This window comes from Elaeis guineensis, chromosome 11 (genome assembly GCF_000442705.2).
Source record: "Elaeis guineensis isolate ETL-2024a chromosome 11, EG11, whole genome shotgun sequence".
Taxonomy (NCBI): domain Eukaryota; kingdom Viridiplantae; phylum Streptophyta; class Magnoliopsida; order Arecales; family Arecaceae; genus Elaeis; species Elaeis guineensis.
Window position 1 is genome coordinate 22,994,272 of NC_026003.2, and position 68,051 is coordinate 23,062,322.

The 68,051-nt window shown below is 36.7% G+C and overlaps 2 protein-coding genes and 1 long non-coding RNA gene across 4 annotated transcripts; 1 reads left to right on the top strand and 2 right to left on the bottom strand.

The window, feature by feature from the left end:
• Positions 1–36,905: 36,905 nt before the first annotated feature.
• Positions 36,906–52,804, top strand: LOC105034381 (uncharacterized). Of its 2 annotated transcripts, XR_012135379.1 has the most exons (6): positions 36,906–37,149; positions 38,261–38,399; positions 38,512–38,696; positions 39,527–39,597; positions 47,443–47,528; positions 47,618–47,657. XR_012135379.1 is itself a non-coding variant. In XM_073245745.1 (4 exons), exons 1-3 carry the CDS (start codon positions 46,711–46,713, stop codon positions 47,714–47,716), a joined length of 486 nt encoding a protein of 161 aa, XP_073101846.1. In that variant the 5' UTR covers positions 46,188–46,710; the 3' UTR covers positions 47,717–47,718; positions 52,416–52,804. The 2 variants fall into 2 exon arrangements, 1 of the variants encoding a protein (XP_073101846.1); XM_073245745.1 differs by lacking the exons at positions 36,906–37,149; positions 38,261–38,399; positions 38,512–38,696; positions 39,527–39,597 and adding exons at positions 46,188–47,011; positions 52,416–52,804 and having other exon boundaries at positions 47,618–47,718.
• Positions 52,805–54,621: 1,817 nt separating this feature from the next.
• Positions 54,622–60,146, bottom strand: LOC105034378 (uncharacterized). Its single transcript, XM_010909521.4, is given in 4 exon segments — positions 54,622–55,044; positions 57,958–58,344; positions 59,717–59,757; positions 59,760–60,146. Coding segments are annotated over 4 exon segments (759 nt in total). The 5' UTR covers positions 60,061–60,146; the 3' UTR covers positions 54,622–55,014.
• Positions 60,147–63,978: 3,832 nt separating this feature from the next.
• On the bottom strand, positions 63,979–65,904 carry LOC105034379 (uncharacterized). The gene is made up of 3 exons (XR_012135356.1): positions 65,521–65,904; positions 64,770–65,451; positions 63,979–64,062 (listed from the first exon to the last, which is right to left on the bottom strand). It is a non-coding gene; the product is annotated as an uncharacterized lncRNA (long non-coding RNA).
• Positions 65,905–68,051: the final 2,147 nt, after the last annotated feature.

Sequence of the window (68,051 nt, forward strand, 5' to 3'; positions counted from 1 at the left end):
TTCCCTTCCAATTGTGAATTGAAGAAGGGGCGCCCTTCAGCAATCCCTTCTTACCAAACTGGGGAGAGAAGTACCACCAGTCCTTCGTCGAAGGATGGCGTTTGAAGGTATAAAAATGCCTGAACAAGGAGAGGGACGGCTGGACCTCGGCTATGTGGCAGAGAGAGAGAAACCCTATCAAAAACCTAAAGAAATTCGGGGCCACGGAGGCGAGAGAAATGTCCAAGAAGCGGAAGAAGGCAGCAACAAAGACAGGAAGCGGAAGCCGGAGTCCGGCACGGAACGCTTCCTGATACAAACAGAAGCGACCGGGAGGAGGAGTGCTGGCCCGGTCAGAGGGGCCAGGTAGCTCCAGGTCGTACTCTGGAGGAACCCCATACCGAACCCTTATCAGAAGGAGTTCATCCGAAGTCGACGAGCATGGAATTGCGCCCGGTGCGAAAATCGGGCGAGGCCCAGCCCCGGACGCGGGTTCGTCCGCAGAGACAGGGACCTGGGGGTTTGAAGCAGAAGAACTCTCGGAACTGCTGGGAGCAGAAGAGTCAGAGGACATTTTGAGCAGTTTCCGAGGGAGAACCTAAAGGACCCTAAAAAGGCAGACCGAAAGGGAAACGAGACGCCGAAGGCTAACTTGGAAGGAGACACAGAAGTAATGAAGAGAGGAGAAGCCCCTAGGCGGTGAGAAGAAGGTTGGCACTAACCTATATTGCTCTGGGGACCTGGGGAACGAGAAACGGGAGGTGCCTACGGCTCGAGAAGACGTTCACAAGAGCAGGCTCTCGAAGAGAAGACAGACACCAAGCGAAAACTCAAGAATGGAGTAGGATGCCTGATGGGGGGAGGATGGGTTTAAATAGACCCTGGGATCCGGCACCATAATGATCGCAAATCCCCCTGGCCGGTCCGCATCCGACATGTGTCCCACTCCCCCTGGCAGACGGCCAAAAGCGGCTGACGGTTGGCAGGATCATAATTATGTCGTACCTAGGCCAGTGTACCTGTGAGATTTTTGAAGCATCCCCTCATACCGCTCCAATTCGAAAAGACTCCGGCACGCGCTCATTTAATGCCAAAATATCTGGAGGCGGCAGTGCGCAGGATTCGAAGGGACGGTTCCGGCTGTACCCATCTCTCTCTCTGTGTACTTCCTTCGCTTGAAATTCAAACTCGAAAGTAGGGGGACTGGTGTTGGGTATAAAATACCCACAGCCGAAACCCTCGGCGGAATTGGCAACGGCACAGCTCCGCCCGGACTCCTACGGGAGCCGGGCTCCACCGCCGACATCAGAACAGCTCCGCCCGGACTCCTACGGGAGCCGGGCTCCGTCGCCGACATTAGAACAGCTCCGCCCGGACTCCTACGGGAGCCGGGCTCCACCGCCGGCATCGAAACAGCTCCGCCCGGACTCCTACGGGAGCCAGGCTCCGCCACCGGCATCGGAAAAGCTCCGCCCGGACTCCTACGGGAGCCGGGCTCCACCGCCGGCATCAGAACAGCTTCGCCCGGACTCCTACGGGAGCCGGGCTCCACCGCCGACATCAGAACAGCTCCGCCCGGACTCCTACGGGAGCCGGGCTCCACCGCCGACATCAGAGCAGCTCCGCTCGGACTCCTACGGGAGCCGGGCTCCGCCGCGACATCAGAGCAGCTCCGCCCGGACTCCTACGGGAGTCGGACTCCGCTGCGACATCAGAGCAGCTCCGCCCGGACTCCTATGGGAGTCGGGCTCCGCCGTCGACATTAGAACAGCTCCGCCCGGACTCCTACGGGAGCCGGGCTCCGCCGCGACATCAGAGCAGCTCTGCCCGGACTCCCACGGGAGCCGGGCTCCGCCGCCGACATCAGAACAGCTCCGCCCGGACTCCTACGGGAGCCAGGCCCCGCTCTCAGTATCAACTGCTGGTAAGCTCCGTCCGGACTCCTACGGGAGTCAGACTTCACCTCTAACTTTGACTGCTGGTAAGCTCTGTCCGGACTCCTACGGGAGCCGGACTTCACCTCTAACTTTGATTGCAGAGGACTCCGCCCGGACTCCCACGGGAGCCGGGTTCCGCCCGCAACTTCAGCTCCGAAAGGGCTCCGCCCGGACTCCTACAGGAGCCGGGCTCCGCCTCCGACATCAGCTACAGAGCAGCTCCGCCCGGACTCCTACGGGAGCCGGGCTCCACTTCCGACATCCCCTGCAGCACGGCTCCGCCCAGACTCCCACGGAAGTCAGACTCCGCCCACGGCCCCAGCCGCCAGGAGGACCTCTCCCGGACCTCTACAGAGGTCGGGCTCCGACCGATGCCGAGCTTCAATCAACAGATCCGCACCCCCTGGCAAGCCACCAAAACGGCCACGACCCTGCTCCACTTCCTGTGACGAATTCCGCACAGCTCCATCATTCCCTGACAAGCCGCAGTAACCGTCGCCGCCCTGCTCCACTTCCTGCGGTGGATTCCGCACCGCTCCACCACCCCCTGGCAGGCCACGATAACGGCCACGAACCTGCTCCACCTCCTGCGAAGGATACCGGACGATTCTCCCATCCGCTGGCTAGTCACGACGACGGGCGCTGCTCCACTCCCTGCAACTGATTCCACGTGGCGAGCTGCGGTGATGGCCACGATCCCACTCCACTACCTCTCGCAATAAATTCTCCTGACCACGGACGGCCCACTACCAGACGGTTACAGGTGTCGCCATCAATCCGTTGCCCCCTCCGCCTATAAAAGGGGGGACTCAGATATGTTATTCTCTAAGCTCATTTCTTATCTCAAAACTCTGCTAAATTCTCCGTTCGAGCACTCCATTCTTGTTGAGGCAGAGAACTGACTTGAGCGTCGGAGGGTCTTGCCGGAGCAACCCCACCTCCGGTTTAGACTTCTCTTGCAGGTTCCGGCGGTGACCGCGGCTTCCCCGACTCCAGCTTCTCCGACGCAAGCAGATTTTTGCACCAACAGTACCCGATATTTTGATAGGTTGAATAATCACAATCGCAACACTCAGAACCTACGTGAATATGGTTACTGTATAATTCATCCCTTTTGACCCCTATGTTTAGGACGACTCAGGGTTAAACTGTCAACCCTGATCAGATCATCCGAATCGTGCTCAACTCAAACAGTCCTGTGACTCCTCACTAGGACTATCCTAGCCAAGATTTTGCTAAATTGAAACATGACTGTACTTGACACACGCACCGACAAGTCAAGTACTTGACTACGCCCAGCACCTTTCTGTCACTGAATTAGAAATTCAGTTAGTCCAGTGCCTAAGTGCAGTGAGTTACTTGCAAGTCATCATGGCGGTCTCAGGTCGGAGGGACAGTTATACCCATATCCCATCGGAGAAAATCTTGACAGCAGAAATAGCTCCGGAGTCGGTCACGTTCAGTGTAGATGTACCCTTACATCTCACCTGTATGCCATACCAGTGTCTCCACACTCCTTGGTTAAGAGGACAACCAACCCATATAGCACACAATGACCTATGCTTGATAAATATTGTTGTCCTTGGTAACAACGTATCATTTGGTCGCGAACAGGTTTAAGGACTAAATGATAAATCCTCTTTTGTCGAGTCTAAATAGTCCTAAGGACTTTACCACAACACAGGAGTTCATTAGAAGATGAAATAATTTATGATGAAAAATATTAAAATAATTTTTATATATTTATAATTCATATACTAATACAAGAATGAGCACAACTGTCAACAGGCTGACGATTGGCTTTGGGACACTATTTCCAACAGGCTTTCTTGCCCTATGGTATGACCCTCACAGTTATCTTTAAAGAGGATGGAGTTAGTTTTGATGGAGAGGCTGTTTGTAGACTATCATACACTGATACCTACAACAACCACTCTCTTAGGAGGATGGGAATTGTGAGAGTGGATGGCCGGTGGGCCAAGAGTCGTGCTGCAGAGGAGGATAGTGATGAGGATGAGGAGCATGCTGAGGGAGAGGGTTTCTCTTCTCCTATGCCTAGGCTGAGCCCAGCAGATCATCATGTTTCAGAGCCTGAGGCAGGACCCTCGATCAGAATACCCCCATTGAGTCATACCATGCCTACTTTTAGTTTGGAGGATGTTAAAATGGGACAGCTAGCTAAAAAAGTGATAGAGATTTTATCTGTTCAGCTATAGTGATTTCAGGATCAGCTTCGTCAGCAGTCTCACCAGTTCCAGCAGCAAATTCTACAGTAGGTTCTCCAGCAATAGGCACAGCAGCAGCCACAACAGTTTCACCCTGCCTCTTCGAGTGCCTTCTCTGCTCCATCATTGGATTCATCTATTATGTCACACTTTTTCTCTTTGATGGAGCTCTTGTCTAACTTGAGTATGAGACTAGAGAGTGTGGAGAGCTTCCTTCTCAGATTCAGTGATAGATTTTCGATATAGAGAGGGAGGTCAGACGGATTGTAGTCTCTCTCTTTATTGGAGTGGGCACATCGACTACTTCTATGCCGCAGATGGGTGACCTGACTCGAGAGATAGAGAGACTCCAAAGTCAGCATCATTTCTCTCTTGAGCTGCTTCAGACAGACATCAGAGACTCCAAAGACTTCCTATCTGCTGATCTAGATGGGCTCCAAATTTCTATGAGGAGGATCTTGTCCTAGCTGTGAGAAAAATCAATGCAGGGGTAAAATGATAATTTTAAAATTTTTTTAAAATCATTATTTTACAGTAAAAATTATTAATTAATTTAATTAATTAATAAAAATTTATCCTACACTAGGATCTAAATATGATATATAGCATGCATGCATTTAAATTTGAATTTCGAATTTGAACAGTAAACACTTTACTACAATGTGTTCAGAACACAATACCTTTGTGCGGGTAGTAGATCATCACAATCCGATCACCGTCGGGAGAGTCTGATCATCGTGATGCAGCCACACAGTGTGTCTGGCCTCTGCAGATCATCCACACGAAGCTCCCGATCTGATCGACTCCTCACGAGTGCTAGTTCGTTGTAGAGCCCTTTCGACGGTCGATGCTGATCGAACTCTTTTGATCGATGTCTATCGATTCTTTGGATGCTTCGGATCATTAGCAGACATGCTTGAGAGGATGTTGAAGATCTTTCTAAAATTTGGTGGGCTCACGACACTCGTAGCTCACCTTCTCACTTCCCGAACTCCAAGCTAAAACCCTGAAGAACTCACTGAAACCCTGCACACACTTTTTCTTTCTTTTCTTTCTTTTTCTCTCGAAAGGATATTGACCTTCACCTTGCACACAAGGATTCCTCACGCCCAGATTTTCTCTCCAAAATTTTTTTCTTGCACACGCCCCACTCTTCTCCTCCTTTTAAAAAAATGTCAAACGTCTTATTCACGTGAGAGGATAAAGATGAGTAATTGCACATTTGAATTCAAATCAAATTTTGAATTCAAATGGAAACCAATTTATCCCGATCCACTAAGGGCATGAGAAGAGGAGGGTGTGGCTTAATTTGTGTGTGAGTAATTTCATGAGAAACATTTTCTCGTGTAATAAATGGGGCGTTAAAAGAGGATAAGGTCAAGGCGCTAAGATTCGTTGCTCATTCAAATTCAAACTTTATTTTGAATTTGAATGGCCAACCAATCATCCTTATCCACTCATAAGGTGCATTAGAGTAGGGCATGAGGAGGGCTTTGCGTGAGAAAAAATTCATGAGAACTTTTTTCTCGTGAATTCAAATGGACGCAGTGGAAGTGAGGTGGCGCAGGGAGAATGGGTCAAGGTGGTTTCATTATTTAAACCAACCTAATTGAACCCAATAAGTTAGGCCCAATTAGACTAATTTAAATCTAACTTAATTAGGCTTAATTAGACTCAATAAAATCCTAATCAAATCAGGAATTGATTAAGTCCAACCCCTGATCATATCAGGGACCAAACCATCTCGACGATTAGGTCAACTCTTAACCTAATCGGGTTAAACCCAACTGAATCCAATTCAATTGGACTTGATCTAAAATTAATTACTCAATCAAATTGAGTTAATTAGTGATCAAATCACTAATTAAATCTATCATAAATATTGAGTCCAAATCCGATGGGTAATCGGGCATCAGAATTCATCGATATATATTCCTAATCGAAGAGTCCTAAACTAGTGGGACTCTTGACCCCGGTATCAAAAATGTGTGGAGTTCGTGATCAGAGAATCCTGATTCTTGATCACAGAATCTCAAATATGAAGGACTCTTCATCAGCTATCAGATCAGATAGGAACCTCTAATGTGTGTGACCCCGCAGGTTCGAACCTAAGCCGATAGCACAGGAACCAATTCCTGTACTAATCGAAGTGACCATCTAGTAATGGTATCCGACGATCGGATAGATCGAATGGTCATAATCGCAACACTCAGAACTTACGTGAATATGGTTACTGTATAATTCATCCTTTTGACCTCTGTGTTTAGGACGACTCAGGGTTAAACTGTCAACCCTGATTAGATCATCCGAATCATGCTCAACTCAAACAGTCCTGTGACTCCTCACAAAGACTACCCTGGCCAAGGTTTTGCTAAATTGAAATACGACTGTACACAGCTCCTAAACTGGAGTGGTCAATCCCATCTTGACACACGCACCGACAAGTCAAGTACTTGACTACACCCAGCAGCCTTCCATCACTGAATTAGAAATTCAGGTAGTCCAGTGTCTAAGTGCAGTGAGTTGCTTGCAAGTCACCATGGCGATCTCAGGTCGGAGGGATATTTATACCCATATTCCATCGGAGCAAATCTTGACAGTAAAAATAGCTCCAGAATCGGTCATGTTCAGTGCAGATGTACCCTTACATCTCACCTGTATGCCATACCAGTGTCTCCACACTCATTGGTTAAGAGGACAACCAACCTATATGGCACACAACGACCTATGCTTGATAAACGTTGTCATCCTTGGTAACAATATATCATTTGGTCGCGAACAGATTTAAGGACTAAACGACAAATCCTCCTTTGTCGAGTCTAAATAGTCCTAAGGACTTCACCACAACATAGGAGTTCATTAGAAGATGAAATATTTTATGATGAAAAATACCAAAATAATTTTTATTAATTCATAATTTATGTACATATACAAAAAATGAGCACAACTATTAACAGACTGACGATTGACTTTGGGATACTATTCCCAACAATCTTTCACTTGGCCTAAAATCAATCGGTGCAATATCTAATACCCATCTTCAACTTGTAGTCGTCGAACTCCTTCACCGCAATGGCTTTAGTTAATGGGTCAGTCAGGTTCTCCTTCTCGTCGATCTTCTGAAGGTCGACATCACCTCGATCCATAATTTTTTGGATGAGATGGTAGCGGTGCAGAATATGCTTCGTCCGCTGGTGTGCCTTCAGTTCCTTCGCCTGAGCAATGGCTCCAGAGCTGTCACAGTAGAGCAAAACTGGACCAACAAGGGAGGGTGCTACTTCGAGCTCAGTGATGAACTTCCTCAGCCACACCGCTTCTTTGGCAGCATCTGATGCAGCCACATACTCTGCCTCACAAACTGAATCAGCCATAGTGTGTTGCTTGGAACTCTTCCAGCAGATAGCCCCACCATTAAGGGTAAAAATAAATTCCGACACACTTTTACTGTCATCGTGATCAGACTAGAAACTAGAGTCTGTAAACCCTATAAATCTCAAGTCCGATTCACGATAAACAAGCCACTGGTCCTTACTATTTCTTAAATACTTCAGGATGGTTTTAACAACCTTCCAGTGATTCTCTCCTAGATCAGATTGGTATCTACTCACTATCCCTAGTGAGTATGCCATATTTGGTCGTGTACATGTCATGGTGTACATGATAGATCTCAGTGTCAAAGTATATGGAATCCTACCCATACTCTCTCTCTCTTGAGGTGTTGTCGGACAATCCCTCTTCGAGAGAGAAATTTCATGGCCTATCGGTAGATAGCCTTTCTTGAAATTCTCCATGCAGAACCTCTTCAGCATAGTATCTATGTACGTAGACTGGGATAAATCAAGCAACCTTTTAGATCTATCCCTATAGATCCTCATCCCTAGGATGTAGAAAGCTTCTCCCAAATCCTTCATGGAGAACTGTGACGATAGCCAAATCTTTATTCCCTGTAATGTAGGGACATCATTCTCGATTAAGAGAATATCATCCACATACAATACAAGAAATATCACTACTGGACCATTAGCCCACTTATAAATGTAGGGCTTTTCTCCATTCTTAACGAAGCCATACGTCTTGATCGTCCTATCAAAATGTATGTTCCAACTCCGAGATGCCTGCTTAAGTCCATAAATGGACCTCTGTAGTCTGCACACCTTAGACTCATCAGTGGATGTGAATCCTTCAGGTTGTAACATATACACCTCTTCATCCAGCTCTCTGTTTAGGAAAGCTGTCTTCACATCCATCTGCCAGATTTCATAGTCCAGATGGGCAGCTATCACAAGAATAATCCGAATGGATTTGAGCATTGCCACAGGAAAAAATATCTCGTCATAGTCTATACCATAACGTTGACGATATCCCTTGGCAACCAGATGGGCTTTATAGGTTTCTACCTTTTCGTCTGTGCCCCTCTTCCTCTTGAAGACCCACTTACACCCTATGGATTTTACTCCTTCGGGTGGGTCAACCAATGTCCACACATCGTTGACCTTCATGGACTCCATTTCGGATTTCATGGCCTCTAGCCATTTCTCAGAGTCGGGTCTCTGCATTGCATCCATGTAGGTGATCGGATCCTCATCGTTTTCATCAAGTTTGATAGGATCGTCATCCCGAACCAAAAAAACATAGTATCTGTCCGGTTGATGTGGTACTCTACTAGATCGCCTTAAGGATGCTTGATCAATGGGCTCCGGATCTGATCTAATCAAATTTGGTTCAGCAACTTGCGTCGGATTTTTTACCTGTCGAATTTCGTCAAGTTCGACCTTAGAGGCAACAGTCTCTTCACCAAGGAACTTCCTTTCCAAAAAGATTGCTTTAAGGCTGACAAATACTTTTTGCTCATCAGCTAGGTAGAAGTAATACCCTTTGGTCTCTTTTGGGTACCCTATAAAATTACACTTGTCAGACCTAGGTCTAAGCTTGTCTGTAATTAAATATTTAATATAAGCCGGAAACCCCCAAATCCTAAGGTACGAGAGTACTGGCTTACGTCCTATCCATATCTCATATGGCATTTTAGTTACAGACTTACTCAGAATCCTATTTAGAAGGTAACAAGCCGATTCGAGCACATATCTCCAAAGAGAGATTGGCAGACCAGCAAACCCCATCATGGATCGAACCATATCCAACAAGGTCCGATTCCTCCTTTCAGACACACCATTATGCTGTGGTGTTCTAGGAGGTGTCCACTGAGAGAGAATCTCATTCTTTCCAAGATATGTCAGAAAATCATTGGAAAGGTATTCACCTCCTCGATCAGATCGAAGAGTTTTAATACACTTTCCAGTTTATTTTTCTATCTCATTTCGGAATAGTTTGAATATTTCAAATGACTCCGACTTATGCTTCATTAAATAGACATACCCATACCTCGATAGGTCATCTGTGAAGGTTATGAAGTAGAAATATCCATCTCTTGCACTTGAGCTCATGGGTCCACATACATCAGAATGTACCAGAGCCAAGAGTTCACTGGCTCACTCACCTTTTTCAGTAAAAGGTGACTCGATCATTTTACCAAGAAGACAGGACTCACAGGTTGGAAGTGATTCATAATCATCTATATATCCTGTTCTTATTAATATGACCTAGCCTATAGTACCAAAGGTAGACTTCTAACACATTATCTATTCTAGGGCATTTACCGGAGGTTTGAACCACATTAACAGGTTGTGATAGAAAGTAAATTTCATTATTAAGTTGTCCAACAAACATTGTAACATCATTCAAAATGATATTGTAAATATTTCCTTTTATTAAAAATTGATAACCGTTCGTGGCCAAAAGGCCTACAGAAATAATATTTAATAAAAAGCTTGAAAAATAGTGACATTCACTCAGAATTACATTTCGAGAATTGATTATAAGGTTCATGATTCCTAATGCTAGAACTGAAACTTTGCTTCCATCTCCAACGTTCAGGAATCTCTCACCTTCATCAAATCTCCTACTGACCTGCAGACCCTGCATCGAATTGCAAATATGATAAGAGCTTTCGGTATCCAATACCCAGGCAGTAGTATCACAAATGGAAAAATTGCAAGGTGTTATCATATAAGTACCTTGCTTCTTCTTCGGCCTGTTCGGGTCCAGTGAGGCAAGGTATAGAGGATAGTTCCTCTTCCAGTGCCCCTGCTTCTTGCAAAAGAAGCACTCTGCCTAGCTCTGGTCGGGCTTGTGCTTCTTGGTCTGACCCTGTGCAGACATCCCAGCATGTGGCTGCACCTTCTTATTCTTCTTCTTCTTGTTCTTCTTCCCTTTCTTAAAGGGTCGACGACCAGAAGAAGACCCTCCCACAATATTTACCGACTCCTTATGGAGCTGGTGGTCCTTCTAGAAGTTCTACAGCAACCCCAACAAGCCGTGGTAGTTCACTGTAGGCTTTGTCATTCGAAAATGAGTAAGAAAGGGAAGGTAGGACTTGGGCAGAGAATTAAGGATCGCATCCTTACCGAGCTGCTCGTGCAGGGGAAAGCCCAGTTTACTTAGGCGCTCAATCATTTTGATCATGTACAGTACATGATCGGTGACTGAGACTCCATCCCTCATCCGAGCATTAAAAATGATACAACTAGTTTTGTACCTTTCAACATCGTCAAGCGTGCCAAAGGAGTCATTCAACATTTGAAGCATCTCCTGTGGTTGGGCGTTCTCGAACCTGCGGCTGAACTCATCATTCATTGCCGCCAGTATAATGCATCGAATGGTGGTGCGGTCGTTGAGCCACTTCTGGTAAGTGTCTTGGACCACCCCTCTAGCATTCGGGGCTGGCTCCTCAGGTGTCGGATCCGTTACTACATAAAGGATCCACTCATGCTCAAGGATAATTTTTAATTTTCGATACCAGCTATCGAAATTAGATCTCATGAGCTTGTCATTATCTAATAATGACCGGAGCAAAAAGGTAGTGGCCATAGCTGCATAAAGAAAAATCAGACCTATATTAGTACATAAATTATTAATACTAAAGACTTGGACTTTAGTCTAAAGTTTCTCTCATTATTTTTACAAATTGGTAGCCTCAACCTCCAATTCGAAGAATTACTTTAATTCTTTAGTGGGTACTAGAATCCACACAGACTACACACGAGCCCAACTTTGGTTGGTCAACCCATGTACATCTATGGATAGGTTCATAACCAGTTGTTTCTCTAAACAACTTCTAATAATTGATTTTGCCCCTGAACCTAATCAGTAGGCTTTGGCCTCCACTGAAAAGATCTGGTTAGGTCCAACCATTAACATGATTTGATTTGGTGAATCGGACCAATAAATGATCAGGCCCGACTTTGACCGGCCAACCTGACCACCATCAGATAGACTCAAACCAAATTATCATATTATGAATGATAATTCCATTAGTCAATAAGCACCAGGCCTTTGGGCCTCCAATGATTATTAAACTAATGGACTCATTATCACTCACTTAATGGGAGACTATGATTTAGTTATCAATATAACTTAATCATTTTTATGACCTAATAATTTTTTTTTTTGAAGATTTTATTAAAGAATAGATGAGAAGAAAATATCCAGTCAATTTCAATCCTCCCACTGACTTCACTAAGTCAGATTAAAAAAGATTTACTTAAAGCTGGCATTAGGAGTACCTAAATCAGTCAAACTGATTTACCTAATGACATGGGTGAGCCCTAATCACCAAGTGATCTAATCAAAACCTAATTCACCAGGTTGGCCAGGTAAGTAAGATCAGTGGTGGGGATAAGCCATTAACTCATCAGAGATCGAATCACTACGAGTAGCTCCCGCTTAAAAATCACCGGTCAAATTGTCAAACTTACCTTAGACACCAACCGGTTCATTAGTTTTAATTTGATCAACTTAGTAAATAGGGTTCCACCGTGTAGTCATGAATAAAGTCCATCTTGGTCTAGTTAAAAACATGGACCCATTCAACTACAACTATTGGAGTTGAGTCTAGAGTATCCTTGACCTAATCTAATTCAACTTTTGATTAGATTTGACCAATTACTCTAATTTAGTCCATTTCTTTAAGCTAACCTTAGGTATAACCCAATTATGGACCTAATCCATCTAACCCATTGATCCACAAGTTTATGCAATTGTCTTAGGTCTTAATTCACAATTCTAGACCTACTAGACAACACTTAATTCTTTTAATTAAGTATTTGGGCTGATAGGTCAGGATTTGGCATTTCGAAAATAATTTTTAAATTTGAAAGGTTTTATTTTCTGTTCACCAAATATGTTGACTCATTTCACAAATAGATCAGCACATTTCATAAATAGCAATCCTATTGCTAATTACATAACAGAAAATAACTTAATCAAAAAAAAAATCATGAATATTCCTTTAGATCTAATCTAACACATTCATGATAAATTTTACAATTGAACATTTATAATTAATTCTTTTCGCTGCTTCATCTGCATGGGATATAATTGCAGCGGTACCCCTACCACCATAGGAGACCCCATCGAATGGGAGGAGAGGACCTTTAAACCCTACTTTTCTCCTATGACCGGACGACCATGGCAACCAACCCAATTCGATTACTTGCTACTTGGATCAAGTATATCTAAATATACCAATTTTAAAATTTAAATTTCAAAATTTAAATTTTAAATTTTGAATTTCAAATTTTAAATAAATTTCAAATTTCAAAATTTTGAATTTCAAATTTTGAATTTTAAATTTTAAATTTTAAATTTTGAATTTCAAATTTGAAATTTCAACCAAATTTCAAATTTCAAATTTTAAATTTTGAATTTCAAATTTTTAAATTTTGAATTTTGAATTTCAAATTTAAAAATTCAAATTTTAAATTTTTGAATTTTAAATTTTTGAATTTTGAATTTCGAACAACTTTCAAAATTCAAATTTCAAATTTTGAATTTCAAATTATAAATTATAAATTTTTAGATTATAACTTAATCTACGCATGCAAATATATATATCATATCTAAAAACCAGCTCTGATACCATTTATGGGGAAAATCAGTGCAGGGGTAAATTGGTAATTTAAAATTTTTTCAAAATTATTATTTTACAGTATAAATTATTAATTAATCTAATTAATTAATAAGAATTTATCCTATACTAGAATCTAAATATGATATATAGAATGCATGCATTTAAATTTAAAATTCGAATTTGAACAGTAAACACTTTACTGTAATGTGTTCAGAACACAATACTTTTGTGCGGATAGTAGATCACCGCAATCTGATCACCATCAAGAGAGTTTGATCATCGTGATATAGCCACATAATGTGTCTGGCCTCTGTGGATCATTCACACAAAGCTCTCGGTCTGATCGACTCCTCACGAGTGCTAGCTCGTTGTAGAGCCTTTTCGACGGCTGATGCTGATCGAACTCCTTCGATCGATATCTGTCGATTCTTTGGATGCTTTGGATTATCAACAGACATGCTTGAGAGGATGTTAAAGATCTTCCTAAAATTTGGTGGGCCCACGACACTCGTAGCTCACCTTCTCACTTCCCGAACTCCAGGCTGAAACCCTGAAGAACTCACTGAAACCCTGCGCACACTTTTTCTTTCTTTTCTTTCTTTTTCTCTCGGAAGGATATTGACCTTCACCTTGCACAAAAGGATTCCTCATGCCCAGATTTTCTTCCAAAATTTTTTTCTTGCACATGCCCCACTCTTCTCCTCCTTTTAAAAAAATGTCAAACGTCTTATCCATGTGAGAGGATAAAGATGAGTAATTGCATATTTGAATTCAAATCAAATTTTGAATTCAAATAGAAACCAATTTATCCCTATCTACTAAGGGCGTGAGAAGAAGAGGGCGTGGCTTAATTTGTGCATGAGTGATTTCATGAGAAACATTTTCTCGTGTAATAAATGGGGTGTTAAAAGAGGATAAGGTCAAGGCGCTAAGATTCGTTGCTCATTCAAATTCAAACTTTGTTTTGAATTTGAATGGCCAACCAATCATCCTTATCCACTCATAAGGCACATTAAAGTAGGGTGTGAGGAGGGCTTTGCGTGAGAAAAAATTCATGAGAACTTCCTTCTCATGAATTCAAATGGGCGCAGTGGAAGTGAGGTGGTGCAGGGAGAATGGGTCAAGGTGGTTTCATTATTTAAACCAACCTAATTGAACCAAATAAGTTAGGCCCAATTAGACTAATTTAAACACAACTTAATTAGGCTTAATTAAGCTCAATAAAATCTTAATCAAATCAAAAATTGATTAAGCCCAACCCCTGATCATATCAGGGATCAAACCATCTCGACGATTAGGTCAACTCTTAACTTAATCGGGTCAAACCCAACCGAATCCAATTCAATTGGACTTGATCCAAAATTAATTACTCAATTAAATTGAGTTAATTAGTGATCAAATCACTAATTAAACCTCTCATAAATATTAAGTTCAAATTTGATGGATAATTGGGCATCAGAATTCATCGATATGTAACCCTGATCGAAGAGTCCTAAACCAGTGGGACTCTTGACCCCGATATCCAAAATGTATGGAATTCATGATCAGAGAATCCTGATTCTTGATCATAGAATTTCAGACATGAAGGACTCTTCACCAGCTATCAGATCAGATAGGAACCTCTAATGTGTGTGACCTCGCAGGTTCGAACCTAAGCCGGTAGCACAGGAACCAATTCCTGTACTAATCAAAGTGACTATCTAGCAATGGTACCCGATGATCGGATAGGTCGAATGGTCACAATCGCAACACTCAGAACCTACGTGAATATGGTTACTGTATAATTTATCCTTTTGACCTCTGTGTTTAGGATGACTCAGGGTTAAACTATCAACCCTGATTAGATCATCCGAATCGTGTTCGACTCAAACAGTCCTGTGACTCCTCATAAAGACTACCCTGGCTAAGGTTTTGCTAAATTGAAATACGACTGTACACAGCTCCTAAACTGGAGTGGTCAATCCCATCTTGACACATGCACCGACAAGTCAAGTACTTGACTACACCCAGCAGCCTTCCATCACTGAATTAGAAATTCAGGTAGTTCAGTGCTTAAGTGCAGTGAGTTGCTTGCAAGTCACAGTGGCGGTCTCAGGTCGGAGGGATATTTATACCCATATTCCATCGGAGCAAATCTTGACAGCAGAAATAGCTCCAGAGTCGGTCACGTTCAGTGCAGATGTACCCTTACATCTCACCTGTATGCTATACCAGTGTCTCCATACTCATTGATTAAGAGGACAACCAACCTATATGGCACACAATGACGTATGCTTGATAAACGTTGTCGTTCTTGGTAACAACATATCATTTGATCGCGAACAGATTTAAGGACTAAATGACAAATTCTCCTTTGTCGAGTCTAAATAGTCCTAAGGACTTCACCACAACATAGGAGTTCATTAGAAGATAAAATATTTTGTGATGAAAAATATTAAAATATTTTTATTAATTCATAATTTATGTACATATACAAAAAATGAGCACAACTATCAACAGGCTGACGATTGGCTTTGGGATACTATTCCCAACACTAGCTTGATGCCACAAGACTCAGCTTCAGTCTAGGCCCTCTGCATCTAGTGAGCCAGTCTTTGTTCAGCCTATTACTTTTTATCCTTCGACATCTTCCTCTCGGTCCAGACTCTTCAGTCGAGGATGAGGCTGATCATGTCTCACCTTTCTTGATCTTGTACTCGATGCCCAGTCTCTCTAACTTTATTTTGTATTAGATTACTTAGTTATATTTTGTAGATTGGATGTATGAGAGCTTTATGCTCATTATGACTCTTGTAACCTCTCTTTTAGTATAAATGAATGAGGTTGTTTCCATTTAACTTATGTCTCTTTGGATGAATGTTTATTATCATATCCCTTTGATTGTATGAATGTTTATTATTATATCTCTTTGGATGAATGAATGCTTAGTATCATTTCTTGTTGGATGGATGAATGTGGTATCATGCTCTATTTTTTTGATACTTGACTTAATACTATGAACATCCTACTCTTCTAGTTTATTCTTTTTGATGATGTCAAAAAAGAGGAGAAATAATGAAACATAAAAAAAATATATAATAATGATAAAGGGGGAGAAATAAAGATAAATAGAGAAAATAATACATTTGAGAGAGAAATAATGATAAAGTGTGAAAATGATGTAGTTCTTAAAATCTTTTGAAAATCTTTTGCTCTTTTTAAGTTTTTTAACAATTTTTACTCTGATACAATATTCTATACTAAATGGTAAAAGCTTTGATACTGTTTCACCTATTTTTTAAAAAAATAGCTCTGATATTGATTCATAATTTTTTTTAAAAAACTCTGATACATCCATTTTTACAACAAATCTCCCTCATTCTTATATAAAGAGTGTATATAAAAAAAAAATTTTGATTCTAGTATCAGAAAGATTATCCTTATTCAATCAAAATTCTCTTCTTTCATGTATGGATTAGATTATTTTGACTATTTAAAAATAAATCTCCCCCTTTCTTATATAAAGAGTGTATATAAATTTTTTTTTTGATTCTAATATCAAAGCAATAGATATGAAAAGGTATATCTCTTTTCTTTTTCTTATCTTGATGTTAACGTAAGAGTGAGACAATTAGAGCAAGAATCAAAAATGAATGTATCGAGTCAATTTGGTATCAGTGCAAAAATAAGATTAGTAGAGTATTTAAGATAAATAGGTTGATCAGAGCAGTTTTTCAAATAGTATCAAAATAATCAAAATAATCTAATCCATATAAGAAAAAAGAAGATTTTGATTGAATAAAGACAATCTTTAGAAATTCTCTAATTCATTCATAAATTATTTAAGCTAAATTTGTTAATTCATTAAAGTTTGTATATCATGATCCTCTATGATTGAACTCTTGGCATAGTTCTTCTAATGCTTCACAAACCCAAATTACTTGAGCTTTAAAGATATTTTTTTTATGAACACTTAAATATTTTGTCATCATCAAAAAAAGAGAGATTGTTGCTCCAAAAATTGATTTTGTTAATCACAAATCATTTGAGAGAACTACTAATGATTTTTCTATGTTTAAAGAATATTTTTATGATGTTTCAAGTAGTCCAAGAGATTAAGTTCGAAAAACTTCATCAAATATGTCAAAAGTTGAAGTTTCAACAAGTTGGTAAAGTTCTGAAGACTTTTGAGAGTGTCCAAACTGATTTGAATTCATTTGAGAGTGTTTGGATAGATTCTGATAAGTTTTGAACCTTAAATACATGAAAAACTGGATTAGAACATGATGGAACGACCCACCTGGGTCATCCCCTTCTATTAGGCAGTCGGCACGTAGTATTTTGGGTCATGGCATACTGTGGGACGATCCACCTGGGATGCTCCATATAATTGGGATGCCCCATGGGACGCTCCCCTGAGACCCTGAGACCAAAATAGAAAGCAAAGCTTTCTGTCTGACCAATTGAGATGCCCCATGGGATGCCCCAATACCAGTGGAACGCTCCATGGGACATCCCATTTCTGCGAGCATGCATAACGGTTAGTTTTCAGTCCATTTTTGATGTATTTAACATATATTAAACATACTCCAACGGCTTTAAACCAACTCTAAGACATTCTCAAGGATAAATGGCAACTATAAATACTCTATTCAAGTAAAAAATCATAAGATTTTTGCAAGTTCAAAGATTAAATCCGAGAAAAATTATTTTCAGTCCTAAGAGAGAGATTGAAGTATTTAAGCACCTCACCAACCACTCTCCAATAGCAATTAAGTATGAAATTCATTGAGAGTATACAGCAAAGACTTCCACCTCTTAAGTATTATATTTCTATTACTTTTATTATGTGTATTTAAGGAATTTATGTGCTGAAATTTGTATACTCTATTTTTCTCAAATAGTTTTTGGGTGTTTGAGTTTTGGAGGATTTCAAAACTCATTTGGATTGATCTGAATTTCAAATCAGATTGTTGAGGGTTGGCTTGTATCTGAAAAATAAGTGTTCTTGCTTGAAAGGCAAGGGTCGAAAGTGTCTGACGTGGTGTAATCCATTATTATCCATTTAGTGGATTGAATTCTCAAGTAGGGACTTGATGAGTGGATATAGGTGCAAGGTTGGCACCGAACCACTATAAATTCTTTGTATTTGTTGTGCTTGCCTCTCTTTTCTTATTCTTTGTGCTCATTACTTGCTTACTTCTTATTTGTGTTTGATTTTGTTTCTATTGCAAATTGATACACTTCACTCTTCACCTTGGCACATTGCTTAAGTAGTTTAATCTTTAAAATTTTAAAAAGATCCAATTCACCCCTCCTTCTTGGACTCCATATCTGGGCAACACACACCCTCTTGGTTTCTTCAGATTTTTCTTACGAAGAAAATTCAGTGGAGAGATTAAGGGATGCCCCGTCTAAAGTTTGATTTCAAATGGAAGCCATTCCATGTTGGTTGGATAGGATTAGGGTTTCGTGTCTATAAAAGGACTCCTTCCAAAGGATTCAGTATCTTATCATTATTAGACCCAAAACTCTACCTCTCCTCTACCTCCAATTCCCTCTCACATGCCTAGAGTAGGCTTCCATATCTCATGTCCAAAGGTGTTGGGTTGATCCTCGAAGTGCTTGAAGGTGTTCAGGCATCAACCTATTGAAGAAAGGGCTATGGCAAGAGTTGTTCCAACAACCCCAGAGATCATATCAGTTGCTGATCAAGAGCCCTCAAGTCTACTTTAAAGAAGGTGGATTAGTTCTGAAGAAAGTATCCCAGATCAGGTTCGAGTAGATATCCATAGAGGCCGGACACGTGCGTGGCTCAACAGCAGACCTCAATGAAATCAGGATCATCAGATTGTGGAGATCAAGCATAAGGTGATGTGATCATCCTTTCTCTTAATGTTTGCATGCTGATTTTTTTTATGTATTTCTGATTTAGATCTATGCTTTGCATGTCGGAATGATAGAAAAATTTTTAACATTCATCATTTCTGATTTGAACCGATTCGATGTGCAACCCAATCCTTCATAAAGCTCACTGTTGTGAACAACATACTAAAATTTTGTCTCGATCAGACCTGAAATCACCTTCCAATCATAGTTGGAGAGATTGAAAAATCCATTTTCTTTCTTTCGCACACCACACCCTGCACATCCCTCTCTGTCATGTTTCTTTCTTTTTCTCATGCATACCGTTGCATGCCCTAATTTTTAATTTTTTTGTTATGATTGAGGGGTCCCACCACATAGGCTGGACATCGCCAACAAATCTCCCCCTCACATCCATGTGGGGAGGACCAGCAAACTAGTATTAGCTCTACAACCTGCAAGTTTCTTTACAGGTAATATATCTGAAGCATTGTTATCTCTGTGAATCTTCTCCAACTGTAACATTTCATCTTGTTGCCCAGATATGGAGCCCAAGAGGGGGGGGGGGGCGAATTGGGTCTTTTTAAAATTTTAAAGATTAGTGCACTAAAATAATGTGCTAAAATATTTGAGTGGAGTGGATTGATTTTCAATAAAAATGAATTCAAACACAAAAGATAGAAATGCAAGTATAAGGCACAAGGAACAAGCAAAGAAAAGCAAGCATAGCAAACACAAAGAATTTATAGTGGTTCGATGCCAACCTTACACCTACATCCACTCTCCAAGGTCCTACTTGAGAATTCAATCCACTAAATGAATTTTAAAGTTATAATATATCGGACAACTCCGTCCCTTGCTATTCAAGCAAAAATACTTATTTTTTAGATACAAGCTAATCCTCAACAATCCGATTCAGGGTTCGGATCTATCCAACTGAGTTTTGGAATCCCCCAAAAACTCTAAAACCCAAAAATAATATGAGAAAAATAGGATACAAAAAATTCAGCACAATATTCCCTTAAATAAATATAATAAATATAATATAAATACAATACTTAGGGAGAAGAAGCTTTTGCTGAACATCCTCAATGAATTGCATACTTGATTACTGTTGGAAAGTGGTTGGTGAAGTGATTAAATACTTCTATTTCTCTCTTTAGGACTGATTGAGCTTTTCTCGAATTTGAACTTGAGTGCTTGCAAAATCTTATGATTTTTTACTTCAAGAGAGTATTTATTGTGACCATTTACCTTTGAGAATATCTTAGAGTTGGTTTAGAGTTATTGGAGAGTGTTTAATACACATTAAATACATCAAAAATAGGCTAAAAACTAATCGTTATGAACTCGTCTAGAATGGATCGTCCCACTGTGATCGAAAAGTTTCATGGAATATCTTATTTGGTCAGACAAAAAGTTCAGCTTTCTATTTTGATCTCAGGATCTCAAAGGTCATCCCAGATGGGTCATCCCACTGCATGGGTCATCCCACTGCATGCCATAAGCCAAAATGAAGCATGTCGGCTACCCAATGAAAGGGGATGACCCAGATGGATCGCTCCATTTTGTGCCAACCTATTTTTTTATGCATTTAAGGTTCGAAACTTATCAGAACACTTTTAAATACTCTCAAATGATTTCAAATCAATTGGACACTCTCAAAAGGTTTCGAAAACATCTCCAACTTGCAGAAACTTTAACTTTGATACATTTGATGAGGCTTTTCAAATCCAATCTCTTAGACTATCTGAAACATCATAAAAATAATCTCCAAAGATAAGAAACATATTAGTAGTTCCTTCAAATAATTTGTGATCATCAAAATCAATTCTTGGAGCAACAATCTCTCCCTTTTTGATGATGACAAAATATTTGAGTGTTCATAAAGTATATCTTTAAAGCTCAAAGAATTTGAGTTTGTGGAGCACTAGTAGAATTATGCCAAAGATAGAAAATCATGAGATACATATTTTCAACAATTTTAATGTTTCAATTCATTTTGCTAAAACTCATTTGTGAAGGAATCAAAATTTTTTTTTTAAGAATTGTTCTTGGTTAGTTAAAATCTTCCCCATTCTTATATAAAACAGATAAAAATAATCATTTTGATCATTTGAAAAAGATCTCTCCCTATCTTACATAAAGAGTGTTCAATTTGTAAAATTTTTCTTATTGAAATAGAGATGGTTCATAAAAGAATTTTATTCTTCTCTTTCTTATTTTTAATATTAGAGTAATAAATATGAAAGGAATGTTTCTTTCCCTTTTTCTCAATTTGATATCAAAGCAAGGATAAAATCAAGAATTAAAAGAGAAGAATTTGAAGCATTTTGTAAAATAAAAAATGAATGTATCGAGGTATTTTATCATACATGCAAAAATAAAATTATCAAAAATATCAGAGCACTCAAAAAAAATAGATGTATTAGAGTAATTTTTTAAATAATATCAAATAAAGGTAAAAATAAATTTATCAGAATAAAAATTAGTGTATCAGAGGTGTATCAGTGCAAAATACTGTATCAGAGTAAAAAATTTAAAAGAGCATTTAAATTTAAAAAATTCATATAGATAATATACTACTTTCTCTTCTTTTTTGACATCATCAAAAAATAGACTAAAAGGAGTAAGATTTTTCATGGTTCTATATCAGATATCAGAGTAATAGTGCATTCATTCAAGTATAACAGTCATTCATTCATTCATTCATCCAAGAAAAAAGAAGTGAGCCATGATAATAACCTTATTCATTAATTACAACAAAAAGAGAGGTTACAAGAGTCATAATATATGTCCATGAGCATAAAGCTCTCATACATCCAATCTATAAAATGCAACTAAGTAACCTAATACAAAATGATGAAATCAATGAGAATGGGCATCGAGCACAAGATCAAGATCGGTGAAATATGATCAGCCTCATCCTCGACCAAAAGATCTGGTCTGAGAGGAAGATGTCGGAGGACAAAAAATAATGGGCTGGAAAAGGCTTGTTCACTGGATGTAGAGGGCCTAAACTGAAGCTGAGTCCTAATGGCATCAAGCTGGGACAAAATTCTCCTCACTGTAAGTTGAAGCCCATCTAGATCAGCAGATTCGAAGTCTCTAGAGTCTCTGATGTCTGTCTGAATCAGCTCAAGAGAAGAATGAAACTGGTTGTGGAGTCTCTTTATCTCTCGAGCTAAATCATCCAACTGAGGTGAAGTGGTTGTCGTAGAGCTCGCTCCTCCCGATAGAGAATCTAAAATCCATCTGATCTCCCTCTCAATATCAAAAATCCTACCACTGAACCTGAGTAGGGAGCTCTCCATACTCTTCAGTCTAGTATTCAGATCAGATAAGAGCTCCATCAATGAAGAGATGTGTGGCACGACAGAAAAGTCTGAGGAAGGATCAGAGAAAATACTCGATGGAGCCTAGCAATACTGCTGCTACTGCTGTTGCACCAACTAGAGGATTTGCTGTTGAAACTGGTGAGACTGCTGAAGAAGCTGATCTTGAAACTCCTACTGCTGAACAGATAGAATGCCTGCCACTCTCTTAGCCAATAGTCCCATATCATCATCCCCCAAACTAAAAGATGGCACTGTACGACTCGATGGGGGTATTCTGACTAAGGGTCCTGCCTCAGGCTCTAATATAGTGTGATCATCAAGGCTCTGCCTGGGTACAGATGAGGGACCCTTTCCCTCAGCACGCTCCTCCTCCTCCTTATCATCCTTCTCGACTGTAGCTGCACGACCTTTGGCCCACGGCCATCCACTCTGATAAATCTCATATGCCGAAAGGAGTGGTCATTGTAGGTGTCAGTGTTTGACAATCTAAAAACAACTTCTCCCTCAAAGCTCACTCCAGACTCCCTAAAAATCACAGAAAGAGCCATACCATATGGCAAGAGAGCCTTGGATCTGTTCAAGGCCTCCCTCATAGCATCGATCATCAAAAAAGGTAGATTCAGGGGAGTCTCAGAGACAACATGGTGCATCAAGCAAATATCCCTATCGATCATCAAATCATATCTTCCCCCTCTAGAAAAAAAAATCCTAGACGCCATGTGGTGGAGCAACCTCATTTCCACACTCAGATCTTTGGCTTCAATTTTCAAAAATCCTTCTACATTCTCTCTTCCAAGGATAGTCCTGAGTCTAATTTTTTTTTTGGAAGCTCATCTAAGCAACTACCCTCATAAGGCATCTGAAGGAGTCTACCTAGCCTAAGTGCATTCAAAATGATTTGGACTCCCTTCATAGTAGACCTCAAAACACCATCAGAGAAGACTAAATTTGAGTAAAATTTTTTGACAAGATCAATATAAATCGACTCAGATAAATTGAGGAAAAATCTCTATCCTTGCTTAATTAATTTCTCTCCAATAGAAAAACCATCACTCCAAAATTAAAAATCTACATTTCTTCCCAAGGCTACTTTTTTTGCAGATAGAGGAAACTTAGTTAGTGTAACCAGTAGAGAAGCTTGGGTTGGTGCTTGAGCTGCCTTCTTCCTCCATTCCTCAGCCTCCAAAGATCTTACAGACTTTCTTCTCTGCGGCAACCTCATTTTGGGGGTCATTGTCCCAAAGAGAGGAGGAAAATCAGTCAAGAGGATAGAGAGGGATGAGAGATGGATGGAAATGAAGAGAAAAGGAGGGTTTTGGGTTGATTGTCACAGATTTTGTAAGTTAGGGCTTGAGATTTTGATGGAGAGCAAGAGAATATGCCGAGACAGAGAGAGTTTGCTCTAGGGTTTGAGATGGAGATCCAAGATTTTGAGTGATTAATGGGATGGATTTGCGGCCGGTGGAGAGTTAGAGGAAGAGTTTTTGGTTTGGGATGAGAAGAAGAGGAAGAAGCATAGTAATTGAGTCACCCCATTTAGATTTTAAGAGAGGAGTTTAAATGGATTGGTTCACATGAAATCCATTTGTTCGATCAATTGGGATGTCCCACATGGGTCGTCCCATCCAGAAAAAGTTCAGATGATGAGAAAAAAATTTAAAAATAGAAAAAAATTCAAGAGAAAAAATTTAAAATAGGTCATATCGAGTTGAGATGATCATGAGAAGTCCAAATAAATTTTGGTATAATTTTTGATTGAATATTTCTATAAAAAAAAATTAAGAAGATATCTGAATAGTACTGATGATTTTTTAATTATCTTGAAAAAATCTCAAAAAAAGATAGATGGCTCCCAAAATTAAGATAATGAAGTCAAAAAATTTTAGAATGATTTTGGGAGTAAAATTATGATTGAAGTTCAAGCAAAAGAATCTAAGATGCTCAATTTCTTTCTAATTTCATAAAATTTATTTTTATTTAGTACTTTGGTGAAAATATCAGCTAGTTATTTTTCAGTGTTTATGTATTCAAGTGTTATATCATTATTTTAAATATGTTCTCTTATGAAATGATGTCTAATTTTAATGTGTTCTGACCTAGAGTGTTGGATTAGATTTTTGATCAAATTAATGGCACTAGTATTATCATATCTTATAAAGATATTTTTAAGTTCAATATCAAAATCTATGAGTTGTTGCTTAATCCATAGGATTTGAGCACAGCAACTTTCGACTGTAATATATTCGGTCTCGACCGTAGACAATGCCACTAAATTTTGCTTCTTGTTAAATTAAGAGATCAAGTTTATTCCTAAAAATTGATAAATTTCACTAGTATTTTTTCTATCTAGTTTACATCTAGTAAAATCTGCATCTGAGTAACCTATTAAGTCCATAGAAGATTGTTTTGAAAACTAAAGACCTAGATTTTGTGTTCTTTTTAAGTATCTAAAAATTTTCTTAACAGTATTTAACTGAGATTCTTTAAGATTTGATTGATATCTAACACACATGCATACACTGAACATTATATCAGGTCTACTTGTAGTCAGATATAATAAAGAGCCTATCATACCTTTATAGAGTTTTGAATCAACATTTTGACCATGCTCATCTTTTTCTAATTTATAGGAAGGGATCATAGATGTACTTACAATTTTTGAGCTCTCCATTCTAAATTTTTTTAATAATTCTCTTGTGTACTTACTTTGGATGATGGAGATCCCTTTCTTCATTTGTTTAATTTGGAGTTCGAGGAAGAAAGTGAGTTCTCCTATCATGCTCATCTCGAACTCTCCTTGCATGAGCTTGGCAAACTCTTGACACAAATCTTCATTAGTAGATTCAAATATAATGTTATCAACATATATATGTATAACTAGAATTTCTTTGTCTTTTCTTTTATAAAAAGAGTAGTATCAACTTTTTCTCTTGAAAAATTATTTTTTAATAAAAACTTACTTGATCTTTTATACCAAGCCTTAGGAGTCTGTTTTAATTCATATAATGCTCTGTTTAACTTAAATACATGATCTAAAAATTTATGACTTTCAAAATCTAGAGGTTGTTCTACATATATTTTTTCAATAATATAATCATTTAGAAAAATACTCTTAACATTCATTTGAAATAATTTAAAATTCATAAAACAAGCAAAAGCAAGCAGCATTCTTATGGCTTCTAATCTAGCAACAGGAGCAAATATTTCATCAAAATCAATTCTTTTTATTGATTGTATCCTTTAGCAACTAATCTTGCTTTATTTCTTATTACATTTTCATCTTCATCTAATTTGTTCCTATATACCCATTTAGTTCCTATTATGGGATGATTTTTAGGTCTAGCAACTAGTGTCCATATATTGTTTCTTTCAAATTGGTTTAGCTTTTCTTGCATGGCAATTATCCAGTTATGGTCTTTTTTAGTTTTATCTATTATTTTAGGTTCTAGATGTGAAACAAAAGCTACATAATTACAAACATCTCTAAGTGAGGATCTAGTTCTTACTCCTTGTGTCGGATTACCAATTATTAATTCTTTGGGGTGATTGTGGACATACCTCCATTCTCTTAGAAGATTACCTGTGTCTTGGGATCGTTCTTGAATGTTCTGATCATTGATGCTTTCATCCTCATATTTTTCATCCAATTGATCTTTATTTTACTCATTTAAGTCATTGAGGGTGAGCTCTTTCATTCCATCTTCTATGATACCTGCATCATCAGCATCCTCTCTCTTTCTCGATGGAAGATCATTAGTTTTATCAAAAACTACATGAATTGATTCTTTCACTACTAGTGCTCTTTTATTAAACACTCTAAAAATTTTATTAAAAGTGAAATAGCCAAGAAAGATAGCTATATCAGATTTAGTATTAAATTTACCTAAGCTATCTTTGTCATTATTCAAAACAAAATACCAGCAACCAAAAATATGAAAATAGCCTATATTAGGTTTTCTATCCTTCCATAATTCATAAGGTATTTTTTTTAAAATTGATCTTATTAAGGCATGATTTAGAATGTAATATGCTGTGTTAATTACTTCTGCCCAAAAATACTTTGTGAGCTTGCTTTTACATAGCATGATATGGGCCATTTCTTCTATGGTTCTATTTTTTATTTCAATAATTTTATTTTGTTGTGGTGTTTTAGATGCTGAAAAGTTATGATCTATACCTTTTTCATTACAAAATTTTTTAAAATCTTTATTTTCAAATTCAGTGCCATGGTCACTTCGAATAGAAATAATTGGTAAACCTTTTTCATTCGAAATCTTTCGACAAAACTTAGAGAATATTGAAAATACTTCATCCTTAGAAGCTAAAAATAAAATCTAAGTGAAACATGAAAAATCATAAATGATTACAAAACTATATCTTTTTCTTTCTAGACTAGTTGTCCTTGTAGGACCAAATAAATCTATATGCAAGAGTTCTAGAGGTTTAAAAGTTGAAACAATATTTTTAGATTTAAAGAAAACTCTTGTTTGTTTATCTAATTGACATGCATCACATATTTTATCTTTGTCAAAATTAATTTTTGACAATCCAACAATCAAATCTTTTTTAATAATTTTAGAAAGTGTATGCATACTAATATGTGCAAGCCTACGGTGCCAAAGCCAACTAATCTCATTAATTTTAACATTCATGGCCACAAGATATTGCATATTTTGTAAGGATAGATTATCCAAATCAACTATATATACATTGCCATGCCTATGTCCAATGAATCTAGTGCTAATATCAGTGAGACTAGTTACAATACACATAGATGGTTCAAACATTACTTTGTAACTTTTATCACATAATTGACTAATACTTAAAAGATTATACTTAAGGCCATCTACAAGTAATACATTTTCAATACCAATGGAGGGAGTGATATCAATGTTACCAATGTCGATGATCTTTCCTTTGTCATTATCTCCAAAGGTGATCATCCCTCCATTCTTGGCTTCTAATGTGATGAATTGAGATTCATCACCAGTCATGTGTCTTGAGCATCCACTATCGATATATCACTTTCATTTTGTTGCTTGGAATATAAAACACACCTGCACACATAAAATCAAGTTTTAACCTTAGGTACCCAAGCTAACTTGGATCTTTTAGGATTAGTCATAATGGTTCCTTTTGGAACCCATATTTTTTTAATATTTCTATCATCAAATTTATTTGATAAACATGAATAAGCTTTATGCCTTATTTTGCCACATTTAAAATAAGTAATATTTACTAATTTTTTTATAGATGTCTTGACAAAAATATTTTTCAAAAATTTTTATTTTTTTAGAGTGTTATAGCCAAGTCTGATTTTATCATATACAGTTTTTTGACTGTCAATGATTATCTGAAATTTGTTTGAACGTAATGTAAATTTGTCAACAATAGGTTTTAACTTGGTTACCTCTTTCTTTAGCTTTTAATTTTCTTTTACAAGAGTTTCATTTTGACTAAAAAATTTATTTTTTTCTTTTATTAGAGATTGATTCTTTAGTTCTAATTCTTCATTTTTCTTATCAACTTCTTCTTTTTCTTGAGCTAATACCTGATTTCTTGATTTCAGATTTTTATTTTTTGTTCCTAATTCTTTTAGATCATTTAAAAGTTCATAAAAAGCTTCTAACAGTTCATCATAAGTAAATATATTTTGAATTTCGGATGTTACCTCATTTTCATATGCTATAAGGCACAAGTTGGCTTTTTTATGAGATTCTTTATCGGTGGTGGAGTCATCACTATCGCTCCATGTAGCCATCATGGCTTTTTCCTTCTTGAACTTCTTTTGATCTTTTTTGAGCTAGGGGCATTCTAATCTGAAGTGGCCCAATTTCTTACATTCATAGCAGATGAGGGGCTATTCTTTTTCTTTTTCTTTACTCGACTTCTCCTTAGTTGGTGGTCTTCTCTTGATTCCTTGTCTTTTTTTTCTCATGAATAATCTAAATTTTTTGGTGATTAAGGTCAAGTCCTCATCTTCTTCGCTATTATCTGATTTTTCTATGTATTCTTCTTCCTGAGCTGTCGACTTGAGAGCGATGGTCCTCTTTTTTTTGATTTCCTCCTCAGTGTGTTGCTTTATGATCAGTTCATGAGTCATGAGGGATCCAAGCAGCTCCTCCAATGGTAGAGTATTTAAATCCTTGGCCTCTTGGATTGCAGTGACTTTTGTCACCCACGATCTTAGTAAGGATCTGAATACTTTTCTCACAAGATCACTGTTAGAATAATATTTGTCAAGACTTTTTAAACTATTTAAAATATCAGTAAAATGAGTGAATATTTGAGTTATTGACTCTTTAAGTTTCATTTTAAATAGTTCATAGTTGTGCACAAGCATATTGATCTTAGATCTTTTACTTGGTTTGTGCCTTCGTATGTGACTTCTAACCTATCTCAAATTTCTTTGACTGAATTACAAGTGAAAATATTATTAAATTTATTTACATCCAAAGTATAATATAAAATATTTATAGCTTTAGCATTGAGCTGAGCTATTTTCTTATCAAATTCATCCCATTCACCTTTCGGCTTAGGGAGAGACACACCATCAATCAATTTAATTAGTGTGTGTGATTCATTTACTATGATACTCCATATGTCATAGTCAAGTGCTTGAATAAAAATTCTCATCTGAGCTTTTCAATAGGTATAATTTGATCCATTAAAAAGTGAAGGTCGGTTTGTGGATTGCCCTTCAGCTAGGGATGTGCCAAATTGAGCTGCCATTGACCTTTAACTCTGATGGTTAAATTAAGTAAGGGCTAGAGCACTAGACTCTGATACCACTTGTTGCCCAGATATGGAGCCCAAGAGGGGGGTGAATTGGATCTTTTTAAAATTTTAAAGATTAGTACACTAAAATAATGTGCTAAAGTATTTGAGCGGAGTGGGTTGATTTTCAATAAAAATGAATTCAAACACAAAAGATAGAAATGCAAGTATAAGGTACAAAGAATAAGTAAAGAAAAGTAAGCACAACAAACACAAAAAAATTATAGTGGTTCGATGCCAACCTTGCATCTACATCCACTCCCCAAGTCCTTACTTGAGAATTCAATCCACTAAACGGATTTCAAAGTTACAACACGTCGGATAACTCTGATCTTTGCTATCCAAGCAAGAATATTTATTTTCTGGATACAAACCAACCTTCAACAATTTGATTCAAGGTTCGGATCTACCCAACCAAATTTTGGAACCCCCCAAAACTCAAAAATGCAAAAATAATATGAGAAAAATAGGGTACAAAAAATTCAGCATAATATCTCCTTAAATAAATATAACAAATATAATATAAATATAATACTTAAGGAGAAGAAGCTTTTGCTGAACACCCTCAATAAATTGCACACTTGATTGCTGCTAGAGAGTGGTTGGTGAAGTGATTAAATGCTTCTATTTCTCTCTTTAGGGCTGATTGAGCTTTTTTCGGATTTGAACTTGAGTGCTTGCAAAATCTTATGATTTTTTATTTTAAGAGAGCATTTATGGCCACCATTTATCCTTGAGAATATCTTAAAGTTGGTTTAGAACCATTGGAGAGTGTTTAATGTGCATTAAATACACCAAAAATGGGCTGAAAACTAGCCGTTACGAACTCGTCCAGAATGGGTCATCCCACTGTGACTGGGAAGTCTCATGGGATGCCTTATTTGGTCAGACAAAAAATTTAATTTTTTATTTTGATCTCAGGGGTCGTCCCACTGCATTGGTCGTCCCAAGTGAATCGTCTCACTGCATACCATGAGCCAAAATGAAGCATGCTGGCTATCCAATGAAAGGGGATGACCTAGATGGATCACTCCATTTTGTGTCAACCCAATTTTTCATATATTTAAGGTCCGAAACTTATCAGAATACTTTCAAATGCTCTCAAATGACTTCAAATCAATTGGACACTCTCAAAAGACTTCGAAAACATCTCCAACTTCTAGAAATTTCAACTTTGGCACGTTTGATGAGGCTTTTCAAATCCAATCTCTTGAACTACCTGAAATATCATAAAAACAATCTTCAAAGATAAGAAATATATTAGTAGTCTCCTCAAATGGTTTGTGATCATCAGAATTAATTCTTGGAGCAACACATCTCGAAAGCATCCTGTATCTAATGATACCTCACATCACTATGCTTTGACTTTGAATGAAAAGTCAAATTCTTGCTGAAATGAATTGCAATATGACTATCACAATAAAGGATAAATTTTTCTTGCCTCAGATCAAGTTTTTTAAGAAACTTCTTCATCCACAACAACTCTTTATTGACTACTGTCATTGCAATATACTGTCTCTATAGTTGATAAAGCAATATATTTCTACAATCTAGACTGCTATGAGATAGTTCTTCCTGAAAAATTCAAGTATGCTAATGTAGACTTCATAAAGTCAACATCACCTGCCATGTTTGCATCTATATATCCATCCAATATAGATTTATCAGTACCAAAATAGAGACATACTATAGAAGTACCTCGAAGATACATGAGAATCCACTTCACCACAATCCAATGCTCCTTCCTAGGATTAAAGAGAAATCGACTGACAATCCGAATAGCATGAGCAATATCTGACCTAGTACACACCATGGCATATATCAAACTGCCAACTACGGATGCATAAGAAATCTTTTGCATCTCTCTTTTTTCTTCTTTACTAGTAGGACATTGTTTAGAGCTCAATCTAAAGTGACTTGCAAGTGAAGAGCTAATTGGTTTAGGGTTGCTCATCTGGAACCTCTTTAACACCTTCTTTATGTATCTCTCCTGAGATATCCACGGTCTCCTATTCTTCCTATCACAAGCAATTCTTATATCAAGTATCTGCTTCACTGATTTCAAGTCTTTTATAGTAAAGCACTTATTCAATTTAGCCTTCAAGCTCTGAATCCTCTTGGTATCATGACTAATAATCAGTATGTTATCAACATATAATAGAAGAATAATGAAATCATCATCACTGAATCTCTTCACAAATACACAATGGTTAGAAATAATACTGTTGTACCCATGATCTACCATGAAGGAATCAAATTTCTTATACCATTATCAAGGAGCTTATTTCAAAGCATACAAACACTTTTTCAATCTGCATACTAGATTCTCCTTACCTTTAGTTATGAACCCCTTTGGTTGCTTTATATAAATTTTTTCTTCAAGATCACTATAAAACAATGCTGTCTTTATATCAAGCTGCTCAATCTTCAAATTCAAATTGGCTACCAAACTAAGAACAACTCAGATTGAAGATATTTTGACCAAGGGTGAAAAAATCTCCTCAAAATCAATGTTGTTCTTCTGACTGAAACCCTTCACAACCAATCTCGCCTTGTATGTCAGTTTTGAGCTGTGTTCTTCTGTCTTAAGTCTGAACACCTATTTATTCTTGAATGCTCTCTTCCCCTTGGGTAGCTCCACCAAATCAAAAGTGTGGTTCTTATGTAGTGATTTCATCTCTTCTTACATGGCTTTAAACCACTTTCCTTTCTGTACATGTGATATAGTCTTCTGAAAGTATTTTGACTATCCTCTGTCAGTCACCATCACATACTCATGTGGAGGATATTTTTGAAAAGTTCAATGCTATTTAGTAGATCTTCTCAGCTGCTGTTTTGTCATTTGCTATGTAGAAACTTATTCATCATGCTCATCTAATATACTGTCATCATGTGTAGGCTCATCATTCACTACATCACCATTCTCTACAGTCTATCCATCATCAATATCTGCTCTGGCTTGAGACATAGAAAATGGATCAATAAATAACTCTATAGTAGACTCTGGCTTATCTACTTTCTTCATGTCTTCAATGGTCTGATCCTCAAAAAATATTACATCTTGGCTTCTGACCCACTTCTTTATTGGATCCCATAGTTTGTATTCAGACTACTCATGTCCATATCCAAGAAAAATATACTTTTTTGACTTGCTGTCAAGCTTTGACCACTCATTTTTAAGAATATAAACAAAAGTCCTACATCCAAATATTCTGAAATGGTCATAAGAAACTGATTTTCATATCCATAACTTATTAGGAACATTATCTTTAAGGGCAAATGAAGGAGAGAGATTAATCAAATCAACTGTAGTCCTCAAAGCTTCACCGCAAAAAGAGTTAGGCAACTTCAAATGAGAAAGCATATACCAAACTCTTTCAACAATAATGCGGTTCATCCTCTTTGCCACTCTATGTTGCTGAGGTATTTTAAGGATAGTCTTCTCTAATCTAATGCCATGCTATCCATAGTATTTCTTAAATGAACCTTGGTATTTACCATCATTGTCTATTCGGATGCATCTCAGTTTTTTTCTCTTTTCTATTTCAACACTAGCATAGAATTCTTTAAAGATGTCGAACACCTGATCTTTAGATTTCAAAGCAAAAGCCCATAATTTTTAAGAATGGTCATCAACAAAAGTGACAAAATATAGTGCACCACCAAGTATCTTTGTAGGCATGGAGCATACATCAGTGTGAATTAGATCTAATACATATGATCTTCTATATGAGGAGAGATTATGAAATGAAACCTTATGCTGCTTGCCATATGAACAGTGAGTGCAAGATTTCAAGTGCGTAACTTTTAAAGGAAGCAGGTTATGTCTGAATAGAGCATCAAGTCTCTTCTCACTCAGATGGTCAAGTCATCGATGCATAAGTTTATGGAGGTCTCCTCAACTGTATTTACCTCTCCACTGCACATCTTAGTCTATAATATGAAAAAGCCAGCTTTCTTATCTTTTCCTACAACCAAGAAACCTTTGGTAAGCTTCTATTTCCCTTCACCAAAGCAAATACAGTAATCCTCATCATCTAGGACACAAGCAGAAATTAAGTGTAAACAGATATCAAGAATATGCTTCACATTTCTAAACAGTAATCTGCATCAGGTATTGGTCTCTAAGCAAACATCTCCCATGCCCATAATTTGAGCTACCACATCATTTCCCATCCTGACATGTCTAAAATCACCTTTGGAATAGGACAAGAAGAAGTTTCTTTGAGATATAACATGGTATGAGGCAGCTGAATTAATTATCCAACTGAATTTCTGGCATGTGAGATTAATACACTTATCATCATAGGTAATTATGATCTCATCATCAAATACAACTGCAGTCATACTTTGTGTTTCTATTTTCTTTCTATCATTCTTATCCTGATCTCTCTTGTACTTTCTGCTCTCTCTCTAAAAATATCCTGACTTATTACAGTAGTAGCAAGTGATACCCCACCTAGACTTTGATCGACCTTGAGATTTTTTCTTATCTTTTCTGTCATGGGACTCACCATCTTTTTTACTGTAGGAGGATCTATTTTTGCTTCTCCTCCTCTGCTTTGTAATCAGTGCCTCAAAATTTATATCTGTCAAATTTTGCGTCTTTCGTCTGTTTGCTTTGTTTAATATACTATCCTTCATCATAGTAAAGGTAAGTTTGTCACTGGCAGTGGAATTACTCAGCATCATCACCAATGTCTCCCAACTCTCTGATAAAGAACTCAGCAAGATCAATGCCTGCATCTCATCATCAAAAAGTAACTTTATTGTAGCCAACTGATTCAGGATCTCTTGGAAGTTATACAAGTATTCTAAAGCATTTTGCCCATCCTTAAACTTCAAGTTCACTAGTCTTCTGATAAGGTAGGCTTTATTATATGTATTCTTTCGCTGATACAGATCCTCCAGCTTCTTCCAGACCTGATAAGTATCTGTCTCTATTGCAAAATTATGAATCATACTAACATCAATCCATTGTCGATCATAGTCATTGCTTTTCTGTTCAACTTTTTTCACTCATTAGCCTTTATATTATCTGGCATTTTTTCCTACAATTCAATCGACTCAAATATATCTCGACAATATAATGAATCCTCCATCATCATCCTCCACAAAGAATAATTCAATGAAGTTAATTTAACCATACTAGATTTATCCTATATTTTAACTAGCATAAACTACACTGACTGTCTAACCATAGCTCTGATATCAGTTGTTAGAGTGAAAGGGCTACAAATACAATTATATCCAGAATAAATTTTATTCTCTATATACTAATTAAAATAGACAATAACTCAATAATATCAAATCCAATAAGAAATGTAAATCAAGTCAAGTACAAGGATATCCGATTTACGTGGAAAACCCTCCAATATAGAGGTAAAAGCTATAGGACCGAAGTCCAGATCAAACTTTTACTATCACCAAATAATGGGTACAGCAAAATTTCTCTCTAGCACACTAAAGGCTCTCCAATCAATATGTAATACTCATCAGTATAATAAATTAATTTTGTTAAAGAATACAAAAAGAAAACGAGATAGATATCCCAAAATTAGAAATAAGTGAGTTACACAAAAGATGATTTCACAGTAATCCGAACCATTCACTTTGTAGAGCTCACTGCCATGAACAACATTTTGAAACTTTATCTTGATCAGGCTTAAAGTCACTTTTTGATCAGAACTAGAAAGATCGAAAAATCCATTTTCTTTCTTTCCCACGCTGAACGCCGCATGTTCCTCTCTCTAGCATTTCTTTCTTCTTCTTGCACACACCGCTGCATGCCCTGATTTTTGTTTTTGTTTTTGTTTTTTTTTGTTATGCTTGGTAGGTCCCACCACATGGGCTAGACAACGCCTACAAATTGGGTTGAGTCTAATTATGCAATGAGTTTGGGTTGTAACTTTTACATGAAAAAAATGATTCACCTTCTTTCATGACATCTATCATTGGATCATACAATGGCCACTTGTATACGGGTGGATGAAAGAGGGAGGTAGAAGTGCTTTGCAACCTGTGAAATGCATGATCCAATAATTTGTATTGCAAAAGAGGATCAGTCATTCTTCTACACAGGATATGACTCAATCTTTACGCAACTATCTGGGAGTTGGCTATATAAAATGAAAAGAGATATGGCTTGATAAGTTGAGCCGGGCTTGACCACAAACTCTTCTACACGAAGGATACAACTCAATGATTACATATTGCAAAAGAAAAACAATCATTTTTTCATACGAAAGATCCAATTCAATTTTTATGCAATTATCTGAGAGTTGACTATACAGAATGAAAAAAAGATATGGTTTAATAAGTGGAGCCGGACTTAAGCAAAAACTCTAAAATTGGTCAAATTGTATATTTGAATAAACCAATTATTTCGGACTCACGTGGCACCTCCAATCATAGCTCAGACTTTGGTTGATCTCAAAGCCACTTTAACAAGACAAATAAAGCAAATTTTAAACATTGCCAACCAGCCTGTGCCTAAAGGTGTATAATGTATAGCTAATGAAAATTGTTGACGTCCTTCCAAAGATGGAGCTAAGTCTTCATCAACATGCATTTTATATTTTTCTGCTGAATAGACTGGTCTTTTCTTAGTTGTGTTCACAGAAGTTTACCATGAATTGCATTATAAATTTTTGGCATCCCAAGTTACACTCATGCTCTTGTGCCATGTGCCATTTAAAATTTTTTATATAGACCAAACAAGCATCATTTTGCATTACTCCCATTAGGATTAGATCCTAGGAGGATCGAATTTAAAAATCTTATAAATAACATATCAAATAAAAAAATTATCTCATCGCCTCCAGTAAGGGAACACATATTTCACTTCATATGAGAGTGGTTTTTTAGATTGAACTCACTGGTATCTCCATATTTCATATAAATGCATATTTATATAAAAAAAGATTAAAAAAAGAAATGGATGCCTCTTTAGATAAAATACCATTCAAATGTAGATTTTTTTTTGAAAAAAAATAAATAACATCATCACCAAATCTCAACTCACGAAAAAATAATGATTAGTTTTAATGCCAGCATACGATATGTAAATAGCTTTGCTAATCATCAAATGCTTATGAAGAATAGGCAATACACATTAACACAAGAAGCAATAAAGTATATTATACATCAAATAATAATTTTAATGCTTGTTTATATTTATCAAATAAATATAGTATAATGGAAAGTGAACTTCATGGCACATTTTGCACTTTAAAGTGCTTACAATCAATTAGATAAAATATTTAATCTAAGTTATAAAAATAGCATGGGAAATGATATTGTTAAATCAATCAATGATTATAATTTTCAAATTTTCAAAGCTATTGAGTTATATCTTTTGGGTTTTTTCCTATCTATTTATTTATTTATTTTTATAGAGTATATTAAAATGTTGTTGACAAATATTTTCATGCAAAACATTCACTATGTTGGATGCTCTAAAAATATAAAACAAACTATTTAATTGGTTGGTAATTATAGGCGGATATAATACAGTTTCATATTAGAGAGTGGTAATTTTTTTCAAGATGATTATAACCATACCTCATAACTTATGTGATATCTATATTTTACAGTTAAAATAAGGTATTAGATGAAACTCATGCCATCCATTTACAACAATAATTAAAGCTTTCATCTTGTTTCAATAATGGACGGTGTTTAATGCCCTTGTTTCCTTTTCTTATTCCAAGCCACGTGTTAAAATAATGGATGAATAATAACATTATGACAAAATAATAGCAGTAAAACATGACCAAACATGTTGCACCTCAAACCCATTATTCGCTGGGATGGATACCCTGCCTTTCCTGTTCTCGTTACCGGTAACGGATCTAACCACCCATCCCACCAACCTCAAAAACCTGATCAAACGGACGCATCAGCTAAGATCACACCAAACCAACGGCTGAGTTTTTTTTCCATCTTCTTCTCCTCCTCTCTTGCGTTCCTCATGGCGTCGTCTTCTTCTCGGTTGTAATAATAATCAGCATGGCAGCGTTGGCTTCTCTTTTGCTGCTTGGCTCCTTCCTCCTTTCCAACGCTCAAAAGAGAACTAAAAGGTGTGTGATGTCTGAAGCCAACCGATTCTTGGCGGAAAGTCTGTTGATCTTGTGATTTTTTAGTTTTCTGATTTATTTTTACGTTTTTGCAGCTCGGGATTGCAAAAAGATTAAATCTGGTTTGTTCTCTGCGTGTTTGATCCTTATTTTGATGGAATGTGTAGAAAATCGATCTGGCTTTGTGCTAAAATGAGCTTTCGATTACTTTGGATGCGAAATTATTTTGAAATGGTGTTTTTAGGATGGATCTGTTGTTTGGAAATCTTCAAAGAATTCTCTTCCTTGGAAAGCTTTCATGCGGTTTTCAGGTCTCGGAATCTGACACTGTGTGGCTGTAAATCTTGAGAATTCTAGAACATTTTGGCTATTAATGCATCCCTGTCTATGCTGTAATGACAAGTGTTTATGAAATGTATATGGAGATTATGGTTGATTCCCGCAGCCATCGGATGTTTAGGTATATAAAATTTTTTGTACTCCGCTTGATTGCTTGAGGATCCAATAATCGGTGAAGCGAAGAATTCAGTTGTTAATTAATCTTCAATTTCTTAACTTGAGTAGATCGAGTCACAGTAATGTTTTTACATGGAGAAGAAAAGAAACTTGAATTTGTCTCTAAAAAAATTCACTTCTTTTCTTCCCTCTCTCCTTTTAAAGAGTTGTCTATCTGCTTCCATTAGTTTCTGTCCCGACTTCAGCACTTCAACCCATATCAGCATTGATCTTGTTCATATGTCTATCTTCCACTCAAATCTATTTTTCCGATTCACACAAGTGAAAATTATTGTGGGATAAATACCGTATACATGGTTAAATATCTCAGGCACACATTCATTTAGCTCTATAAGAGAACATACTTGGATAACAAATACTTGTTTCTTAAGAAAATTGGAAATTCTTGTAACTTTTAACTTGTAAACACAATTTCTTTTGCACCAGCTAAATTGTATGAAGGTTTTTTGCATTGGAAACCTTTTGCTATGATCTTGTAAACTATATTTTAGCTACTACTTGAGACCGTTAACCTAGTATGGTTGATGCAATGCTGGCCAGGCATGTAGTTTATCAAAATATTTAAATACTTTCCCATTTCTTTATCTTTCTTATGCAGGCTACTATTAGGCAGCAGCTTTCCTGGTAAAGTTTTGATGACCTGCAAATCTGAGTCCTCAAGCGAGTTGACTTCACCTGTACGCCATCAAAACTTTGGGAGAAGTTACTCTGAAAATGATGTAGGCCTCAGTAAATAGGTAAATAATTCTTCTGAGGAGACATGTTGACTTTATCTTCAAAACTAGAATTCAATTAATCCGCATTACTTGAACATTCTTCTTTAACATTTTCCAGTGTTTAACACTACAGGAAGAGCTTCAGAGTTCTGGGAACATGACCAGAAGTGCAGAATTTCAAAAGTTGCAAATATCTATGACAAACAGTGAGAGTAAATTATCAGATGCCCTAAGATCCGCTTCTGGAGCTAGAGCTGTATATTCTGCAAGAATTACAAAGTTCGCAAAAAGCACTGTCTGGATCATCTGTCATATTAGGTACACTAACCTGTTTATTTTTGCTTGGTTCCAGATATGATTGCAAACTTGATTAGTCAGTTTTACAGTAACATTTGCTGTATTATCCGCTTGGTCATAGTGCTTGGACAAATGCAACAACCTTAGCCCTTATCCTCAACAAAGCTGGATTCAAAGCTAGCAGAACTGGACAAATTCCAATTTTGAAAATGGAAAGAGTTAGCTAGAAGGCACATTTACAATTTGCTATGACACTGAGATGTTGGAAACCAAAAAGTAGTGGGAGACAGGACTTGATTGGTCTGCTGATTACCTATTTAAATTTTCACAGCATTACTGGGAGCATGTATTGTTTTCTTTTCCCTCTCTCACCTAAACAAAGAAAACATAAAATAAAAAATGGATAGACATGAAGAGGAGCTGCTGATACTTTCTCTATGAAGGTTTTCAGAGTCACTGTAATGGGGCATGCAAGGCCCTGTGACAGCATGGCAGGTGCTGTGCCATGTCAGAATGGAAAAAAGAGGGACCTTTTGGCTTGGTACTAAGCAATATAATGCATGCCAAGGCATGCCAAACTTGTGGGGGTCTGTATGGGCTGGCATGGGTCATTGCTCTACAATATGCAAGATATCTCCACATGCATGTTTGCCATGCCAACATATGGCTGGTGCAAACTTGCACTTAAAAACCTTGCTCTATGTATTATTGAAGCTTTCAAAAAGTTTCCTTTGGTAGGGCTTGAGTTATTTTTCTATTTACATTTAATTACGTATGCATCAATTGTAGTATCTTGTATTAATTCTAGAATTTGGTGAACTTTAAATATTTTAACGATCTTTGTCATGCAGAAAAACTGCGTGAATTAGCTTGGAATGGCGTACCACCAGATATGCATCCTAGCATACGGAGGCTCCTATTGGTATGTGACTATTTGATAATAGACTTTGGCTAGCAAGCTGTTTAAGTATCTAGATGTGGTACATCAATGTTCCGCTTGAGTCAATTGCATGATAGTGTAAATTTGCAGTTCTGCAGAACAGACTACAGGACTTGTTCATGTTTTGGTAAGGCATGCTGTTTTTTTTCCCCGCTAGATTACTTTTTGATTTTTTTTTCCCACAGAGAAATGATAAATTCAGTTGATGTTGCTCTAAATAGAAAGTACAAGCATACTGCTTCTAGATCGAGCAATTTTTGTAACTCAAATTAAAACCTTATGTCATAACCAAGATTCGCTGTACCGGTATCGAACGGCGTGCCGGTCCCAGATCGGTATAGTACGGTACCGGTACCATACCGTACCGACATACGGTATGTCTAAGCGTACCGATCCGGTACCGGTACACAATATTTTTTTCGATTTTCAATTTTTTTTTGTGGATTTTTGAAGTTAATAATTGATAAATACAACTTTAATATGGCATTATATTGCATATTATTGACATATTTGGGTTCAATTTGGAGTTAGGTTGCGGTACAAAGACTCTTGATCCAAAATTTCAAATATATATTTATTTACATTATATTTCAACTATGTCATCTTAAAACTAAAGAAAAAATATATAAAATACGTATTAAAATGTATCTAAATATTTAAGTACAAAGCGCAATAACTGATATATGAACCTTAAGATGTACTCTGCATTTAATTTTTTGTTGAGTGTTTGTGACGCTCGTAGATGTCTGGATCATCAACATAGTCTGAAGGGATATCAGTCCAACCCTCTAGCCAAGCTGCACCATACTCTCGAATATTCATCATCCCATAAGGCATCCTCTCTGGATTGTAAGACATCTCAGACTTCTCGCTAAAATTCTGACTCTGAGAAGTATCCTTGAGATGATGGTACGGTTATGGAGGAGCCCATCCAAATATGCCAGTAGCAAAATCTGATCCGTAAGATGCTCCAGGCTGCTGCATAGGATAGTAACCACTAGAAGATGATGCCTCGGATGCACCATATGCATATGGATCATAAGGTGGCTATAGATAATAGGATCCATAATGCGAGGATGATCTAGATACATCCATGGACCCTACTCCACGTGCAAGATCGTCCGCAGTATATATATATAATTAAAATATATGCAAGTATAACAAAACATGATAGTTTAATGATAATTAAAATAATTATATATAATTTTAAAATAAATTTAATAATTATTTTAAAATTTATAAATTCAAAATAAATATGTTATATGCTTCAAATAATATTTTTAAATTAACTAAAATATAACACTATTTTTATATATTTTTTATTTTATAATTAAATTTTTTAATTTAAATAATTAAAAAAATAATTTTTTAATTTCAAATATTTGAAAAAAAATTTGAAATTAGATTTCAGTAGCTTGAATCATTCTAAACATGATTCCCAAACTCTAATTTTTTTCCTCTAAAATTTAAATTTTTTTAATTTTTAAATAAATAAATATTTAAAAATATTTAAAAAATATATAATTAATAAAAATTAATAATTTTGATGTCATCGTGTAGATCTTTCAAAGATCTATCACATATAATTAAATCATACCAAAATCATAAGATTTTGGCATGATTTTCTTCTATCTTTATTTTACCTCATTTTTATCCTATTTCTAACAACAAAAATAAAAAAAATATTTACTAACAAAATAATAGATTATCTTATCTCCGGTCAAAGATCAGCCTCTTCTCAAATCACTCCTCCAATTTCATAAAATTTTGCCTTCTTTTCTAATTTTTTGGAGGTCTCAACGATTAAGTTGCCCATGGCCATGGGTGTTCTCTGAGAACTCTCAGAGAACACCGAAGGCCTCGTGCTTATTAAAGTACCAGGCCCTCCCCCCATGTGAAGTGGGCCACGCCCATTTCTCTCCCCCTCCCTCCCCCCAACCATGTGAAAAGGCCCCCACCTTCCCCCCTCCCCCCCTTTTTCCTGGGCGGTATGGTTCGGTTCACCCCAAACCAGTCCAAATTCGAGCCATACCGCCCGATTCCGAGCAGTATGGGCCCGAACCGCACCGAACCGGGCGGTTCGGTGCGGTTCGGGGTCCTTTTTCGAAAAACAGGTCCGAACCGGACCGGTAAGGGACCGGTCCAGCTCGGTACGCCCCGTACCGGGCGGTTCGACCCGGTACGGCGAACCATGGTCATAACTATTTGGATAAATAATTTACTATTGAAATATTTATTTTCCTGCTGACACCATGTCACTGATCCCAGACATCCAAGATTTCTGCTTGCCCATGAGGCTGAACTATGATTTTGAACCAGCAAGTAACCCATGCTATGTGGGAGGATTTAGTCTACCATAGAGGGAATCCAAGAAGGGGAGGCAGGAGCAGAGGAGGGCAAAATTGTAATAAATACAACTAAAAGTAGTTCTCTCTATCCATAGTCGCTAGATCAGCAAGTGATTGCGAACCAAGAAGGGAAAAAGAAGAAGGGCCACATGGCGCATCTAATGCTCCCTTCTAATGCTCGACACGTGGTATGCTGGGAGAGAGCTGGACTCTTCTTTAATATATAGGTATAGATTTAGGCAACATTATGATTTTACAGTTCATTGTTGGTATAAATAAACCATACTGGAAGAGTTGGACTTCGCTTTTTTTTATATGCTGGATTATCATCAATACCAGTCGAAAATTATGCAGTTACATACTATCACACAATGCGTTAATAAATTTTTATCATCATCAAATATTTCTGAAATGTACCATTCGCTCATGCTTCCAAAATTTAAAAAAAGGGGCCAAATTAATGCTTTTCTGCTGGATCTTGTTGATATCTTTTTTCTCAAAAAGAGAAAATCTAGGAAAGAAATCCTTTCTAGATTCATCTTGATGAAGTAATAAAATGAAATATAGGGATCATAAGACCCACGAGGGTTCTCTAGCCCCAAATAGGTCAGCTATAAGCATTGTTTAAAATATGGCTGTTAGTCAAATTGCTTTTTGAATTTGAATAATAGGATCCTTAAATTACGCATCAGATACATAATCTAGAAGCATCCATGGAATACTCATACTTGATGTGTATCCAATATGAACATGATATCGACATGTGCTTAGAAGCATCCATGCTTCCTTGGACCTGGTTGCTTTTGTAGGCATGAAGACTCAGGAGAAGCAACATTAGCATGTGTTGCCACGTGTGGTGGTGATGATCTAGAAAATAAATCTAATGTGTACACATTTATGTGTTCTTTTGGGGCAACTATCCGGATATAGTTAGTAACTTTGTTTTTTTCTTGAAGAACTAGGAAAGTAGAAGCCTAGGTGAAAAATAGTGTGAGGGTGAAAAATAGGGTGAGGGTGGCACTGAAACCCATGTCATTGGTACCTATTACCTAATCTCTAATGACTTTACTAACTGCACTAGTTGGCACCCTCTGATAAAGTACCCTTTTTTTTAAAAAAAAAAGGGGTTAAAAATTTAAAATCTAGTTCTAACCAAAGGAAACTAAACCAGCAAGAGAATTCAAAGTAAAGAAACAAGAAAATTATAGGCTAGCAAAAGAATTCAAAGTAAGGAAACAACATAATTCTTTCTTTTTCAGCACCATAACATCATAAATATTAGCAAACTAAGGGAAAAGATATATCTATAGAAATATATAAGGAGGACCGTTATGAATTTGGAAAAAAATTTAAAGACAAGAGAATGCCGCATGCCTTGTCAATGGCTGTTTTCATGGGCACAAAGCTTAAGATAGAAAGTTAACAAGACCTTTACCCATCTTTCCTTCTTTGTTCTTCTTGTTCTACTTTTCTTCTTCTTCTTTGCTAAATTACTTCTACAAGAGGTCTAATCTATCACGGTTTAAATAAAACTAATGGAAAAGCTTAGTACAAGAGGTGGAAAAAAATGAAAGGGAGAGAAAAGGCTGAAAAACAGTTCAAAACCTAAAAACTGTGCAACTTATGTCAACTATAAGAACACAATAAAATGTAAGAAATGGGAAAAAAGAGCATCAAACCTTCTTTGTCATCCCCATTGACCAATAACCTTACCTCATATTTTTATATCTATGAGACTGCAAGAAAATTGGTTTCATTGCTTTTTTTGTTGAGAAAAAAATTAGGCCATTTAAGGATAGCCATTATATTAACAATAAAACAATGCAGTTGATGTAATTTTAGGAGCCAAATTTATCATGGAAGGACACAGGTTTTAGATTAGACTCCTGACTCCACTTACTTTAGGTATGGCTGTATGAGATCATCGAAGATGACCCCATGACTTATGTAGCATGGTCTCTTCTTAGTTCTTAAGAAGAAAAGGGAAAATATCTGAAATAAATGTGATTCCAAACATATTTACATCCTAACATATGCTCAATCTAAGTTTTCTAAAGAGGGCCATCAGCCATGCCTTTGTGACTCCTCAGAGTGTTAAATGTTAGCCACAACAAAATTTATCTCAGATTTTCTCCTTCTCGGACATCCAAAGAGGTAGTAAGACAGTTGGCCAACCTTTCACTTTAGATCTGTACTTTAGAACAATGTAGATGCTTTCTATGAAGTGGCATAATGCAAGACCATCATGACTCGCATCTGCACCAGATTTTCTAGAATTTCAAAATTTTTCTAGCTCCATTGGAAAGTTATCCATAGACGTCTGAAAATATATATAGATTTCTAGAATTATATGAATCCTGTTTTTTTTCCATTAGATCAGCTTTTTCTAGATCCCTCTTCCCCATTGATCTTGGTTGCTTACCTGGTTATTAAGTGAAGTTCAGATTACATGTCAAGTTGTTGATTTTTGTTGTTTGTTTAATTATCAAGTGGACCATGATTTTCCCCTTTTTTCAATTGCATTTATATAGCACCATGTCCAAATTGCATAAATTCATGAACATATCCATGAATATCTTGTACTTAATAATTGATGACAACATGATCTTTTTGCATTTTGGTTAATACCTATTGACATTCTCTTTTTTTTTTTTTTTGGAATTTATGATCATTCATTAAGATATGATAAATATCTAATATTATTTCAAGGGATTTTGTCTTTTTTTTTTAATCTATAAATTTGAGAATAACTATTTTGTCTTTTTGAGCTTAGATCGAAGAGATCAAGGCTTCACATTAGGTTGATAGCCATTTATAGAAAGAAACTATAACGATGAAATGAATTTAATCAAACTCAGTAAGATGCATAAAATGCGAATCTATCTCTGACATAAGTCAGTGAAAGTTTAGGTTTTCTTTTTCTTAGCAATCCATGAATTTATGTTCCATGATATACCAATAGTCTCAAAAAGAACATGTATTGGCCTACACGATAGAAGATATATGCTTACTTGCACTTGAAATATTAGGCACTATTGGACTTATTTGTCTTTATGTTTAGCACTCTTATAGAAAAGAGATTGGTTAACCCATGAATAAAACATCTTTTCATGCCTCACTGAGATCCACTTCCTGCCTTTCCCCCAATAAAAACCTGTAATAAACTTGTCTTCCAAAAAGAACATATGATTAGAGCACTGCCAATTTTGAGTATGGTGATGATCTCTATATGCAATAAAGTCTTGTTCTTGCTTAACTTCCAAGAAAAATTAGGCCGCCAGCCACCTTGATGCTCCTAATTCTCAAATAGTAGCAATAAAAATTTCCACTTGAATTTTATGAAATAGATTATCTTAAACTGATGTATATTGGCATTTCATTGTAGAGCCTCTTCCTGCTAAGTTCTGTCCCACATGGTCACTGTTAATAACAGGCCAATTATTACTCTCATTATGGTTCGATGTCCTCAAGATTCATATGCTAGAAAATATCAAAATTGAACCGAAGGATTTAAGTACCAGTCCATACTATGTGAGGTATTGGTACCATCCTGTATTCACTATTGACACATGGTACATCACTCATCATTTTTCCTCCAGTACATCACCCCTCATTTTTTCTATGCTAGCACTGAGTGGCATACTTCATGTCACTCTGGTACTATACCATACCAGTCCAACATGCCGTACCAATGAATAGCTGTATGGATACCAGTGCCACTACTTCAAATCTGGGTTTGGTCTTTCATTAATTGGAAGAACACCTTGTTTCTGTTCACTTCATTAACATTAAACTTAATCCAAACAATCATTAACTTATTCTTTATTATAGTGTGCAAAATTGGAAGCATCTGTATCTACTTCAGCGAAAAATTGTTTATTTACAACTACCATTGCAATTTGTTTCATTTAAATTTTAGACATCTAATCTCAGTAAAATTTGACTGGAGGATGTTCGTAGCGCTCATATTCAAGTCATTATTTGCAATCAGAGTTGAGGTTCTGGTTTACAGCAGCTATGCTTGCTGCTTCAAGCAGCATAAAAATAACTTGCCCTAATAGTGAATTATTGCTCAATGTTTCCAATTGTATTTCTACTATTTTTCCAGGATACAGCTTGGATTGACTTCCATTTCTAAATAAAGCTGTGCTTCTGTATTGATGAATGTATTGATCATAAGACCCACTTGTACCATTGAAGTTGGGTTGCTTTTTGTGGAAAGGGTGAAGATCCACAAATAGCTAATAGTCTATTTCTTAATCCCAGTTCAAGTAGTCATAGTCTGAATTGCAACTCTTCTTCTCTTAAACCTTGCTACCTTAGAGGTTGTATCTTTCTTATTTTCTTACTGAATGTCAAGAAATATTTATTTTACTCAAGCAAATAGTTTTCAAAATGATACATGGCCATTGCTTTAGGATGGACAGTTTTCATTTTTCACAGAACAAAAATCATGAATTTGCTCTAACCTGCCAGCTGTTAGGTTTTAAGAAACTAATGTAGTTGATAGATTTGTGTGCCTCAATGCAATGGATTGGGGAGTGATGTTCTCTGAATTTTTACAAATCTATAACTTCAAATGTTTTTGGAAGATCATGATGTCTCTGATCTTGTAGGTTTTGCAAGAATTTTATGGCAAAGCTAGTTGATTTTGTAGGGAATGGTCTTGCTTTGCCATTTGACTCACTCCTCTTGTTTCAAAATACATTTTTTATGAGCTTTTGCCCTAAGTTTAGTTTATTTCTTCATGAATGTTGCCTTAAAAAATATTTCCAGGGCCATTCATCATCCAGCAAGTGGATATGTTCAAGGAATCAATGATCTTGTTACACCATTTCTTATGGTGTTCTTGTCAGAACATCTAGATGGTGGCATGGAGAGTTGGTCTGTTTTGGATCTCTCACCTCAGAAAATCTCTAATGTGAAAGCTGACTGCTATTGGTGTCTCTCCCAATTGCTTGATGGTATGCAAGACCATTACACATTTGCCCAACCAGGAATTCCGCGTCTTAGTTTCAAACTGAAAGAGCTAGTTCATCGGATAGCTGGTACTTCCATTTTCATTGGATATCTGCTTCTTTGTCTTTTCTTTGCCAAAAAAATTTGTCCTATACCTTTTCATAATTTTGGAATCATTACTTGTGTATAGTTATTTGGCTTGCTTCCACGTTTCCACCTTTGCTACAGGTTGTTCAACACAAATATCTCAATCTATAGGAACTCCAAAACATGTGCACAGCATTCCAACAAAGATACAAATACTAGATACATTCTGTTAATTTAAATTTACAGGGTGTCTGAAACTTCTGTTTACCTGAGAAACACTTTATACTATTCAAACGTTTATTTTGCCTATATCACCTGCTTAACTCAGTCACTCACCTGGTATTTTGGTATCTACTGTTAGTAACAATTTCTAAGTTCCCAATGTAACATAATTCCAGTTATTGACCTCTGACTTAATTTTGGGCTTGTATAGAACGAGTTTCAAGACACATGGAGGAGGAAGGGCTGGAGTTTCTTCAGTTTGCTTTTTGCTGGTTTAACTGTCTCCTTGTATGTGAGGTAAGCTTTTCGCTGATTGTTAACAAATGTAAGATTGGGATTTTAATTAGAAAAATTAATCTGAACTATCATAATTCAAAAATTTGTAGATCCCATTTCATCTAGTTACACGTTTGTGGGATACTTATCTTGCGGAAGGAGATGCACTGCCAAATTTCTTGTGTATATATGTGCTAGCCTTCTGTTAACGGTGAGTTTACTGCTATTCACTTGATTTCTGTTCCAAGTCTCGAAAACTGAATGCCTGAAGTAAACTTATTAATCATATACCTGGAAATTTAGAACTTCAACAACTTGTAATTGTTACTTTTCTATATTCTTTTTTTTTTTTTATTAAATGCAGCATCCTTATATGCAATTTGATCAACATTGACAGTAGACTCAATAGATGGGATAAGGCTTCTTTTCCTAATGTTTATAGTTATCAATGATAGATCTGTGGTTCTGAGTTCTTGTACTTGGAATGGAATGAGTTTTTGCCTATTGATCTAATAATATGTTTGACCATGAAATTGTTATCATAAGCTTTGTATTTCTAGCCTCCATGTTAATGTGGTTTCAAAATATAGATGATTTCAATATTGATGGTTGCAAAGGTGAAATTCCCATTTTAGGGTGAACATATGATGAAGGTTGAACTCTACAAACTGTACATACATTGTTTCACTGAACATGGCCTTGTAGAATTGAAAACATACATTTGATGTGAATCCCTTACGATTATTGCGGTACTTGGTACTCTTCATTAACAATGGCACTGCAACAAACTTTCATGCCTGAATTTTCACTTTCAAAATAGCCACCCAGAAACCAGTTACCTCAAAAAATTGCCGTGCTTTTTTCCTGCTTTATGCATTTGTTCCCTGTTTCTAGATTGATGACTATCCAAAATTCTAATTTCTAATAAATGAAGCATAAACTCATTTGTTTCTAGCAAACCTTCAACTGATTACTTGTTCTAGTTCCTAAGTCCAAGAAGCCGCAATAGAAATACCCTTGTATTATCCCCTAATGATACAGGGATTGATATTGTGGCATCAAACTGCAGAAGGTAATGATGGAAAATGTAAATGTTGAGGATCTCTTCAAACCAAGTTGATTAAACTACTGATGCAACAACTCCATGAATAACATTTTTCCTTGGGGCTTTTGGGATTAACATATAGAAAAACAGTGATCAAGGACAATGATAGATTCTTTAAAAATTTCCAGCATCCTAGTTCAATTTGACTTGCATTCTAGGGAACTGATATACGCATTGTGTTAGATATTATAGTCCAATAGCCATGTTTGTCGGAAGCAAACAAAATTCAAGGAAAGAGATAGTTAAGGGTGGTAACGATCCAAGTCTGATTGGCTTTAGGGGTGGCAATTGGTCAGGTCTAATCATGTTCAGGTCATGTTGAGGCATAGGGATTAGGACAAGCACATCAACTCGATTCCAACTGATTTATTAAATGGGTCAAAAACTAAAAAAAAAAAAACTGAATCCAGCCTAGTTATTAAACAGGTACACCATCAACATATGTAACCCATTCAATAAAAAAGTTGAGTCAGAATTGATCTATGATGACCGATAACATGATTTGACACACGATTAATCCATCAAAGAAAAGCATTTACAATGGATCTTGAATGCATCTGCTTGTAATCGTGCTGACCTGATGCAGTTATAAAACAAGTCAAATTGGGTTCGACAGATCAAGATTCTTAACCCGAACCTAATTAGTTGAGTAGACACATTTACAACAAAAACCTGTTTATGCTAAGCCAGGACCAGCTTATCTCAGGTTGGTGCTGCAGTGGGTTTGCAGGTTGCCCATCCAACTCTCCAGTGATATCATCTCAATTATGGTTTGTGGGTTGCCGTACTCCAACATGACAAAGATGTAGCATTTTTTTAACCTGGATGCTAAACATGGTCTGGTACCAGTCTAGATTTTTAGTGACATGATGCCATAAATTCTTGTTAATGACCTTAGCCCATTTGGTAATGTGCAATATATGGAGCTCATTCCTTGCACATCATGACCAACTTACCATCATATTCATATGCACTAAGTGGCCATATGTATAAATTAGCAAATTCTAACTGTCATTAACATATTTTGGCAATACCTGGTCCATTGATTTAGTTCAAATAGATGAGTATAAAATATGCAGGAGCATTCAGTTAAACTTAATTATATATCGAAGCATCGGATGCCTCCTTGTTAATTAAGCTCACATGTCACAAGTCTTGGGTGTAATATGTTCCATAAAAAGATGCATACATCCTGATCAGTAACTTCTAGGTAAAAGTTCTTGTAGCATTTTCAGAAATATCAAGCTCTACCATGAAGTAGCTGTCTTTTGCTAACACCTTTTAGCAACCCATGATGGAAACTCATTGCTGACTATGAAAATCCACATTTAGATCATTAAAATTAGGTGATCCAACAAAACCTCCACAAATATGTTTTGGAACTTCATCCATAGAACCTGTCTGCTATGATATAAAATTTTGGAATCTGATTGCATCTGTTTTTTAGGCTTTTAGCTGAGAAATTACAACACATTGAATTTAAGGGAGAAAAAGACCCTGTCGTTGTCTTTAATTAGGGATCCAGTAATTCCTCTCTTCTCTTGAGCAGTGTTTTGAACCTGGTGACCTAAATCAAGCCATTGGCCAAGTCATGGGTTCCTAGTTCGACCTGTGATCAATCATGAGCCAGCTGGTGAATTATTCCCCTGCATTTCGATCTTACCATTTCCACTTGAAAATTTGAAGGCCTAAAGCTACCACACCTTTTCGGCCCCCCCCCACCTCTCTCTTTGTACAAGTGTCTGGATCTAGTCAAGGATGAGGAAAAAAATGTGTGTAGTCTGGTTAAGATTGAGAAGAAAAGGAAGAGGAATAGGTTCTCCCCATCTCTCAGTAAATTTGTTCTCATCTTCCAAAATCCAACAGGACTGCGTTCTAGCCAACAACATATGGCAATGCCCCCTCCCCCCCTCTGATGAGTTCTAGACTTTCCATTCAGTGGCTAACCATCATCTCAATGTCATAGACAAGTAAAGCAAAACCTCTTCCCCACAACCTCCCCCTCCATCCTCATCCGAGTATGGACTCCTGCTCCTCACCCTGCCACCAAGCATCTGATGGTGATGTTTGAGCCATCAGAGGCTAGAAAGTTGAGGAACAAGAGAGCCTAGTGTTTAGTTTTTGAAAAGTGCAAATTTTGGGATCATACTGACCTTGTCACAACAGTGACATGATGAGGGTCATTCAGGCTGCTGGCCCTTCTGTTTTGAACAGCCAAACTTCGCAGGTCAGCAATTCAAAAGGTTTTCAGGCATATAGCAGATGGTGGTTTTGGGTGGGTAAACCTGTTTTACCCCAACAACTCTCAGAACATTGCTCTTGGGCATCTGCTTGGAATATCATGTGCCATGATGAAGACATTCACTTCCACACATCATTCCTCTTTCTTTCTTCATCTTCTTTTACTTTCAAGGCATCTCTTTCTTCCTTCAAAGAGGTGGCATGAAGAATGGGAGATGTGGGGCAACTGGCAGCTTGTGTCAGCCTGTATTGGCCTCTTAACACATCACAGCGCATAATATCCTAGGATCAGATGGGAGGCCAATCTGTCATGTCAACTTAGTTGCAGTCCAAGTAGGTTTAGATTTGATTCATATATGCTTCACATGGAGGTGAAAAATCCAGCCATGATATTGTTTTAAGCCAATTAACCAGCTGATGGACGAGTCCAGGACCTGCTTTCTTGATATTTAAGGAGATTAACGTGGGACATTGGTTTTAAACCCTGAGCCACTGGCAAGTGAATGATTCCGTACATCCAAACCCTTTAATTCACTAGCATTTTGTGTTGGAACACTGAAAAAGAACACTCATTTTGAAACGCCTATTCTAGAAGATATCAGATAAGATTTCTCAGTGAGGACTGCATGCTCAGATCTGGTGTTGGAGGTGGGTTACAGGTTTTTGGAAATCTAATTAGGGATCTTCTAAGCCTGTTTTATTCAGATGTTGTTTGCTATTTGCTTTCTGGAGTTTTGACAGTGCCGTCAAAACAAATTTCTAGAACACCATTATAGAAGAAAATTTAAATTATTTAAGATCCGGAAACTTCTATACTGCGTGGTTGGAGAAAAAATTAGTGAGTATTGCAACAAAGATTAGAGGTCTCAGGTTGTAAATTTGTCTAGGATTGTTCTTAATATCTCAAACCCATAATCAGAAATGTGAAAAGAATTTGCAGAAGTGAGATTACAATGATCAGAGATTTCCTGACAGGTGATGTTAATGCCAGCAACAACCTGCTTTCTTTGCAGAGTTAATAATATTTACCTATCTCAACCAATTTATCGTGTTAACAATGAAGCGTTCTACTTTCTTCCTCATCTTATGGTTAGACTGTCATCTCATATATAGCTGATACCTATCTATGATTTCGTAACTTCTTTGAAAGATTGATGGGCATACTCCAAGGGAGAAATAATTGTACTTCTATCTTAAAATTCCCAATCAGGCACCATTGAAGCATTGGGATCTTGTAAAATGCAGTGTCTGTTCTTTATTCTCTACTTGTTGTCTTAAAGTCTTATTTTGTTGGTAAAGAAACATCATTGCCATTCAATTAGTTCTCATATAGAATATTCTGGTTTATCATACATAACTAATCCAAATGCTTCATTTGCTTCTGGTGTAGTTTAACCTATAAATGAGTATCGCACATGCAAGTACTATCTCACATCCTCTACATTTGATTGCATCTACAGCTTTTTGTCAAAACTGCATCTGTGCTCAGTTGCTTGTGCTAACAATTATATGTTTCCTGTATCCACCAAGAAATTTTCCAATGTGCTATCATCCTGTTACAGTGGTCAGATGTGCTCCTAAGTCCTAAAGCTTGATTTCCAAAAGATGGTCATGTTTCTCCAACATCTTCCAACGCAGAATTGGACCCACCATGAGCTGCAAATGGTTCTATCAAGAGCATACATATGGCATGTGATGTTCAACAACTCTCCTAGTCACCTTGCAAGCTAGGCAAGCTAATTCCAGTTTCCTAGTTTAATTTTCTTTTATCCATTCTTTTCTCTGCAGTTAAATTATTCGCCTTTATATTATTTTCCAACAGTGGAGGAAGATAGAGTTTTCATTTGTAATCTTATTCATGTATTTGCTATGTGACAGAATCTGTAAATGTAACAGCATATGAATATCCAACATTATTTGGAGGTACCTTTAATCAATGTCAGAGGGTTTGTGAGCCAACAACTTTTCCTTTGTTTGTTAAGCTATATTCGTTATCTGCTTGCTTGCTCATTTTAGCAGGTATATAGGTTTGAGCTTATCAAGGACTAGAAAAAGAATTGAGCCTACTGTTTAACCTGAATCTAAACTTTATTTAGGTGCATAACAGACTAGTAAACCTCTCTTTTGGAGATCAGTCAGGTGGAAATTTAGCAGGCAGTTTCATTGCTCTCTCCCAACCTAGTGAAGACCCTGGCTTGGTATTCATTTCATCAGTGATCAGGAAGTAACAGTCGGAGATGGCTAAGAAAATGTGCTTGCTTGTTGAGAAACGGCTGCTGCTAATGATTTGTCTTTTGGTGCTCATATAGGGTGCGGCTGAATGGCTTTGATATTTGTAACCTGTAAATGAGGTTGGATTGCAGTCGCTTAAAATCTTGGCAGATGGTCTGCCCCCTTTGTGAGAGGCTAATGGGATTTTAGGTTGACATTTCACACTAAAAAAAAAAAAAAAAAAAAGATCAATATCCGTGTGGGATATTTGCATTAGATTACTTTTGAATGCATTTTACCATGCTTTGTGGAAATGAAACTAAACTGTATTTATAGTTTTTAGATGTATTATGCCATGCCATGTACGCTTAAAAAGGTAAGCTATTGATCTGCAAACTGGATGCCTAATTCTCAGTTATGATGCACAGCTCCTTGCCGCTTGGGACTGGGAGTGGGAGTAGGTTCAATGCGGATTTGCTGACTAATCCACAGGGCCAATAAAAGGCATATAGTTTTGAGTTAAACCCAGAGACAACGTAGTTGAGATTTAATGTTTAATTCAGGTCAAATCTCGATATGGATCAGCTCAACGATCCCAACGCTATCAACCTCCAAATACCAAAACAAAAGGCCTAGTTTTCGGAAGCAGGATAAGCAATTGGGTACAACTTCTTGGTATCTTCCATGGGTATAACCAGTTCCTAAATAAAGTTCGATGAGCAAGGATAATTCAAAAATGAAGTCGCAATAACTGTGTTTATCCCCATAATATCATTATCCAATATAGCATGCTTACGCTGGTTATTATTTATCACTATTTTTCCATTTTTTTGGCTAATGAAAGGATTTTTTTGGTATGTTTAATAATCAAGTGGGAATAAGATGTGGGAATGGTAGAATTTGGGGACCCTAGAGAGCCGTATATTCCTGTTTATCCCTATTTTGAAGGTTCTCCTTTGCAAACCAACCCCCCTCCCCCTCCCTAACAAACCAACATAATACCATTATCAAGGATAATCAATGGTGAAAATTTTAGTCCATCAGAAGCCATAGATAAGTGTGAAAATAAAACAATTCCATTTTTTGAGTAGACATAATCAAATAATTTATTCGTGCACTCCATTACATATGGAGAAATTTTACTCTTAGGAGCCGATTTGCTAACCCAAAGATCTGGAATGCATAATAGAACTCTAAGGCCTATTTATTAATAACCATCCTGTTTTTATTTTGTCTGGGGCTATCACTGTGGTTGCACTTCAAACATCTGCATCAAAGTAAACAAGAGACATGGGAAAAAGGTAATGATTACTTCCAATATAGTAGGATTATGTAAACAAGAAACAATAAAATTCTCCAAGGAAATGTCAGTTCCTGTCTCTAAGTTTTCCAGGGATCAACTTGCCCGTCCATGGGCAGTGATCCTCAATATGGCACTTTCTCGAGTTTGCAAACCATGGATAAGAACAACCAGTCTGATCCTGAACTCGTATTAAGATGACTACAGAAATATTATCTATTCCCTAAGAAAGGATTGGACTTAATTTACTCATAATATGAGCAATAAGCATCTGAAATAGATTTAGTTATTTAAGAAGAAAGTTCTAAGTGAAGCAGTCAAGTACTTGTCTTGAATAAAGTTGTGGATTTTTTAACAAGAAATGTACATGCTATTGTTTTTAACTACATGCTACAAAGATGAACATATTTGTTGCCTGATGATTGCAGAGTTGCACTCCTTTGATGAAATTGAGAAACTCACAAGAACTTGCAGAAGTGGCCCAAGCTCCAGATACAAGCCCCTCATGCTTTGAGCTTAGTGGGCACCTCAAGATAGCCATACCCGTATACCATTGACATAACTTGTGATGCGCCCCTCAAATGGTGAAGCAGGTTTATGTCCTTGCAAGAGGACTATATCAGCTTTCATGGGCAATGATCTCATGTAATTCAAACAAGTTCGAGTGACCTCCTTTTTGGCTGCAAAAGGGAAAATAGAAAAATGCTAATGCACTATGAAAGTGAAAAATCCAACAATTGAGGTATACTGTTAACAATACAATCTCCAATCTATTTTTGTTTAACAAACTAGAACTAATTCAAGCACTTCACCTATGTTCAACAGTACGTTCATGAGCCCTAGCTCCTTACCTTATGCAAAATATTATGGAAATAAGATGATAATAAGAGGGCCATATCTCTGTTGTAAGCAATTATGATGGCTTAGAACAGCCACTACCATCACAGCATTACACATTATAGGCAAGAAGAAATTTTCAAATCCTGGAGCTTCACAGTTGGCATTTAAAAGTGTAATTTGACTGTTTAGTAGTTCTAGTCTGTGACTTTCATCTATAAGTAACATAATTATAAGCGAATATTGTCACATATTCACATATATAGCTCTAGATTGCAGTGTAAAACTAAACACCAAACAATCATGATACTGATTAGGAAATTACATAATAGTATAATACACTCAAATGTCAGCTGTCAGTTTCTGATGGGCTTGATTCAAGGGAAATTATAGGTTTTTTTTTTTTTTCTTTTAAAACATTGAAACTGGCAATTTGATATCAAAAGCATCTAATTCAAAATTCTAGATGCCATCTTAGTTCATGGATATGGATTAAAAAAAAGTTATTTTATGATGGGATCTTAGTGGACTAGGCAAAGGAAAGAGTAATCAATTTGCCTTTCTGCATGACATGACAAGCAATTTTCTTGCGAACCTGAATTACCATAACATCAACATTTATGTAACTGGCTATCAATCTAGTTCTATCCTCCAATTTTTTCATCTGAGATAGCATTTTAGTATTATAGTTGGATCATTTCATTCACCATCAATAGTGCACTGCTTTGTAATTCTATAGCATACATATTATAAATTGCTTGCTGGCATCCAACCACTTTATTTGGATGTTGTACTGGACATTTTATTGCAATAAAAATTGCCAAATTGCAGCAATGTTAGAATGCCTCAGAAGAATATAGAGACTGCATCACATAGAAATCCTTTGGAATAGAAATTTTCTCCCAATATATGAACTTAGTCACCCCCTTTGTTTTCCACTTTTAGCATGAGTTCAAGTGTCATTAGCATCCCTGTTGTTTAGGCATTTATTTTCTGCACAAGAATAGTGTCCAAGAGTCATGTTGGCATACATTGGGTTAAGAAAAGTTGAAATCTCAACCCTACATAAAAGCGACTATATTTCCCAACTTTTCAGTTTCCATTATAATCTTAAGTTTTTCTGGAAAACTGCAACTAAACTAGTATATAAAAAAGGGATTCTAAGATTGCTAAAATATCAAAATAAGCTAAGGGGGAAACTCTTGTAGGTATATTAGTCCATGATTGTAGGTTTCATAAGAGTCTCACATCCTCCAGGTTCAAATTATTAGTGATGTTGGGCATAGTATAACTTAAACTAATCTAGACTAATAGCAAAATTTAAAAAAATTATAAGGAATGAGCAGAGGTAATCTTTTTTATTTTTTAAATATATAATATAACTACATTTTTCAGCATACACATCAAGCATGCGCATTATAACTAGTCATTATAAATGTCTTATTATAGCGGTTTCTCTTCGGTTAGATAGGAACTTGAATTTTGAACTTTTAGGCTAACTTTTGTCATATTCTGTCGTTGATAGTTTTTTCTTTTCTTTTTTTTTTTTTTTTGGTCTTTCTTTCTTTCTTTCTTTTCTTTTTGGGGTAGGAGGTTGTAAATTTTGAATGGTTTTGACTTGTAATGGATCATAAATATTTTTCCAAAAATGAAATATTAGGAATACTTTATATAAAAAGATCTTGAGGTGATTACTTTAATATTGCTTGTGTACTATCTCTCTAACAAAGAGGTGAGATGCCAACAATCAATTGTCGTTGCTATTAACTCCTGAGCTGAAGCAGTAATAAGCTGAATTTTGTTCAATTGATTTTTCAAAAATATTTTGTATTAACAATCTCAATTTTGAGAAAAAAACCTAGGAAATTTCAAATTCAAAATGTCCTACTAGTAACTTTGAATCTTACCTGTGCAACATCCTCTACTCTCAAATTCATTGACCAAACTAGTTCATGCCAAAAAATTAGCAAAACAAGGTTTACTGTTTGAAGTTAAGATCAACAGCCATGCTGCCCAAATTTGATGAATATATCTGAATAATTGTGTGATAAAGAAGCTAAGTTAAAAGCTACTAAAAATGAGAAATGATAAAATCATTGCAATTTGAGTCAAACACATCATTCTTTTTTCATTTGCAAAAGAAACATATCTGTACTTAAGCTATTAATAAAGAAGTTATCACGGACAGGCAATGTATAGAGAATGCAAAGATTTTTTTGTTTTTTGAGATGAGATGAAATATGTTCTGCAGTTTAAAGGACTAAAAGAAAATTCCAAAGGAGAGATTTGGCTTTCAGGTCAATATTTTTTTTCCTCTTTTTTTTTTTTGGCTTTATTTTTAAGAGATATCTTCAATAACTTGTCTGTCATAGCTACCTCTACTCAAAATGTTCTTCCAATAGATATAAATAATCATTTCCATTTTCAGAATGTAGAACAATACTCACATACTTCCACATAGATTTTTCTCCCATATCTAATAAGTTTTTCCTTACTGATGGTCTTAAAGATTTCTGTTTTCCAATTTTACACGTTAAAAGTGCAGGACATTCCCATGCAATTATGTGTTGGTATGTTTTTATGTGTAAAATCCCTTCTTCCTTTTACTGTCCTTTGGCAACCATATTGTTGTGAAATGACTCCTCAAATAGTCTTAACAACAGCAACAACATAGAGCTAAAACAACAACAACAGAAAAAAAAAAAGCAAAAGATACACAATAACAAGATTTGCAATTCACCAAGCAGGATACTCACAAATTTCTTGTCTACTTCTTCAAGAAATTTCTCTGGGAAGTCCACATACTCTGCACATTCCTTCCTTACAGCAGAGGCAAGATCTTTCTCTCCGGCTTTTTCAAGGTTCCTGATTAAAATGGTTAAGGTCAACTTATCTGGATTGCAGCCTGAATCCTTCATCAACTTGTACATATCCATTGCCTTCTCCACCGTACCAACTTGCAGAAAGGCTCCTATCATTTCAGTATAGGCCCTGGTATCAGGTTGCAAGCCCTCTTTCTTTAATTCAGAAAAAAGCTGTTCAGCAATTTCAATCAGCTTGTTCTTTGCCACCATGAAAATCATATCACTGTAGAGAGATAGATCTGGTTTATACCACACCTCCTTTTGAATAAATGCAAAAACCTAAAACCCTGATTCTTTATCAGATAGATGCAAAAAAGAAAGCGAATAGGACAAATAATAACATCGAAAAATCGGGCAATTAAAGATGGATTTAAATCTATCAAAAGGACAGCACACTTAAACATTCTCACATAGCATTTGAGGACATGGATTATTAATTTTTAATTCATGAAATCATCCTTAGTACTTTTTCTTCTACAAAATTTGTCCCTTCTACAGTTGAAGAAAGACAGTGATACTCTGGATTCTCTTCATGAGAAAAAGGCAAGTTGGTAAGCAATTTAACATCCTCTGCAACAATCTATCTGTTTGTCTGCAATTTTAGGTGTCCCTTCTTTCCCAAGTGTTCCTACCATATAAAATTAAATGTTGCTTCTCATCGCAGTTTGAAACATTGTTTCTGAATGTTTCGTAAACTTCTATTTTTAGTGAAAAGTTGGGAAACTCATTTATATTTGTTAAATAGTGGTGGTGTTGACATGTGCAATTATGATAGGACATCCATTCAGAGGACAACTCTGTGTGCATACATCCACATGTAGCCAAGTGTTTACATCAAAAGGCTAGAGGCTAGAACCCTCATAAAGGTGTTAAGTTATTAAGTAATACCATTACTTCCATGCTGAACGAAGCTATAGTTTGGGGGGTGGAAGTGGAAGTACCAAATACAAACTTGGTTCCACATGTGGGCCACAAGCTTAAGCCATCTTCCAATGGAGGATAAAATATTTGCAAGCATACATGTGTGCGTACAAGCCACATGTGCACGCACAAAGAGCTTAGTCTCACAGGACTTGGATACTCAAGTTTGACAGGGATTATGGAATCAACTTAAGAAATCAAACTTCCACTTTTTATTCGACCCAAATCCTGTTAGAAAACTAGAAGAACTGCATATTTCATATCAAGACAAAAATCAGTGCGAATGACCAATTTCTCATAAACATTTAATCAAACACGATAACTTCATATACAGGGCATGAAAAACCAGTAAATGGATATAAAAATTATGACATTACCAATCTAGGAGAAATAAATGATGAACTACATGACATGGCCAGCAAGCCAGAAGAGGACAATGGATCCACCTTCAAAATCAACACCAACTCACCAAGACCTTAACCAATCGAACTTTTTATTGAGGCATTACGTTTCTTTTTTTTAAAAAAAAATGGTGTACTCGGTCATATTTATATTTGACTGATCGACTCAAATTAATCATCAATTGTAGCAGGTAGCTTCTAACACGTATGATTGAACTGCTAATATCCATTCTTTTCTCCTCCAGCCAAATTAGTAACCATAGAATTCTGCTTAAAGAAAGACGCATCGATTTAAAGCTCAGAAAGAAGAAGAAGAAGAGGAGGCAAACCTGGAGGGCCATCTCCCATTCGTTCTGGCGGCGGAGCTCGTGAGCACGGCGATCTGGTCCGCCTTCAGGAGCCGGCCGAGCTTATCGCGGAAGACCTCCTCCATTCTATTATTAGATTTGGTATTAGGCGAGCAGGAGCGCCTAGGTTTTGGCGAGGATTTGGCGAGCTTGAGGGCATGGACGGCGTGGATGGCCTCCGTGGACAGCACCCGCCCCCGCCACAGCGGCTTCCTCGGCCCGCCTCTCAGCCCGCATCGGATTATCCCACAAAGCGGCGCCTTCGGCTTTCTAGGAGAAAGAATTCGGAGAGCTGGAGTGGGGAAGCGGAGCTGGAGAGAACCCATCAGAGCGAAGCGGAGTAAACAGCAAGGAAAGACTTACATGGAGCTTTTATCCATAGGCAATTGCTCTGGGCTTACGTTCTGTGTGATGGGTAAATAAAATAACAAGCATGGCTATATAGATGAGGCCCCCCAATGACAGGAGACTACAGGAAACCAAGGTGGTACGTATATTTAATCTGAATTATCCATTGAAAAAATCTTCGATATTAAGATGAAAATTTGATAATAATTTTTTATTAATTTTTTTAAATAAAATTTTATACTATTATAAATAATATCAAAATCAATCCAATCCATTACGATAATAATATTTATGAATCAATATATGAATTTAAATTTTTATTTTGATAAAAAAATCTAAATAAAAAGATTATACGAAGACTCACACATATGTGCATTTGAATACTTACTAAAAGGTCGCTGGCACTTTTATTATTATATTTATAAATACATATATCGATTTGAACATTTAGATTTAAACGAAGGAATATATGAAAAAGTGTGTAGAAATATTTTTAATCCCATGCCATCTTTTTGAGTGAGATCATGGATTGTTGTAGATGCAATGCCAGACGTGATCAAGATTGAGGCTGGGATCAGATGGTCTTTGCAATTTTATGGGGCTCATGGAGTAAGAGAAGCACACGTATTTTCTCAGAAAAAAAAGACTTCATTTCAGGTGTCATTACTTTAACTAGACTGGAGACTCTGTCTAGCTCTGAGAACTTGAGCTCTGAAAAAGTTGCGATAGCATGGACTGCCTTGTATCCCTGTAAACTGCTTGTGATTTTTTTCTTTCATCCTTTGTAATGAACGGTGGGCTAAATAAGGGCTTACATATGAAGCACGGGACACATCCACTAGGGTTTGATCAAGACATCAAATGGGTGCCTATTTTTGTTGAGTAAAAGAACTGAACAGTACCCCCATCAAATTAAACGAGTATCCAGTTTGAAAGCCATACAACAGGTTGTAAGATGCAGCATAATTAATAAATATGTGCTTTGAAGAAAAAAAACAAGAAAAACACCAATTAATGACCCATCATGCCGCATGGGAACGCAGTTCGAACTCAGAATGTCACCCTTTCATGTAGAATCTCAACAGCACAAACCCAATAAACATGATAAAAGTTCTTCATGCACAAACTCGCAGACCGGTAAAGTCATGCTAGTACCACAGCACTTCTTATAAAAATAAGATAACGTGAAGCGTACATCCACCGATCTTGCTCACCTTCCTGCTGTTTGCAATAATCAATCACAGATACCAAGCAGACATCAATACAAACTCTTTGTCGAATGATATGCATATCACATACAATTCCAATGCATTGCATGCATATGGAAATAAACAGTATGAGAGCAACATTACATTTCAGTTAAACAAAATGGCTGTGGGTCAAAAATTAGAGACCGCTGAAAAACTTCAATAAGTCCTCAAAAATCTCCCCATGCCTGATCTTCACCAAGGATCCATTGTCCACCTATAAAATAAGCAAGATAATAGTCTTAAATGTTGCCAATAATTGGTCAAATGCGCATGTACTAAGGAAAGAGAGAAACTACGAGTGAGCTAATTGCATACCCAATATTCAGGGGGTCGCATTTTAAGATTATATGTCGAAGCCATGCTCATGCAATAAGCACCAGCATCGTGAACAACCAGGCCAGCTCCCTGAAAGTGTGTTAAGCTCCATCTAGTAAATCCAGAAAAGACTAAACTAGTCCGAGGAATAGACGGTATTAGAAGAGTACAACCTTGGCTGGTGTTGGAAGCTCTCTATCCTTTCCTAGGAAATGGGCCGACTCACAGACAGGTCGTACCACATCAAAGGTTGAGACTTCTGCATCCGGAGGGGTCTGGAGGGGGGGAGGAGGTACCAGCTCTATGTGCTACACCACCATGCATAAGATGCATTATTAACCATGAAAGAAAATTAATTGGCGATGGTAATGCAGATTGCTCATTTTGTTTTCTAAAGACGAGAGATCATACAGTGCCAAAATAAAATCTTGCTGGCATAAAAAAGTTATAAAATTGAGGAGATATAATAATAGCAAGGACATGGTATGTGGTGGTTTGTAATGAATGGTAAATTGGCATGCATTGTCTGCCCAACCAACCTAAACTGGTGTCAAACTGGACCTGTAAGGCCTCTTAGGTTGGCAAGTGGCCTGAACCGGCTTGAACCACTCAAAAGTGAGCGGAATTGTGAAATTTCATTTGGTGTGGCATGGCATGGGAAAGTCCGGGCCACCACATGACTTAAGAGAGGGCCACAAGATGCCCTTCTCTCTTTTCTCAAGAAAATTCAGCTTCTAACCGTGGGTTTTATGTGGAAAAATCAGGAGGGAAGACTAGTTGATTTTCGGCCCAAATACAAACCAAATCAGGTATAATCTTCTCTCCTCATCATTATTCTCTTTTTTCCATTCTTATGCCTAAATCTATAATTTTTAAATTATAGATTTATAAAAAGCAATTGAGATAGTAGAAAAATCTATAATTTTTAAATTAAATTTATATTAATAATTTTTTTAATCATCATTTAATTACCTTCAAGCTGTCCAATCTTAAAATTAAATTAACATCAAGATAATAATAATTTATAAAATTATCTAATAATAGTAACAAAATAATCTATAAACAATTCAATAAATTTTATTGAGAGGGAGAGAGAGTTACCTCGTCTACTCCAAGCCTCTCACTCGATTGAGATGGATCAAAACTTCTCTATTCAGTTGCTCCGAGCCTGCAACCCAATTGAGATTCTACGAGCACAAAAAACAAAGAAAAAATAAAAAAAATATAGAGAAAATCAATGAAGATAAAAAAAAACTAAAAAATTAAAAGGTAAGACCCTTTCTCGTATAGACTTAATATTTATTTTTTCTACAAATCAAAAGCTATAAAAATAACAACATATTCTTGAAACATAATAAAAAATAATAATGAATTCACAGTCTTATCTATTGAGTGCGATCAATAACTTTGTTATGTTGTATTGAACCTTAAATTCGTATATTGATTTAAGCAATCATAGTTTCTTGATAATTTCTTCCAAACTTCTTTCGGAATTATAATTAAAAGAAAGATTAAATATTTACAAAAAAAATTAAATAATTAAAAATAAATTTAAATATATTTTAAAATATTAATAGGATGGACGGCTATAGTTAGGACTATGAAGCTAGAATCATAAAAAATATGTTGCTAAAAATTCTAAAATTTGATATATTTTTTTTAAACCCGCCTAACATCATACACATTATATCTCTTTAGAATAATATTTTTATCTTAGCCTAAAAATCTATTTAGGTTGACCAAAAAAATTAAATATAATAGAAGAAAAAAAAAACCATCTAAATGATCAAATACTCAACGGTTAAGTGATACGAGCAAACATAACTAAATCAATAAAATCGCATGAAAATATGAAAAAGAAAATCACTCAATTAACTTACTCCGATAATAAATAGTATAATAAAATAAATTTTAATAAAATAAAAGATAAAATCTTATAATTTTTATTTTATTAGTAAACTAATATGGAGCAAGATGTAATAAATACTTCTTAAAGATATCTACTCAATAGATAGATCCGAAATTATAAAATCATCCATAAAAAAATAGACAATTATAACTGACTTCTTTTTCTAAAAAAACATATCTATATCATAAATATTATTTTTATTGTTAGAAAGTCCAATAAAATAGCAGAAAAATCTATAATTTTTAAATTAAATTTATACTAATAATTTTTCATTATTTAATTGCCTTCAAGCTATCTAATCTTAAAATCAAATAAACATTAAGACTAATAAATTTTTAAGCTACCAAATAACAGTAAAAAAATAATTTATAAAAAATAATAGATTTCAATAAATTTTATTGAGAGGAAAAAAAGCGTTACTTCATCTACTCCAAGCCTCTTAGCCGATTGAGATGGATCTAAAATTCTCTATTCGGCTGCTCCAAGCCTCCCATTCGATTGAGACTCTTGCGAACAGAGAAAAATAATTAAAAGAAACTATATAATAAGATTATCCAAAATATTCAACCTCAAGTAATCAACATAAAAGTATATGAATAAAAGCTTACTGGCGGCAAAAATCCCATGTAAAATGGGTCACAAAAGGAGACAAAAATACAAGCATTGCAATTAGATAATATGTATTTATAAAAACTATACATAATAATTCAATTTTTTAAACTCTTCCATGTCACCTTATTTTCTCTTTTTTTTCCATTTTTTTGTTACTGGGTTGGTTATGATGATCGACACATAAATTTTAACAAAAAAAAATTATAATCTCATAAATTTTTTGTTTATCAATAAAATAATATAGAGCAAAATGCAATGAATATGTTCTTGAAGAAATTTACTTAATAGATGGATCCAAAACTACAAAATTATCCACAAAATAAAAAGCTATAACTCACTTTTTTTCTAATAAAAAAACATATTGATACTATAAATGTTATTTTCATTGTTGGACTCTGAATAGTAGGAGGACCTATAATTATTAAATTAAATCCGTACTAATATTTTTTCATCATTTAATTACCTTCAAACTATCTAATCATGAAATCAAATCAACATCAAGATAATAATAAATTTTTTTAACTACCAAATAATAATAAAAAATGATTTGTTAAAAAAATATATTTCAATAAATTTCATAGAGAGGGAGAGAAAAAGTTACCTCGTCTGCTCCAAGCCTCCCATTTGATTGACACTCCACGAACAAAAAAAGTACAGCAAAAATTAGAAAAAAATAGAAAAATCAATGAAAACAAGAAAAGGTGAAAAATTGAAAACACCAGACCTTTTCCTGATAGGCTGTTCAATTTTTTTCTCTTTTTCAACAATGAAGACCCACGGGAGGTAGTGGCAAGGAAAGCAGGAGAGAATATGTTTGGGAGAGCCTCTCATCAGTTTTGTAGTCTAAAAGCATCATCTGAGAGGGTTTTGAAAGGGTTGCTAATGCGCTTGCAGCAGCCCTCCACTTTCATTGACAGATTGTTTAATGAATATGAAAGCTTAAGTGAGTTAGAAGATTTTGCTGAAAAATAATTGAAAAATTTTACATCTGATTTTTTTCTCATCAGGTTCATAGGAGGTTGCTGTTTGCAAGATCACAGCCTTCCAGTCCCAGAGGAAACCATCATTTGAGAAAGGATTTACAGCCTTATATGATCTTTAGAAAATATTGATGCTGCAAGATAGTGAATGAAAGACAGAGAAAAAAGAGAAAAAATCAGTTCACCATTTTGATAGGTTTCGAATCAAAAAAAATTCAGCACTCACCTTTCCTTAGTTCCTTGCCTGCCGAATACTCAAAACACCACAATTCTCAATTCTTTGTATCATCCAAAAAAAACTAACTGAACACCAAAAAAACAACAATAAAAAAAGTTAAAAAAAAAGTTTAGAAAAGATACTATCAAACTCACCTTTCTTTCGGAGGATGGAAGGGCTCGGTTCCGCCGCCCGCCCCCTTGCTCGCCCATGGTGCCCCCGCCACCATCCCCCCCAAAAAACTGAGGGAGATAGAAATTCAAAGGGAAGGGCGGGGGGAACGGAAGGCAACATGCTCCATCATTAGTATCTTGTAAACTTTCGGAGGCTATTAAATGCAGAGATTTGGCTTTCAAATTGATGAAGTACCATGCTTTGTTTGTGGATAATTTATTAGGTTTGATTTGATCCAGTGGATCGATTTAGATTTCGAAAAATATTATTTTTAAAAAATAAATTAGTATGTTATTATTTTCAAAATTAGAAAATAATATGTTATTTTTTTAAAATAATAATAAATTAGTATTTTTAAAAAAATATTATTATTGTTTTTATAATACTTTATTTTTAAAAAATAATATTTTTTAAAAAAATATTGTTTTCGTCTCTTATCCCTCCCTTACTTTTATTTTTTAAAATATTATTTTTCCTCCCCTTCCCCAAATATTTTCATTTTTTTCTTTTTTCTCCCTTCCCTTCCCTTCCTCATGCCGCCTCCCCCCCCCCACCCCTCGCCCCTACTGCATGAGGCCCAAGTCCGGCCGTCCGCGCCGCCCCCACCCGACCTCGCCCCACTGCCATCCGCATCGCACCTGTTCGTACGACCACCAAACCCCCTCCCCTCCTCTCCCTCGGCTCCGGCGCCACAACCCCCCTCCCCTGGCTCCAACCCCATCATCTTCGTCCTCGGCAAATATAAGATTTCTTTACTGAACAAAGAAAACCATTTTTATTGCTACTTGAGTATTAGCAAAATAAAAATTTGCTTGAAAAATATGAAAGAAAAATCAATACCCTGATTAAATTAAAAAAAATCCCCGATAAACCCGATTGGCCCTTATTTTTGGAATGCGCTGGTAACTTAAAAAAAAAAAAAAAGAAAAATGCTACAGAGAGCAAACCTGTTACCAATGTGTTATCGGCGACGCAGGCATGGAAGTCATCGCCCAAGCTTGAGAAGAAAAGAGTAATGCTATGGATATCCGAAAGGGAGGGAGTAAATACCTTCAGAAAGAGTTTGGCTCGATCCATCCACGTAATATAGTGCAGAGGAAGGGGGGAATGGAGGGATGTTAAACTCACCAATGAGAACAGGGGGATGGGTGGTACAGTCCACAAGGAGAGATGCGGTGGAGGATATCCGAGGTAGAACCCGACGTGATCAACGTCGGCACGAACATCAAGCCATCGAAGTGCCCAGATCTGGCAGCATCCCAGACCGAGAGCAAGGAGAGCGGATGGAAGAGGAAAGAGGCAAGGGCCTGTGTTGGGAAATAGAAATGTGAGATGGGAGACAACACACCAAAAAAAAAAAGGGAAAAAAATGTCTCAGGGGAGTTCAGATTTCCTTCCCCATCTGCTACTCTCCTGGAACCCCACCTCCTTCCCCTCCACGGCCCCGCCCCCCGCACCCTAGGGCTCTGTCGCGCTCCACCCCGCCTCTGCGGCTCCACCTCACCCGCTCTGAAGGTGGGTGTCTGTGAGGCTCGAAGCAAAAAAAAAAATGAAAATGCTACTGGAGAAAAAAAGACAGAGGGGAAGAAAAGCAGAGGGAGATCGAAATGGAAGGCCGATGCCGGTGACGATGGGAGGAAGGTGACGGTGGAGACCACAGCAAGTGACAGCGAGAAGAGCGGAGAAAAGAGGGTTTGGGAGGGCTCGAGAAGGTTCCAGAGAGAGTCCACAGTGCACCAAACAAAAAGGGAAAGAAAGACAACAGGGGGAGTTCGGAGAGCACGACACGTGGTGCGCTGGGAGAGCTAGGGTGCGGCCACAGGGCACCGAAGGGGAAGGGCTGGGAGGACCCATGGCCGGCCTCCAAGGTGACGGCAGGGACCGCGGGAGGTGGCAGCGAGGAGAGGAAGGAGATCGGCTCCGATCTGCGGAAGGAAAGCACCTGAGGGAGATCGGAGGGGCCAATAAGTTTCGAAGAAAAAAATAGGGCAAGAGGGAGGAAGGCACCGGAGGGATATTGGAAGGGAGGGCCGATGCTGGTGACGATGGGGAGGAAGGTAACGACGAAGATCGAAGGGAGCTAGTGGAGAGGAGCGCAGGGATGAGACAGACGTCCGAAGGGGTCGAGAAGCTTCAAAGAGAAGCTTTGAAGAGGAAAAAATCGTGAGGGTTCGGGATGGTTCGGAGAAAAAAAAATATCGAGGAAGCAGAGCCCGACACATGGCGCTTCCAACCTCCGACAAATGGGCGTGCCGGGGAGAGCCCCTGGCTCTCCTTTAATGTATTAGATCGATGTTTTGTTAATTCAAATCAATTTGATATTTTTATTTTAAATCTCAAAAATATACATTGTCTATGCTTAATTATTATAGATCTATTTAATTATTATAATTACATTCATAAATCAATCATTCAGTCTCTTGAGACCAATATGAAATAAAATTTTATTAAAATACCTTTAAAATTATAATTTAAAAATCAGTAAATCTTAAATAACCTTAAAAACCAAAAA

Bases quoted from the DNA above. Each gene is read 5' to 3' on its own strand.
- LOC105034381 (XM_073245745.1), top strand. From the start codon at position 46,711: ATGAATGTTGCCTTAAAAAATATTTCCAGGGCCATTCATCATCCAGCA. The intron at 47,012-47,442 runs GTACTTCCATTT...GGGCTTGTATAG, and splicing joins GCTAGTTCATCGGATAGCTG to AACGAGTTTCAAGACACATG. The intron at 47,529-47,617 runs GTAAGCTTTTCG...AAAAATTTGTAG, and splicing joins ACTGTCTCCTTGTATGTGAG to ATCCCATTTCATCTAGTTAC.